The following is a 72089-nucleotide window of genomic DNA, read 5'->3' as shown; positions in this document are numbered from 1 at the left end:
AATGCACAGAATTGAGAAGGATATTTCCCTTACGCACAGCTTCCAAGCATTTACTGCTTCAATCATGACATCCTGTGGTTTCCTCCTATGGATTATACGTGCTTGTAACATGCTGCTACTGGAAAGCTACCGTATCTGTGCTCTTCCTTGTCAGCATCTGCACAGAAAAGCAAAAATTCCTGTTCTGCAGTGTTCCTAACCTAACTGTGCTTTCCTCCAACATCTCACCATTTAAAAAGAAAGATTAAAAAAGAAAGATTAAAAATATCATTTAATATAGGACCCATAAACGTTCAAAGTTGGAAAAATCAAAGCTGGAAATTGGACAGAATAACTTTCTAACCTGGGGGGGGGGGGGGGGGAAGTCACAAAGAAGAAATCTCTTGTCACACAAGAGTCACATTTCCTTCCCAGCCTGTCACCAGAACAGCTCGCCTTAGTCACGCCACACATCACAGGCTTGCTAGCAGCTGGGGAGGAAGCCGGAATGAAAAAATCCAAACTGCCTTGAGAAAGGGGCACTCTTAATTTTTTCTTAGCCATATCTTTTCAGCCACCTTCAGCCCCTCACATTAGAGCACCATAGCCATGAAAACTTTTTTATATTTAGATGTTTTATATTTATAGTATATTTAGTTTTCTGTTCCCATCCAACTATACAACTCCCTATTTCAGTCACTAAGAAATACTCCGTCTGTGGGAGTTTTGCTCGACTCTTCCACATACCCCTCCTTATATTCCCTCAAAAGAGAAATTTGTAGCTTGCCCTGAAATTCGGTTGGGTGCCACGTGCATGGCCAGCTGTTCCTCTGGATGTGCAGAGGTGTGCATTAATTACCTATCAGGCCTGAACTATAGCGTAGGTCTTGTATATAAATTCCTGCCGTAAAGAGGCCGTGCCGCTTCAGTGATGAATTAATACTCCTTTACTTAAGGCTAAGTAGGAACCAGCATATAAGTAGCCAGGTGAGTGCAATCACCCCAGCACTTAGAAGGCTCTGCGCATGGGGATTGGGGTCTACATCTGCATCTACATCCTCTTCGAGGGCTTAGTTGAGGGGGCAATTAGGGGCAAAAGAATTGGGTCGTGGTATTCAGGCATTTCTTTTGTTTGGGGTTCCGGCAGATTTGACACAAGCACTGCAATCCCTGACATTTGAGTGTCTGACAAGCTCTCGCTCCCGGGGCGCCTAGTGTCAGGGGTCTCCTGAGGTGTCCAAGCTCAGCCGTTACGAGGCTCTGGAAAGAGCGCTCAGTCCTGTGCTGGCAGGTGGACAAGGTCAAATTGAAACGACAATAATTCCCATTTCACAGGAAATTCACAGGAAGTTTATTTCAAACTCATCCTTTTGATTAGCTACAGCAGAAGCTGCGTTTAAGAATAGCACGTGGCGCTCATTTAAAACTTGCTCTTCTTTATTTTAGATATTTAGATGCTATAAATTTTAATTTTAGATGTAATCAAACAAGTTTAGAGTTATGTTTTCTAACACCTTCCCAAATACAGACTAAAGCCACCTATATCTCTAAGTATGTGTCTGTACTTCTACGCGCGCACAGTACAACTATCATTAGAATAGATTGAGATGTCCCCAGTTATAGAGAAAAGACGCTGTAATATAATACACTAAATTAAATAAAGTCTTCTCAGAGAGACAGAAGGCACTGATCAGCTCTGAAGATTGCATTTAGTCCCTGTCAAAGATAATGAGATAGCAGCCACACACAAAGGTCATCAGATGTCTGAAACACTGGCTCCAGTCTCCCAGTTCCTAATAAAAGATGCATGTTCACTTGATTTTTCTTGGGAAGATATGCTTGCTGGTGAAGTTAATTGGTGGCGCTTAGACTTTGTTTTCTCTATTGACACAGTAACAGATACTAATGGACTCAACGCTCAGGCGTGCTGAGGATTAAAATCCTTGGTAGCTTTAATCTGCAGTGGCTTTCAAACTTTGCTGGACACTATGCCGTGTAATTTTCTAAGAATTTAAGCAAATGTCAAAAGTGAAATATGTCCTTCCCTGCAATTTGTCATCTTTATATACAATCGGTATGATTAAGTGTGATTGCTTTTACAACACACAGACAGGCAACAGAGTTAGATTTACAGAAATTACAGTCAGAGCTGACAAATCAGAAATGAAAATTATCCTCCCGCCTCTCCTCCAGATTCAGCTGGGCTCGAACAGGTTCAGCTCTGCTTGGTGCTGGCACCAAATTTATAGCTTTGTGCTCCTCAGGAAACCTCCCATGTCCTAAGGACTTCCCAGTAACTTTAGACCAACTTTGAGGCTGTCCTATTTACATGCTCCAACAGACAAAAAAAAAAAAAAAAAAAAAAAAAAAATCTTTAAGCTCAGGAGTATCCTAGGATCATCTTTTTCACCTCAGCCCTATGGACAAAACTTCTTATCTGAGGAAATCATGACAGCAATCGAGAACATTGGTCTCACCGGTCCAAGGCTGATGGGTGGACCCACGGATACTGCCCTCCAGGAGGAGTTTGCTCAGCTCTGCCATTACATGCAAGACAATAGCTGTTATTTGATTTGGCTTGCTACCAGCCACGCATGCTTCGACCACTTCCTCGGCAGCGGCACTGATTTTGGCACCTCTCCTCCGTTGGCCGAATGCTTCAAGGATTATTGGGAAAAGGAATGACGGGAGGAGAGCCGAGCTCATGGGATTATCTCATTTTGACCTTTTCCTTGCAGGAAAAATTTATTAGGGTAAGAAACCAAACTATTTCTTTCAAGAAAGGAAGAAAGAGAGCGCTAGGGGTAAAAAACTGAGCAAAAAGTGACAATGATGGACTTTGTCTCCCTTCTTCACGATGTCAGGCTGCACAACAGGATGAGTTTGGGCAGTTCAGCGCTCTCATTTGCAGTGTTAAACCTATGCATTTTTCTCAATGCCAAGTTAAACGTTATAAAATGACTTTTTGCCTGAAAATTGCTACTGCAAGGCAGGCGGAAGGGAAGGGTTTGCATTGCATTTACACAGGCACATAGTTAGAGAGGAGATGAAAAAAGTACATTTTGATAATCTACCTAAATGCACTGCATAGCTCTCTGACAAACTCCCTGGCATGGCTGAGTGGCTCAGCTAAACTGTCAGTCCCACGGTCTTCCCTTCTTCTCCAGCCCTAAAATAAGTCTCCAGCTCCTGCCATGAACCAGCCCCAATCCCTAACCTGACCGAGAGGCAAAGGGTGCTCAAGCAGAGGTGGGAATGAATGACTGGGATGTGGGATTCCTCCTATGTTTGCAGTTTTCCTTTAGGAATTGTCAGCTGAGATTAGTTCGTTGTTCCAGAATAAAGAGGTTTTGGTTTGGGTTTTCCAAAATTCTTTAGCATCTGCTATGCAACCCAGCTCCCCAGACAGAACATGTTATTTTGTTTCCTGATTACGATTATCTTTTGCTTCCAATGCAAGTAAATACCACTTAAGAGCGTCCCTAAAAATGATCTCCATACAAATGGCATACCACAGATAATCCTGGCTAACTGGTATCTGTACAAGGGAAATTCACTCACTCGGCTGATTGATTTTTATTTTCTTTTACATTAACGTGACTTCACAGTATGAGGAAGCAGAGTTTTGGAGACAGTCATCTTAGAATTAGCAGAAAGACAGCCAGCAAGGACAGAATCAGTGCTGTGGGAAGCTGGACTTTGGCACACCTCCCCTCTCTGATCTACCCACCTTTAAAATCAGGCAAGTGAGCAGCAACAGCACCAACTGTGGTTTTAGTTACAGCTGACAATAGGCTTTCAAAACGAGAAGACACATCAAAATATTGTCCTAGCACAGAACTCCAGCTGCTGTCTTACTGCTTTCCATGCTGGAAAGAAACAAGGGTTAGATATTAGAGCAAGGTTAAGCAGGAGAAAATGACAAAAGGAGATAAGAAACGGTTTAAGGAGAGCTTACCTGCCTTAATGGCTTAAGGAAGAGCAGTGTCCAGGTGTCTGTCTCTATTTCTGAACTCCTGTGCACGTTGACCTAACTATGAATGTAGGCGGTCATGTAGAAGCCAACGCTTCACAAATTATCCCTAGTAATGGTGTCTTTCAGGTAATACAGAAAGGGAAAAAAATCCAATTTGCGCAGATGGTAAATCCACAGCTTAAATTAAAAGAGGGTCCTTTATTATCCAAGGTTTAAATTGAGGCATTAAATGTGCAGATTTAATAAGCTCCCCCACAATTTTACTGCCACACCACTTCCACTGGGGAAGAGCCGGCTTGGCAAGGGGGAAGGAGGATGGAGTTTGAAAGCTAATACAAAACATATTATTCTTTTTTTCTCAGTGCAGAAGATAAAATTTCTGCTGTAGGCCATTTAGCAGCCAAACTACTGACCGTGTCATTCCTATCTGAAAGGACACAATTCCTACAAATGCAAATGACTCTACAAACTGACTAGACAACGTGAAGCTACACAACTTCAGAATATCATAGATATATATAGCATTCAAAATCTTTTTTTTTTTTTCCCTGCTGGTGAAATGTTGTTTCCTAGCTACACCTAGGAGAAAATTGCCAGAAAATACATACACATACGATGCAGCTACCACAAAGCAAAGACCTTTCATGCTTGAAAAGAAGAAGGATGCTTCTGTTACGTCTTGTGGCAGCAGAAGCTAAAATCACTCATTACCTTTTGAGGGACATCTCATTTGGCCCAGTTCTCTCGTAACATTTTTCCAACACTGCATTTAGAGAGTCAGTTGCTTCCATTTTCTTGATGACAGATGATTGGTAGTCTAAAACACATCATCACATTTATAGGCTGGGAGGGAGGGGAAAAGCATGACATTTTGGCCATACTGGCATTTATTGATGGTTGGCCTGTAATTCTGCATCACTGGCATTTAATAGGAGCAGTGGCACTCAGTTCAGACACTTTGAATCAGGACCTTACCCAGGTCTGAATTATCAAAGACACAGCAAGAGGCTGTATAACACCTCCGGACAAGAGAAGAGACACTGTACCTCAGAATATGGCAGTGGATGACGAACACAGGGGAGCAGGAGAACTGCAAGAGCATTGCTGCACGACCCACAGCACCAAACAGGAGGGAAGCAGCAATCAAGAAAATGAAAATTAATAAGCTGGGTGAATGAACATGGGAAGCTGAGAGTTCAGTGCCTGTAGGAGATGGATAAGATGAGATGGGGTAGACTCAGCAGAGAATAGTAGCAGAGGTAATGCACTTTAGCAATAAGATATCTTGCTACTTGGGGAGGGGGTGGGGGTGGGGTGTGGCTGTTTACAAAACAAAAATTGATGCTACAAGAGGTTTGTGAAGCAGACGTAATTGGTATCTTTAACATCAAACAATCCAAATAAAATCTATGGTTAACCTTATGGATAAGATTAAGGGTGGACATATTTTCTGTTTAAATAAAAGAAACGCAGTCAGTCGCAAGGACTTTGGCAAGTCAGATGGATCATGCCTGGCTCCTGCCTTTAGTCGTACCTGAAGAGCTGGAATTGTTACCCTCTTATGTTCATTCTGACATTTTAGAGAGACAGAACAATTTCATGTTTGAACTGGCTGAATCGTTGCTAGAAATCTGCACACACACCCCCTTCCCTGACTATTGTAATGATTAGATGTTTCAGTTAAACGCATGAAACTCATTGGGATAAATACAACTCTCAAGTTTCAGAGACATCATCTATGCCAACAGACATTAAACCAAGTCATAAGAGGCAGAACTTGGGCGAGGAGCCGGAGCTGCTCCCCACCCTGGCAGACTTCCCCATCTCCTTCAGCTCTGCAGAGAATCTAATATTTCCTCTGTGGTTTGTTTTAAATGATTCAGCTGGTTTACGCAGACTTAAAATAGACCACAGTCCTCCTTCCGAGCCTTGATAACCTGCTGCAACAGAGGAGAGCTTGCTCACACTGAAACTTTGGAAGAGATTCAGTCATCACAAACAATAACAGCAGGAAAGTAGTCACCCAAACAGCAAAGAAAAATGCCAAATTTTTCATGCTGCAAGCAGGCGATTCAATTAAGACAGCTGTATACAATGATACATGAAGACTTGAATGTCTCTGTGGTCCCATATTCGAGCTAAAGGTATGCCAGAGAAATTGGAAGGAGGCTTATAAAATGGATTTAAAGCAGCAAAGTGACTTGCGATGTTACTTCTTGAAAGCTGATTAATTCATTCTGGGGGTGTCAGACTACTTCTGCAGCAGAAGACAGAAGAGTGAGAAATCTTATGGACCTTAAACAAGTTAATCTAGCGGGCAGCAGTTCATTATAACCAGAGCCCTTTGCGTTTTTCAAGATTTTATAGTAAATGTGAGGCTTTGAAATTAAAATTCACTGGGAATGATAACCATGTATAATGTGATAGCATATAGCCTACAATTCAATAAAAGCTCTCCTTTATAAAAAACTTTTCCGAAGTTTTCTTAAGAATTCATAATGACACCTTTAAAAAAAAAAACCCTCTTTTGCACAGAAATATCTTGTTCGGGAAGCCTGATACGAATAATGAAATGAGAAGCACACAATAGCTGTCTGTAAAGAGGAAAAAAAGAGATCTCATTGTTTAAAATATAGGTGCTTAATGCTGTCTCTTCACCCACCACATTATCCATCTGCTTTCTGTTTGAGAGCGTGCAGGAGAGTACCCAAAGCAGAAATCCATCTAGCTCGTTTCTGGGGACTACTGGCATGAGATTTCTTTTACCATTTCAGCCGAGATATTCAAGGCTCCGTGTATATGTTATTCAGCAGCAAAATGCTTCTTTATTCCCAAGGCTTCAGAAGCAGCATAACTGATTGAGACAGCACTGTGTATTTATGTATAGAAGAATAATTGCGTTCGCTCTAAAGTCATCAAGGCTGTAACTCACATGAGGGTTTCCAGCTTATTCCATAAATCGCAATAATATTGGTTGCATTGTTTATTATTGCCAGGAAAGCTTCAGGAATGCATGTAACTTAGCACGGCGAGCACTCCACGCTCACCCGGCCCAGAAACCGCTTGCGCAAAGCCCCAGCAATCGCTTGCAGTACACACTCCACCTGCCAGGCACTTGCACGTGGCAAAAAAATAGCTAAAAATAGGCACTTTAAGGCTTAAGTGAGCATACAAGCCATTATTATGTGTCTCGTCACTGCCTGCTGCTTGAAAAAAAAGCTATCATTACTCATGTAAAAATATTTAATTCGGTAAATACCACTAAAGTCGCAGGTTGCAAATGGAGATGGCGGCTACCCATGTTGAAGGTGTTAAAAGAGCACATGCGGCTCCAACAGCTCAAGACAAGCCCTGGATTCCCCTTTATTGACATTTAATCACTTCTTTGTATGCCACACCTAATAGAAAATTGAAGGGTGTCTCTATCAAAAATCTCCCATCAACATTTTTTAATTGGTAAATCGCTTTTTTCCACATCCTGGGTATATACTCAAGATCCTTTGCCGTACAAAGCAAGCTCTTCATATTACTTCTTGGGAAACTTCCCCGTCTGTACCTCCTTGTAGAATACTGCGGGCATCTTGTGTAGACCTTTGTTTGATGGACTGCAAGCATTCTGTACTCTAGTTCATCAGAAATGCTCTCAAACTCACCAGTATTTCACATAAACAGCCACCTAATTAGATTTTATGGTTTTCAGGCCCGCATAGCCTTGCTTTAGTGCGTACACGATGCTGTATTCGGTTGTGCTTTAGATGTATGCACAACAACCTGGTACTGTCCTTCCCCTCTATTTGCGCACCTCTTGGTGAGCAGTACATCACGTGTCCGGTCGCACAACTCCGTGTTCCACATTTGTCTTCACTTGCCCTTTTAGCTCGCTGCCTTTTTCTCCTTAGTGAGATAAATTGTACCAGTTAAAGGACACAGAGAGACAAGCCTTTTATCAAAAGGGAGAAGAGGCAGGAGAAAACAGCAAAGAAAGCATTTGTCTGTACATCCAGACAGAAGAAAGCTCAGACATTTAGCATGGGAGATTTTACAAACATCTTTTCTTATGTGTCGGCAAACCCACGAGCTTACCTCCCCCCATGGTACAATATAATAATACAAAACCGTACCGACCAAGGGAGGATAAAGTTTAAAAAGACAGACGTTTTTCCCTATGTCACTCGACTTGGAAAGTAGCTCAACAGATGCAACGTGACTTAATCATAGTAGGTTCCTAGAGGCTAAGCATGCAGGCAGGGCTTTCCCAGTTCCCCCAGTGCCTTCTAAATTTTGAGACTGGAAACACTTACAACAGAACTTAATACCTTCTGCAGCACAGGGCCGTGTATTCAGCTGTTGAGCATCACTTCTCTGCTGCTATCAATCATCAGCCTATATTGAGTCACACTACCACCAATGGCAAAAGTCAGAGAGAAAACGAGAAGTAGAGACTGATTTCACACTCTGCCAAAATGAAAGAATTTCAGCCAGACCACGAACCTATGATCGCTGATGAAGCCTGGCAAAAAGCAAACAACTTGATAACTTGACAGTTTGGCAGAATCCGATGGTATTTTCTGAAGTCTGAGCCGTGTTCACGTGGCGTAAATCATTCCTGCCCAAGTTGTCTCTCACTTAATTAGCCACTTTGCAGGAACAAGGAGTCACTGCAGAATGTGTGCTGCAGCCAGAATGTGCAACTCCATCCGTCTAAAAATAGATACAGACAAGATGAGAGGTGCAGAAAGAGCAAAACAAACTCTTCTCTCTCCCACAGAGAACCTGACCTGGGAAGACAGACTGACATACTCCCAAAGAAAAGCCTTCAATCTAAAATATCCACTTAAATCAACACGTTGTCTTCTGTAGCATATAGGTAATAGCGTTCACCTCTTTAAGCAGTGAAAACAGGGTATAACATGACACTTAATGTCTAAATACGTGCTTATCCATGAAAACTAAATCAGTAGTTACAGGCAAAAAGGAGGTAGGGTTTTACAGTCAGCTTGCTGCAATTGCAGTTGTACGCAGGCCGTTCTGGAAAACACGAAACAAAACTATTTTGCCCGGATTCAGCTATTCAGTTACGACAGGCTGTGTGTATGGGGAGGGGGAAAAGCACCAAATCACAATTTCTAACCAGTTCAAGCACAGGACTCTGCCTAAATTTAAGTCCTCCATCATACTAACTGAGTATCTAATTTGGATCAGTATGACGTACTCTGTACAACAACTTCTTTAAGATCAAGAGCAGCTAGTTGAAGTATGCTGAAGGGTTTGACACGTATGCTGAAGGGTTCGGCACACATCGCAGAGACAAGGAAGGCATTACTCGTACAATCCAATGTAAACTAAAAAGCAAATTGACAAGAGACATCTGTGACCAACTAAATAAAAAATGTCAGGTTACAAATAAGAAATAGTACTGATATTAAACATTAAATAGTAATAGAGATGCTTGAGCAAGGGAAAGTTTTAGCACTCTGACTTTTTAGCCAAACCAGATACAAGGAGAGAGGACACAACATTTATTTTAGCAAAACTAGTCAAGAGGCTTTTATCTTGCTTTCTTTGGAGCAAATCCTCCCAATAAAAACAACAGACAAGATGCTTTCACGGAGACTAGACTCATTTATCCTTCCTTGAAATGCAAGCATCAAAAAATCACCATTAAAACCTTGATGAGAATCCATGGCAACGGGCTGAGCCCCAAAGAGCACAATGCCACTCTGCTCAAAGCTGGAAAATTGAGAGCAGCACACATACGCAGCTTCTTAGCAAATACCAGGAAAGTAAGGAATAATATTGTCCAAACCTAAGCCTGTTTTTTCTCTACAAACCTTCAGGAAACTGGATTTACTTCAAGTCATTTCTTCATCTAAGAAAGAGGCTGCATTCAAAGCTCTTTCCTGTACCCCCATCATTTTATTCACTACCTGCTTTTGGCCCCAGCTCAGTGCTCTGACAACACGATCCACACAGGCAATACTTGCAGTGAATACCCATTTAAGAAAGTTTTAATGAAGACAAACATTCTAAAGGCATAAATTTCAGACTGGGCACTCAAAACCAATGTGACCTCTTCAGGAAAAGTAAATAAAAAGAATATTAAGCTGTTTAGTCTTCAAGTTGTTAGTCTAAGTTCTAATACTAAGGTTCCAAGTCTTGACTGAGCTATACCAATACAGAAAACATACATACTGTGCCTCTGGGAGTGTCACAAGTATCTATCCAAGAAGAACACAGAAACCAGCATTCTAAAACACTGATGTACTTTAGAAACTCACAGCGGTCTTATTCTTATTTCCCCAGCCTTAGCTCCTGCAGAGAGGTCAGGTAGTATCAAATCAGAGCCTGTGGCTACATTAAAAGAGATATTAAAAATTACTGTGTTATGAGGTCACATGCAAAAACAATCTCCAAAATAAAGGAGCCTGGGAAGTTTCTGTGGGTTGTTTTATAAGAAAGCTCACGAGAAAAGTTCTTTCAAGCTCATCCATCTGTGGACTTCAACCTTTGGATAAATGGGCAGAGCAATTTATCAATCCTCTAATGCCTACTACAGGTATCATCTGGATCGCCATGTGCCAAAGTTAAGCTTTTCCAGGTTGATTTACTCTTTGTTATATAAATACAAAGAAGGTAATTTGTTTATATGAAACACCACTGTTACTCATGACACTCACATGCACAAACAATTGCTTGCATGATATAACTCAGTTGATCGTAGGACAGAGATAACACAAAGCACTGTCTTCTCAATAGATGCCTCCATTTCCAGAGCTGCCAATATACCCAGGACTCAGAGAAACAGCTACACGACTGTTTGCAAAACTTTTTTGTTCATCGGCCAGTATATCTGCATCGCCTCTAAGATCTGAAGCATTCTCTTTGTCTTTGCAACTTCCCATCCCTGTTTCAATCCTTGCTGTATCATTTTATTATCCCACATGCCCAGGACTGCGAGTGATTGCTACTCATTTAGATGAAAAAGGATTTCTGCCAAGTAATTTTTAAAGAGAGTTCTTCTCTCCTTGCTACATTCTTCTAAAAAAAATAAATATCTGTAGAACATGCAAAAATAATAGCCTGCTTCTGTCAAGGAGGAACTGTAAGAAAATACATATTTCTCTTCTGAGTTGAATTTTTTAAGTTGAATATACACAATAAAATAGTACTCTTCTGCCCATTACTCCCCTGATGGGATCACAGATGGCTTGAACTCTTTAGTTGAGTCTATAGAAATCATCCAGTTATGACAACTGCTGCATTTGTTCAGTGTCTCAGCTAAAAAAAAAAAAAAATAAGAGAAGAGAGAGAGCAAGAGAGCATGAGGGGAAAGAAGCATCCTTTACAGTTCTAGTTACAGGTGCTGTGGACCTCAGCACACTACCTTACTCAGTTCCATGTCCCTCAAGGCAAAAGCAGCCCTGTCTACATTACTCTGACAGACCTTCTGGGATAGACGTTCTCTTCAAGTAAACACATCAGCTTGCTCACCTTCATTATTCCTCTAAATTTTTTCCTGATGTTTTTCTCAAATTGTCAGGTAAAATCCTGCACCAGGAAGGGAGGAAGCAGGCATTTTTTGGAAAGGACAAAAGGCAACAGGCACAAGCTGAAGTGATGAAAATTCTGGTTAGATATTAGGAAGTATGTTTCTTCATGGACAGCTCAAACAACATGAAAGGTACCCAGAGAGGCTGTGGGATCTCCATACCTGGAGATGCTCAAAACTCAACAGGACATGGCCATGAATTACCTGATCTAATGTTGAATTCAGCCCTGCTTTAAGCATGAGGTAGGATGAGATAAGTACCCGAGGTCCCTTCCAACCTAAATTATTCTATGATTCTCCAATTCTATCAAAATAAATCCACTTCCTTAAAGCCACTCCTGTGACTTTATCTCCAGATCTGCAACTAAATACACCACTATAAAAATACAATGAACTGACAACAAATTAATTGTGTAAAGATAACACCATGTAGAAATAATTTCAGCTAAACCGAAATTAAATTATTCATTTATCTTTTGACAGCCCTCAAAATGGTCTGTCTTCTTTGCTTTTTCTCTTTCAACTCCAACAAGGCAGAAGAGGTCATCTGAGAAGTCTGTATTGTTATTGTTCTCAAAATCCCAGCTCTGATTGATCTGAACTTGCCTAATCTGGCTCCGATCACAAAGAACTTGTCATATGAACAACTAAAAGGAATTCAAACCAATGTTGTAATGGTTAGAGACTGCAGTACCTGGACAATTCCTCCTAATGTGCTACTGCTTCGCTTCTATTAAACTTACTCCCTTGAGGAACTCGCATTAATAAATTCCTGTCTAGTTATAAGGAGATGGTTAACTTTTGGAGGCTGGAAAATCTACATTCAAGACTGGTCTCCATTTCTCTTCTTAAAACCTACCAGAAGTGATATGGATACAAATAATTTCTTTTATGGACTTTTCCCTTCCTTCCTCCTTACTGGCATGTACAGGAAAATAGGCTTCACTGCCTTTGGGATGAAAAAAAAAAAAAAAAAAATGAAGAGGGCCTTAGGAGACCAGAAGATATTTCCCTTCCCGAGCTTGACTTACCTTCCACGGCCAAACCAATACTACAAGTCCCTAAAAATAGTTTCTTTCATTTACAGGCAAAGGAAGTTTTCTGCTAAGACAGTCCTGCATCTCCAATGGGAGTCACCATCAGGCAGCTCCCAACACAGATTTCTTCTCAAGCAGCACTACCAACGCTCCCCACACGAAAGCAGGAGATGCAAATCTAAGGGACACCTTCCTTATAGTAACCTACTCCTTCACGAGGCACCACAGTGCAACCTTCCCCCCAGGACTTAGTTTGTACCGTCACTTCAGGGTGTTGAAAATACTCCTTTCCCAATCACGTTTACACACTCCTTCACCCATGCAGGGTTGAAGGCTACAAACTAACTATACTGGAAACTAGTCATGATGGGAAGGAATGGCCTCTCGGCTCTGCAGCTTTAGGTACGATAAGGAGGGAGCGTTCCCTCCCTGCAATCACATACGCTTACTCAGCAGGTGACATAACTGGAGAAACACAAAAGCAAAGCAAGGAGAAAATGATTTCCAAATAGTGTTTGGTTTGTTTTGGTTTTTGTTGTTTGTTTTGTTTTTTTAACTTGGAAATCTCTTTAAAGCTGGCACTGACATAAATAAGGACCTGTAGCTTTTCAAAAAGCATTTCAGTTGTGCATATAACTAAAACCATAGGGAAGATTGAGAGCACCAAAGAAAAAGAATAGGATATACAGGAAGCCGTACCAAGGCATAGCTTCCCATTGATGTCAAAACAACAGCACAAAAGACCGTAACAATGACTTATGGGGGGGAAGGAGGAAAATAACAGTCGTCTTCATCAAAACTCTACTTAGAAAACTCCAGAAAGTTGCTATACCTATTAAAATCAGACATAGGAACCCAAACCCTTGAATTTACTTCCAAAAATACTTTCAGTACAGGAGCAGCAGATTTAGGAATATCAAACTATGCTACCAGCTGAAAACCAGCTGAAAACCAGCTATATCTTCTAGACACAAAGTCATCTTCTGGTCCCTGACAAACTCTGTAGATCTCCTTAGATTTAAGGTACACTTTTAATTAAACAAGTATGTTATTCTCCACCTGCTACTTTCTTTTTTTAGATACATCTTTCTCCCATCTCAATTTACCATTAATCACAAGTGTAAGAAATGATTGTAATTATCCAAAAGAATTGATTTTTTTTACTTAGTCTTTTCCCGGGGACACACCACAACACTACTAGTCATCTGAGGAGAAACAAAAAGAAAAAAAAAAAAAGAGAAAAAAAAAAAAGACATGCAGTTTCCCTACAAACCCCTGAAGCATTTGGGAATGTTTTGAGAAACAGGAAGTTCATGTTTATACATGAAAGCAAATGACCACATCCCCTTGGATAGTGAATCTTAGCTGTGGGCACAAATGTTGTTTGCTGAGCTGGCCAGGGGTGACGCTGGGCCTGAGAAAATGAGCACACCAGCAACCATCGTACTGGGAAGTACAGTGCAGATGCTCCTGCTGCTCTCTCTCCATGCCATTACTGAGCTTCATACTATCCAGGTTTTATTTCTTATCAGTGATTTTGAACTTTCCCATGTGATAGAGGAGAGCAGCCAGTCCCCAAAGAGCAACCAAGCAGCTTTTCAGATACTTCACACAGACTGAAAACAAGAACAGACGATCAGCAACAGAGCTCAGAACTGAGCTGTTCTCTAGTTTGATGACTGTAAAACGATATAAGCAATTTATTTTTGTAATGCAATGTAGTTACTAATTTCCTAACTTGCAAAGCTATAAACATCAGAGATGGCGCTGTCATTACCAACCTTAACTTTGAGCCTTCTGTTGCACGCAGGCTATTCTGCACGGACTTACATCCCATAGATTAGATCCAAGTGAATCCTTTTCAGTGAAGAGCAGCCTGCCACAAATGTGGTTTTTATCATCACAAAACTATTTGAAAATCTGTGTTGAACACGGTCCAAGACTTTGGCCAGGGGAAACAAAACCAGAGTGAAAGCAGCAGGTGACGTTACCTGGCTGTTTAGTGGCCACCATCCTTACGCAGGTTGTGGAAGACTTGAATTTCGTGTCTTTTTTGGCCCAAAACAGCAGAAGAATGGCTTAGCTATGTGCCTAGAGGGTTTCCCAGATGGGAAGATCAACACTTCTGTAGATGCGTAATTAAGCACTGCATAATGAAACAGTTGCTACCACTGGGAGGGAAGCCCACATGCCCCAGCGAGTAGGCGGCAGCATCCTTTGCTGTAGTAGGTAAGTAAGCCCTGCCACACAGGGTGCTCCAGCAGCAGGGACTGAGGGACACGCACGGTAACAAGTTCACCTGAAAAGTAGGACTTTGATTCCCGTCCCTGCCTGAAGTCAGGCCATTACGAGACTTGCACCTCCAGAGGAACAGTCGGTCAGTCGTGAAGGAGCCCACTCCTCTGGCTGCAACCGCTTTGTTTTCTACCAAGAAGATAAGTATCCTGTAGAAAGAAGTTGGGCCCAGAGTATAAAACTCAATTTCATAAATATTAGGTCTGTATTTTTCGATAAACCCTTTCTATCTCCGTTCAAGTAACATTAAAATAATAATACAAGAACTTCTTGTTCAACAAATTACATCATTGGACGAGTAAGGAAAAACAGCCCCCACTGATGAATGGGAGAAGGTAAATACGCTGTGACTGCCTCCAAATTTTATGGTGTCCCCATAAACATGATGCACAACAGTAATAAAGTCAGACTAATATGATATGAAAAGGACAGTTACAACAATACAAAGTGGTCAATCATGTACCTGGCCTGACAATTTTATTACTGCAAGGGGTCATTATTACACCGGGACGTTTTGGCTCACATAAGATATTTCAAGGGAAAAAGATGATTACAGGACAAGGTACATTACTAACACAATAATTACATCCCACAGTTGTATTTCACCAAAAGGAAAAGACAATAACATGTCATAAGCCAGAGCGACTTCTAAACCTTTTTTCTGAATCACAATGAGCCTTTTGACATAATATTACGGGAAGCCTTTTTTTTCCTCCTAATTCCCCGTCACAAAATTTGACTCTACTTAACAAAAGTACCTATGCAGACAATGATACCTTTATTTGCCTGGAATGAAAAGAGTTTTTCTGTGATCCTTTTCTTATAGATAATCGTTTGCGTGCTTACATAGCTTAGACAACTCATTGCCCAGTTTTTAAACTGTTTATTATTCTCCCAATCTGTTATGCACTGTTACTTTTCACTACAACACTTTCAAGGTGGAAAAAAAACAGAACTTCAGAACTAGATGAAGAAGAAACCCAGAACCCATACGAAGATCCTCTGTCGTAGATCTCCAAAATCTTTCCTTCTCACAAGAGTCCACTCCTCCCATCCCTCCCTCTCCCATCACGTGATTTCAAGTTTTCTGAAGTTTTCTCTGAGTGAACACACATTATGGCAAAAAAATTATCTTCTGACTTTTCCTACTATGTTTTCCTGATTACTTCAATGATCACTGGACCAAAAAGACAGAAGTCTTTTTCTCCTGATTCCCAAGACATTCTTACAATACAGTTTTATCCTAAACCAGGGGACCATATGTTTATACACAGCTGCATACCACCAAAGGGGAATAAAAGGTTTGCATCCTCCTGACAAGCATCTCAAAATGAACAGCACCTATTTACCATACAGCTGTGCCAAATTAGCACTGTATACTGCTATAGACAAGGAAGGAGGAAAGAGGAGAAAGGAGTAAGCAAGGAAGACTGAAATTCATCATAGAATCATTTACTTGAAGTCAATAGTGATTTCAGAATGAATTTGATCCTCTAAGTGCTTATCACTCCTCCAGGCGCACAATAACTTTTTTTTCTTGAGAAAAAAGTACAGACACCTATATTTCAGCGTGACAAACCACAAACACACAAGTAAATTCTCAAAGCCTCTGCAGCCATCTCTGAAGCGGTCCGAGCTTTGTCTCAAGCAACCAAAGGCAGCAAATATTCCCTGCGTAGTGCCTTCTAGAGGGATAATATCTCCAGGTACATAAGCACACACCCTCACCCAGTATTTCCCATACCAGATTTCCATACAATGATATTCTGCATATGTTCTGAGAAGTTACTGTTTCATTAAAAATGTGGAAAAAACCACATTTTATTAGTATTTTTATAGCTTTGTCTCTAATACAGAAAGATAAAGTGGTGTAAAGATAACAGGCCTGTGAAAAAGTTACACTGGTTGGTTAAAAAAAAAAAAAAAGATGGCTGTGTATAATGGTATGAATGTAAAAATATATTGAGGCTATATCAGATGAGGTTTATGATGTATCTCTGAAAATAGCCTTTTTTTGGCCCTGTTCCCGCAAGCCATTTCGAGTGCGCTTAGCTTTCACGTGCATACCATAGCTTATCTTATTCCATAAGCATCACAGAGGGTGCCCTCCTCCAAAAAAACTCCAAGACACCTATTATGGGCTGCAAGGCCATAGGACAGACATTCTCCTGGCTGAACTCTTCTTATTGGAGACACCTGCACTGCGAAATCTTTCAGTGCCTTGGAGTCACCTCATTGCACCTTACTATGGCAGCAGGCCCAGCCGCAGCTCGGTCATCCTGGTCTCTCTGGGACCATCAATAACCTCAAGCCAAGCAGAACCATGCGGGTCAGGGCTAGCTGGCACACACTGCCCACTTTCTAGAGACTTTGCGGGCTTTCCACTATGCACTGATACCCCATATACTATATGGATGTACGACAGGGACAACCCTAGCTGTCTCTGCCTAGCACTCCTCTCCCCAGGGTGGCATCCGAAGACCACTGAAGCAGAGCTTGAGTGTTCCTCAACACAGAGGCAAGTGGGGTGATTGGCAGAGCCAGAAACAAGTATGCAGCTGGGAGCAGGCAAACCCGACACACAGGCCCATCTTCCAGGTGCGTGGACATCCCATTCTAGATCGCATGGTTCCGGGTGGGAAGTTATGCGCCTTGAATCCAGTGGTCCCTCTAGTATTGAACCTAACGTAAGCCCACGCAAATGAAAACATAAACAAGTCAAAAGAATGACCAGCTACAGATGAAATGGTTGAAACCCTCTTTCAAGTACAGCTCTAGAGATGGATAGATTTGGTGATTTGCTACATTTGTGCCAAGTGTGTTTAATTGTGTTCTCCTAGAACGACAAATGCTCAACTCTTTTAGTTCAACAGGAATCAATTACAAAAATTCTGATGATTTCAAGGGCTGAAATTTTCACCATATGAAATTAAACTACTTGGAGTCTGTACTCAAGAAGACTCTTCCTACAACTCCTCATTGGCTCGCTTAATTGCTTGGATGAGTAAAAACCATCAGATTTTAGTACATTAGCTCTGCCAAGTTCTGACAAGAATCTTCTGTCCTGTTACTATACGAAGGACATGAAGGTACTGGCCACTTCCTTGGAGACGCACAGGATTTCATAGCAGGAGAACAGAAAATTAAGCAAAAAGGAAAAATATTGCTGTGCTAAGATACTTCTGGACATGAATGAAAAATCCTCCCTTGAACTAAGCATACACTGTTTCAATACCTAAACATGTAATTATTTACAGCATTAGGAGCAATACAGCAATGCTTCCGATTTTTAAAGTCTGTCGAGGATGTTTCTGACTTTACAAACTGTGAAAGGAATACGCAAAGATAACAAGAGTGAACAAAGGACATTCTGGTAGACTCAATGTCCACAGATTCCTGGCAGTGAGCCCTGTTTCCCCTAAATAAAGCAAACAGCTGGATGCAAACTATAATCGTACAGATCTCTATAACAAATATTTCAGAACCAGGCTCCACAGCCTACACACAGCTGAAGGCAGTGTCTCTAAAAGTGCCACAACCCTCTAAACTCAGCGACGGAGAGAGGCCTTGAAACAATGTAAAATAAATTATATCTAGAAAATGTTTCATTATGCCATGCCTAGTACCTCCAAGTTTATTCTCCCTCACAGACACAAGAATGTGCAGCAATAAAACTGAGTCAAAATTGATAAAGTCTTCTCTTTTCATACTTTTAAAATATTCAGATAAATTGCAAGCAAATTTACCACCTTCAGCAGTTTTCTATATATTCCCCTTTAGTGGAAATCTTCTAATCACAACATGTAGATCAACTTACTTTTAAGTTCATTTAAAAAATGGCACAGAGTCTCTATAAAAGCATCAGTCAAAGCGACAACACGCATCTTTTAATTAACTGGTATATCATAAAGCAAAAGGCTGTTATCACTTTGCGAGCATCAAAACACATTCCTGCAGGGCAAAATTCAGCCTCCGAGTATACGAGAGAACTGCCTTCAATTGTTTTATGTTTCTGAAACAGTTAGATGAGCCTTCAGTTAAAATTCCGTCAGGAAAGCCTCCGTGCTATCCCAGAGCATACACTGAAGGATTATTTCGTGTCTTCCAGTCTAATGGGCACAGCGTTGACTTCTCAGTCGTGTCTTTATTATGTGCTGGCAGTGAAACATGAAGACATACCATTGTTAATTTTATTTTGTGCCTAAAGAGGGCAGATTTTTCTTACCATGAAAACAACCACTTCAGCATTGCCCATGATGTTCTAACGCTGGGCAGCAAAATGTTTGGGTATTTTTCGGTGAACCCTAGGTATATGCTGCTGGAAGAAAGAATTGAGTGACTCAGATCTTACTGTAAAGCTGATGGAGGAACTCACATTCAATTGGAGCTGCAGCAATTCATTATAAAAAGAATTCGTTTCTCCAAGGAGCAGTATGTATTTGTTAACTAAGAAGCATCTGATATGAAACATCACTGCAAGGAAAAGGGAGACAGACGTAGTTGCCGTCATCTTACCTTTTTTCCTACATTAAACAGATTAAATTAGTTATACCTAATTTGCAGCGCTTTATCTTAAGCAATCAACTCCACAAATAGATGAGGTCAGCAGGGTCTTTATTTGGGTTTCTTTGTTCCATGCTGGCAAAGCACAACCGTCATAAACCCAGCTTAAGCTTCAATGGCTGCTTTATGCTGCCCAAGTGATAAAAATCACTTAGAGCTTACCAGTCAATATGCACCTCAATTTATTAGAAGGCAATTTATTCTAGTTGCTAACGTAAGTGACTGGAAAAATCTTTAGTTGGTTTCCTCCTGCGTATCAGCTTCCCCACTAAAAACAATTTTGTCCACACATTGTTGCAAAGTCTATTTCTAATTTTATATTTGTCTGAAAAACTTTGAGAAATCTTTGTGGGGAAACTACAGTAAACTGGATTTATTTGCTCAAGATGGTGAATTATCTTTTTTTGTGCAAAGATTTTTACTTTGTGTTAATTTTGAACATGACCTTTGGTTTACGCTACAATCAGCGCATTGAAATAAGACCGCCAGGTTGTGAACTCACCTTGAAAATTAGCTTAGTGGTGAGTGATGGTTGTGCTGAAGCCACTTGCCAAGATGCACTGGGGCACATCAGAGCGGGGTAGTTGTGGGTCAGCCAGAAAGGACTGGCAATGCCCAATGAATCCTGAAAGCACCAGTTTTCTTTGCGTAAATTGAAAGGCACCTTACCAGAAGGGATCTTACAGCAGCAAGGACTCTTGATAGGACAGAGCATGATCTCTCCAAGGAGATGTAGCTTTAGAGACATACAAACTGAAAAAAATGTGGTATCCCATGTGTGGGATCTTATCTTGGAAGTGTTCAAGAACATCACTAACGAGAAAAATCAGTTCACCAGTTATTACTCCAAAAGGGCTCAAAAATACACAGGGTTCAAATTTGAATACATTGAAACAAAGAGACAACTTTTCCAGTAAGAAGATGAAGCCATGTTGCAATAGATGGTTATATATTGATGAAAAGCGAAGCACTGCCGTCATCTCTTTTGCTATTTTCCAGAGAAACCATCATGCAAAATTTCTAACTAGAAGCAGTTGAGGAATGAACTCACTTAAATATGTTGGGCCAGAAAGATGTTGCAAAATCTAACACGGATGACTAACATATAACATAAAAATGCCTATTTTTCCATTGTTAGTTTATGAATTAACTTCACAATTTCATATAATTTCATATAAATCCATTTTGTTATGACATTCTGAATATATATATTTAAAAAAAAAAAAAACCCGAAACAATGTAGCAGAGGCACATTTCTGCATATAGTCTCCGTCAAAGTCACATTCATTTATGAACTGTTACTCAAAAATTCTGGAACCCTAAAATATTGTCCAAAAAATATTTGGTTTTCAGTTTGTAAAGGAAAGAGGAAACATGGAATTTCATCAGGATTAATACTTAGGAATATTCCACCTCAATTACTTGTGCAAATTAGGATATTTTTCCTATATTTAAGAGATTTGCCTTCACACAAATTTCATCATAAATCTATCAGAATGTGTAAATCCAGTATCCGTAAAATATCTGAATATCATTCTAAAAATGAGTTTACATTTGAAAGCTCAGAGAACAGCATCTTTTATTCAAATTCTTCAGAAAATTGCAAGTTAGAAATTAATCAGGAGCTACAGTCACCAGAAATAGTTGCACAATGTGCAAACAGCTACGTTGCCTGCTTCAACGTTGCTGCACAAATATTAACGTTTAGCCTGTTGCACAGCCACTATAAATAGGGAAAAATAAAATATATAGTTTTGAATAACTATGGCCTTTCATATCTTTTTCAGATCACCACCATCCAGACATTTTTAAAACCAAAATCAATAAAGCCGGATTCTAGTACACCTTCCCTCTCTCTCATAGCTAAAATTATAAGTCTCAAACACGAAGTGAGCTCAAAATACACCGACACAAATCAATACGGGTGCCACTAGAGCACAGATAACTTCTCTGAGAGGCAGCACAACTTATACCAGGGAGAGCCCCAACAGAGGAAGGCGGTGGGGCCCGTAGCAAAGGCAGAGCAATCCTGGGAGAAGGCTTTAGCCTCAGCAAGTTGGAAAAGATATGGATTCACCCTCTCCATTTCACACTTTTTCCCAGCAGAGCTCCAGTGCAAATTAAATCTGCGGTTTGTGTGGCAGTGGGAGAAGATCGAAGTAATTTAGTAGAAGAAATCCCCCCAAACCTCCTTTCGGATATGAATCCCAGACAGATCAATTTCACTTGTTCCTTGCAAGTGCAAAATGCAAACTCCTGTCTAATCGCCGCAAACATTAAAAATGCTGCAAAATCAACTATTTCAGGAAATAACGAGCTTCAAGCCCGAATACATACCCCTTGGATTCAGGAAAACAGCCTGGCCACCTGGAAAAGTGCCAGGCACAGCGGCATCAGACAGACAAAGCATTACAAAGAGTCCGTTAAAAATCTCTCCTTGCAGCTTTCACAGCGTATCGGGTCTCTTTATCAGTGGCCGAACAATAGCTTCGCACACCTCGGCTTTTATTGTGCTCTTCTCAGACATGCCTTTCCGCTACACGAGCTTTCAGACAGTTTCTAGGTAGAACAACTGAATGGCTGAATCATAAAAAGACTCTGAAACAGGGATAACTGTCTAAGTTTCCTCTGACTCAGGGTGTCTGACAAAATCTCAGGTATATATGAACGCTTTTACCGATAGGAGTGATGTGGCACTGCGGGGCTCGGCCCCGAGATGCAGTGCTTCTCCAACCCCGCTTTGGAGGTTCCCTTCTTGGCAGGTCGATAACTTCAGTCACCACCTCTGTTATGGGGTGACATCATGATTCTCCAAACGAAGACAGCAAAAGCCTCTGTTAAGTTTCTCGCACACGTCCAATCATACCGTAACAGGAGTTGGACAAGTGGGAGCAGCCAGGCCTTCCTCAATTTTTATGCCACACACATCTCAAATGGTGGCAGAGAGAGATTTGGAATAGCTATTTTCCACCAAAAGTTGCTCAGTCAATGTGGTGGGTCGCTCTAATAACATCTCCTCAAAACTGTTCTATATCCTATTACGGCCCAAGCTGCACCTCCTGCTTTTATCGATGCCTTTTAGGAGGTTGGCTGAGGGGTGAGCGCTCGAAGGCACTCACTAGCAATCTGCCATTTACCAAACCAGCTGAGAGCATCTCCGTAGCCACACTAGCGCAGCTCCACCTTCACGGCACAGGGGGGGGGTTGGAAGGCCAAACCAGGGTAGGGAGACACTATCAAGGGTGTTGTTCCCCCTGCAGTGTCGTTCTGCTTTCTAGGGGACTGCGAAGAACAATCAGGAGAGCAGAGTTTTTCACTGGTGGCATATAAATAAATAATTGGGCAATGACTGACAAGGCACAAGAAGTGCGGGTAAGAGAAAAAACACATTTTGTGAATAGGAGACTTCAACAGCCAGTTATTATCACCAAGTCCGATGTAAATGGTCTTCCCTGCTTTCTCCTGGTCTTTTCATTTCCAGGTAATCCTCTGTTACGTGGTCATGTGAGAGGGGGCTGCAATTATGGGGAAAAAGTAACTTTTGCTTCCCTGTAAGGGGGTTCAGGGGAGCCTTAGAACTGCTTAATTTCCATATGCCTCCTGGAACAGCCCGTTAACGCATTACCAAGGGGACTGTAGTTGTGTATAACATGCAGTCATCTTCTCCCAAATTCATCTCAGTGTGAACTGGACACGGCAACAAGTATCGTTCAGAAAGAAACAAGGAACTGGAAGGAAGGAAGGATGAATGTTAATGCTATTCAGGAAAGAGTTTGTGGCCCTTCTCCCGGTTCTGGTCAACTTTTTGCCTTCTTTTGTCCCCTCTTCCTTCCCACTTACTGCTTTTGTGAAGAGAGACACATTTTCAGGAGGGATTTGAATGATGCAGGGTGGTTGACCACAAGTTTGCAGAAAGGTGCCCACGTTCAGAAGGTAGTTCTTGGTGAGGCAGGAAAGAGGAATATAGGGAAGAGACTAAAGGAGGAGCGGAGAACACCACCACTGGCACAAGGGATAGGAAATGACATAGGCAAATGGAAAAAGCTGTGATTGAAATAAAAGGCAAGTATGAAAATTTTGATGCCGGTGTTTTGGCTAGAGCATACCTTAGCTGGGTTAATAACATGGAAAAATAGAGATGGAATAGCTGGGACAGGAAATCTTTGGATCCCAGTTAAGAAATTTGACTGAAAAGAGAGAATGTAAATTTAGACATTTTATTCAGCATGTTGTGATAATCTGGAGTGCACATTACATCCTGTACCGGTAAATAAAAAAGCCCACTTTTGCCATTTGTCACTGCACAGCTTGTGTCAAGACAGCTGAACTCCTAATATCCCAAACAACACAGGCACATCCAGTCTGGCTGCTGGGACCACCCTCTGGGCTATGCTAACTCTCGGGACCAAAACTAAGCGAGGGTCCCTGCTAACATTTGAGTAGCACAGAGGATTGTGAAGCCTGGCACTGGTTAATTTCCCGCATGACCTAGATGTGAGAAAAGAAGGAAACGCTGGAGATGAAGACAATTTGATCATTTGCCTTGATCGTGAAGACAGTGGTGGTAACATAAAACAGCACAGACAAGGATATAATAGAAAGAGCTTGGGCAGAGAGATCATGAACTCTGATTTGGGACTGGCAAACTTGAAAAAATAGTAAATACATCTGAACGCAAACAGCCCAGAATAAAGCCTTGCCTAATCGTCCTTCAGTCTCCTCTCTCCACAAAATTTTGAACATCAGGGGCTAAGACTTAGCTGAGGTCATCTAGTCTGGTATCATCAAAACCAGATGATGTCTTGAAAACTCATCTGTTAGAAATCTGTTTTCTTCAAAGCAAGAAAAAAACTTCACAGTGTTTTATGAACAACAGACTAGTGATCTTACTGGTCTATTGTTCAAGTACTTTTCATATTTCACTGTTTCAATGACATCAGAATGTAATAGACACAAAAATGTGTGTATTCTGCAAATTTTGCATCTTTCTGCACTTTTTGCTGCTCCCCTCAGATCCAGGCTTTGATATGAAAAAATAAAATACAATCCTTGTGTTTATATGTATTTACATTACAAAGAACCTTCACAGTAAAAAGCATTGCCCTTTTTTAAACTTAGTCATAGATACCTTCTTGGAGCAAAAAAAAAAAAGGGGGTTGTATTCCTCCCCTCTACTCATATCAATGATGTTTTAATTTCAAAGATTAGTAGAGACTTTGTAAAGGATATCATGCTAAAACTTAGAATTATCTGTTAGAGGGTCACCTTCATTATAGAAAAAGATTTATTTTTACCAGGGAAGAGAAAAATAAAGACTAATCAATATAGTTGCCTCTGAAAAAGTCTAGTCAAACTACTTAATTTGCAATTCAGGCATATATACACATTAACAACAGTAATTAATAATACATTCCTGCATCTAGCATAAAATACCTTCAGTTCCTTGTATCCTAGGGACCGACTGGAAAACAAAACAAAAAACCAAAACAAACAACAAAAAAAAAAAAACCAAAAAAACACCTAACTGGGCTTAAGAAAAGCCTTTCCGAACACTACATACAAGTTATAAACTTAATTGCGCACAGATGGATTCATTTGGTCTCTCCATCATTTTGGACAGTATTTAACCACTGCTGATCATGTATTAAAAAGAAAGAGCTGATTATTATGATAAAAATAAAAAGAGGAAAGAACGTATTTTTTCCTTTAAAAAGCTTGGTTGTAAATAAGTGATTTTAAGAAACAACAAGCAGGAATGTGCAGTTTGCTGACTATGCTTATGCATGGGTTAAACCTCTGCCATGTTTTCAGCCTGCACTATAAGAAGCATCCCTAATTGATGGAATTAAGAGGTTTGCCTCCATTTACCCTCCAAAACGTCTTCGACTTTGCCCACACAAAGCAAAAGACACATTTGGAAAAGAACAGTCAGGTTTTGAAAGACAACACAAGTGAAACTGCAGCAAAAAAAAAAAAAAAGGTGGTCTTCACTCAGAGGTGGGTTAAGCCTGGTCCCTAACGGGAATCCAAGATCCTGTAACGCTAACAGCTCAGGAAGAGCTCTGACGAGCTATTTTCCATCTTTGAATTAAAAAGACAGATTTGCCAGATTCAGGCGAGTAGCAGGCAACTCTGAAGTCCCATGGTCAATAGCTCAATTAAATAAAAGACTACCAGGCAATATGTATTGTTTCTGCCAAGAAATGGGTTTTTAAGAGCTGTTTGTACCAAATGCCCCTGAAGCTCACCCAGTGTGCCGTTTCAATCAAGTCAGGAAACTCTTATTGTAAGAAGCACATCTATGCAATATGATTTTGCTCAGCTTGTGCTTCCACAAAGCAACGGGTTCTGCTTCTGAATATAGTTTGGATATGTCTTATGCTTCTTACACTTTATTATAAAAGCATGAATTCCACCCTTTTCAAGTGATGATACAGCCAGATTCCTCACCACGGGTTACCTACATGAACACATCCTTGACAACAAAAACATTCTCACCAAAACCAAATGTAAAAAAACTACCAAAATCAATTGCACGTGAAACTATGTTGTTTTTTTCAGAGTATGTTGCAAAGTCAACAGTTTTTATGAAGCTCCAATGGTTGATGACTCACCTGTGTCTCTTTCCTCACTGCAGAAGCGAGGGTCTGTGACACCGCTCTGTGTGCCCCAGGTGAATTTTCAAGCTCCCCACCCCTGACCCACCACACCTTGAAATGTCATATCCAAGAGCTATGTAAGGTATTGTCAGATATTTGACTCGGAAATATCCGCAAACAAGTAGGAAAGAGGATGGTATAAAGTCACTTTGCTCTATAACCACACGTAACAGAGTCTCACCATTTTAATACATTTTGTTACAGAAGCAACTTCAATAATAAGAAAAGCAGTACGAAAAGGGGAGAGCAGGAGTGAATCTTTCCTGCTTTCAGCGCTTAGAAATCCAGGAAAAGGGAGAAGGGAAGGAAACACAAACAGTGCACATCCACACTGCCCAAGCTCAAGATGCTGGCGGCAAGCCAGCACAATTTTTTAAAGCTTCACTCAGTTTATGTTCATCCCTTTATATTCATCTCTTCCACCTAACTTTCTCCCTGGAGACTTTACCCCAACACCTCTTATCCCAGAAATGGTCATGGACGCAATGCTGTTGGGCACTTGGAAGGTGAAAAGTAATACAGAAACAATGCTCCAACAAAACGTACCCATTTCCTTAGTACCTGTATTCTCTATTGACAATAATAAGGACATAAAATTTTCAGTGCATAGGTAAACCTTTGTCTTTTTCCGACTTCTCTGCAAAATACACGCCTCCTGATAAAAACAAAGCAGCTACTAGGCAGCACCTCGCTCCACACACGCTGGCCACAGATAGCTTTAAATAACTCGTGATTGATTACTGCACTGAATAACCAAAAAAAGCTAAGGCTGTGAGCACAGCCCTTAGTAACACTCAAGGCTGAGCGTTACAGCTTACCTCTGCTTAGAAGGAAGGACAGATGAAGATTAACGAAGGATTCAGATAACAGCACAAACAGTTCTGTAGGAAGTTCTGTAACACAAGCCTGTTATTTTCGGGATTGTAAGAGCATCTTCTGGAGGACATCCGATTGCTATCCGAAGTCCTGTACTTTATTTTTTACAAAATGGTTGCTGTCCAAAGCCCTGTACTTTTTATTTTTACAAAATGATGTAATCGGAATCATATACTTGTAGCACAGACACCATTTCACTTTTACAATACAACAAAGCAAAACTGATGTGTATTGATCTGTCCATACAACTCTAATAAAGCAGAACTCCTTATACAGTGTGATTTCTCTTCTGATTGTGTTACTCCACCTTATTACTTGTATGCCACAGATATAATATTTTACTCATTCAGTGACATTAACAGCAACTGTACTGATATGGAGCACTGCGCTTATGCTGTTAATATGGGCCTGACATCCAGCAGTTTTATTTTGAAGACATTTTCAATTGTTTCACTGAAACTGCTGAATGCCAGCCAAATCATATGTCTCTTATCTAAATAGACTTCAGATTATCAGCTCAAGAAACAGATTTTTCCAAGAACTTGAATTCATTTACCCATTAAAATACTTTTTTATTCTTTTGAAAACAAGTCCCCAAACGTATGTGTGCAACCACCTTCTCGGTGATACATTAAACAGCTCATGCGAGCACTAGCTGTAATGTAATGTAACGCAAAACACCAGGAGCCAAAATGATACAAAACGGCCTATGTCAGTACTATACCTAAAGCCAAAAGTACTGCTCAGTACACAATGTAAAGAACAGCAAAGAAACATGTATCAGGATAGAAAAACTTTCCAGACAGAGATGATGGGAACAGCAGTCCGTCCCCAGCTTTCAGCAAGCTTTTTGCAGGGACATCCTATGGAAACTGCTTTGGGGGTCTGGGGAGGGCCAGGGATGGGCAGAGAGCGGGAAGGGTTCAAGGGCTCCAGGATGAGGCAGAGCACCTCTGATAATGTCAAGGGGTGAGCTGCTGGCCCTGCCAGAGAGGACAGAAGAGAGTGCTCATCTGCAGATGAGAGCAGGATACAGCTCTCATCGTTCCAGAAGGGGCAGACTGCTCCCATGCTGGCACAAGGAAGACCAGGAGCTGTGAGGCGATGGCTCATACAAGGAAAAGTAATCGTTAGCAGCAGCACGAGTGGCAACATACCTGTGGTCATTCCACATTTCAGCAGTCAGGATTTATTTTTTCCTGTAGATGCAGACCTCGAGCTCCAAAGCCTTTGAAGACACTTCTCCCTTCAAACAGTCACAAACTTCCTCCTGTTGAAAAAGAAACAACCTGGATGAACCACATGCAGAGTGTTTCCTCTTCTTCTGAGCTTGCCTATGTAGTGGACTGACCGCGACCAGCTGTCAGATACCCACCCAGCCGCTCTCTCACTCCCCCCCTCTTCAAGACAGAAAATAACAAGGAAAAGCTTGTAGGTGGAGATAAAGACAGGGAGATCACTTACCAATCACTGTCATGGGCAAAACTGACTCAACTTGGTGAAACTTAATTCAACTTAGTGCCAATTAAAATAGTTTTAGATGGTGAGACACAGAGACAAATATTAACACGCACCCACCCCTTCTCCCCAGGCTGAACTTCACTCCTCCACTTCTGACTCCTCTCCTCACCAAGTGGCACACGGAATGGGGGTGATGGTCAGTCCGTAACAGCCCATCTCTGCTGTTCCTTCCTTCCCACACCTTCCCCTGCCCCACCACAATCTCCCCGCAGGCTGCAGGGAAGTCCCTTCTCCAGTACCTGGAGTGCCTCCTCCTTCTCTCCCCCACCTCAGTTCTGACAGGGCCGTTCCTCACTCCTCACATTTCCATCATTTTTCCCCTTTCTTACATCTGTTTCCTCAAGATGCCACTATTGAGGCTGGGCCATGCCCGGCTGTGGGGCTGTTGGAACCTCCTCAGAACAGGCCATGCCCGCCCTGGGGCAGCTCCAGCCTCTCCTCACAGAGACCCCTCAGCCCCGCTGCCTTGTTCAGTCCACGGTTTCATCTACGAGCACACCCCACGCAGGGCAAAAACACCCCCAGACCCCACCTAGGCCTCCTCCGCTGCTGTGCGGCCCTGAACCGCACACACCTCGCTGCCCCCGGGATGGCAGGGAGCCAGTGAGGGCCTGACAAACTTTCCACAACAGAAGCTGTTTGGCATCAATAACTCTACCCGTAATGTCCCCGCTTATCCCCTCGAGTCACCAAATATTAGCAAAAGCCAGATGACTGCTGGAAATAAGGCAGAGTGAGATAACAAATTATACATGCAGCTGTTCGTTGACTCATTAAAAGCTACACCTACAGCTAGACAAGGAAGACATTGCTTTAGTTCATAAAAGCAGAAGATGAAGACGTTTCCCAAACTTTGACAAGGGCTGACAGTCGCCATGCGTATCTTGGCTCCATCGCAACGAGGAGGTTGTGGGAAGGCACCAGTCTGTTTTCTGCCTCCATTCTTCTGTCAGGTATTTCACCAGATGACACAACGAATCATCTTTAAATTCAAGATTTCCCTTTTTAATTGAACTCTAAAATTGCATTAGTCTGCATTTATGCTATCATTAACAATAAATCTGTGGGGGTTTTCTTCCCCATAGAAAGCCAAAGCTGCTCATCCAAAAATAGCTACTGCCCTTTAGCCCAATAGGTTTTATGGGTATATTTTTCACATTATCATCTCATGCTTTTAGCCTCAGTAATTAGATACAAACTGGCATGTAAATTGCTAGGAGCAGGTTCCCCTCAGTTATCTCATTTATAGCATGATAAAATTTTTACTTCCAGGAAAGTCAAAGCCAATGATGGATAAACAGTTTGCAACGCACCAAGCGATGGCTGACAACAGTGCGATGCTCCAGCTGTGCGAGCCAGGATCAGCCCTGTAAAATCAGGCTGTTCCACACCCAGATGTCCATCGGCGTTGTCAAAACTCATCCTGGGGGTTGCTTGCTCTGACAAAACTCTTTCTGGTGGGTGCCTCTGCCCCGTGCCTACCCCGCATCCCCTCTCTGAAGCACCGACGCAAAGACAAAACCTCTTTCTCACTTTACTGATGTGGGTTTTTTCTGGTTAATGAACCCTAACACCTCTATAATCCTGCACCACAGCAAGGCTTTGTATCTGCAGAGCTCTGCCCTACAACCACATTGCAGCTTCCTCCTCGCCTAAGCTCAGGTTTCAGATATTCAGTGCCCTGAACTGCGTGTACGGGGTTGCCACGGGAGTTAAGAAAAGAAGAAAGAGCATTTCATCACCCAAAGCACAAGCTTTTACAATTCGATTAATTCTGAGCTGCACGACATACTATGCAATCACCACGGAAAAACCACAATTGTCCACGTTAGATCAGTGAACCAAAAAAAGACATTCTTAGTGATGACAAACACCCACATTTTATTCTATTCTTTCTGTTTGATGTTGCTAAATATACATTTTAAATAATGATGGCCCTTTCGGTTGTCCAGAAGGCAACAATATTCTCCGAGCTGCTGAAAATTAGGCCACGGTTCATTCCTGGGTCAATGTCCATTGCTAATAGGAATAATTTTATACCAGCACAGCTTTGATTTTAGCCAGAATGAAAGCTCCACATAGACACGGCTCAAGGCAGTTTTTCTACTGTGTATCTGTCCTCACTTGGAAATAGGGTGTTATCTCCAGGAAGCTGGGCTGGCAGAGAATTACCTGTCCTTTCTCCTGAGTGTTGACAAGATGTATGTAAGCAGGAATAAGAAATTCAGGAGCTGTGAGCGTTAATCACCCAAAAGGCCTATCAAAGTTTCAGCACGCGGGATGACATTGTGCTTCCCCGAATTTCGTTTTCTTAGCATTAGAGGACTGGTTTTCCTTTCAGGTCACACTTACAACTGGTTTGTGTAGCCGCTGTAGCAATTACCACAAATGACAGCCCGGCCCCAGGAAAAGGGCAGAGACACTGCAGAGTTAAGCAAAAGGAGCCTTAGAGAAAATATGGACTGTGGTGGTGATCTCCCAGTGACTGCTGCAAAGACAGCTCTCTACTTGTACGTGTACCTATTTCTCTTCCTCTCACGCAAACACACACACTACATGCCACTCGTGAGGTTTTATTCGTTAATTTTCTAAAGTCCTTTGAGATCCTGATGTTTGATCAGCACAGTTTCAATTGTTGATATTGAGCTATGAAATTCTTGGAAATAAAAAAGTCTACCAGCGCGCAGCAAGAAAATGAAGTATTGCCGCTCCGAATGAAAGAGCGGTGTGACTAATGACAGTGTCAGGAATCTGATGCTCTCTGAAACCAGTGCTGTATATTAAAACAGCCCTTCTGTACTGATAACGTTCAGAAAGGACTATAATAGCATCCTTTCAACTAGAGCTTTCCATCTCTCCAGATATTTCATTGCACTCCTAACTTCAATATCACCTTCCTTTTAACAGCAAGGCTTTGCATTATAATATCCCCTGTGCTTTGGCAGAGCCTAAAACCACCAGTACAGCTGGTGGCAGAGACGAAGTTTAAGAGTCACCAGAAATTTCTTCAGGGAACTCTGGAGTATATATATATACTTCTGATATGGAAATTTCTTTTGGTCTGAAAACTATTACACCGATTGCCAGCAGAGGGGACTTTCTTTGCCCTTGTCAAATTAAAAGTGTAAATAACAGCTGATAGGTGTTTTTTGGTTTAGGGTTGTTTTTTGTGTGGTTTTTGTTTTGTTTTGAAATCAAAGTGTATTTGAGCTCATCAACTTCATGAGTTTTCACAGGCTGATTAAAATGGGCCCAACTCTAACACACGTGCCAGGCAGGTGGCATTTTTTTCTAGGAAGAAAAAAGGAACAACAGAACAGAGTGTTGACACGTATTACATCTGTTTGAAATAACTTGTGACTGCATATCAGCAGCTTAAAGTGCATGAGGATTCTCAAAGAAACTAGGAAACTGCTCTGCCCAGCCAAGGCAGCAAGAGGCAACACACTGGGAGCAACTGTAGTCCTGCTAGTCAGTGGCTCCAACAGCCCGAACCACTGCTCTGATGCTGCTTTACATATACTTAACCAACTCCTTATAGACTTGTCTTGTGCTTTCTCCTATCAGTTACCATGTTACATACATTCCATATCGTATTATCTTGCTTTCACCATTAGCTACTTTATCTATAGACTAAGCACTTGCAAAAGTACCGGCCAGACTAATGCTACCAACAGAGTTCATGCTCTGTATCATTAAATAGGCTTTATGTTATGTCCATCTCCCTCCATCCTGCACAGACTGTCATCAGCCCTCAGACAAATTATGGCCCCTCTGCTCCTCCCTCTGGCAACTTGGTCAAATGCCCCATTGCCTTGGCTGCACACTAACAATGATCGACTGCCATATTTTTCACGCCTCTGTTGGCATTACTACAGAAAGCATCCCTGCAACTGCCAAAGAGAACATTAACGAGCACTTTTCCATACAACACAACCAAACTTTGGTACCAGGATTTCCCACAGGACACTGCGTAGACCGGAAGTATAAACAAGTAGAAGTTGATTCCCATTTGGCTCCTGCACAAAGGGCTTTTTTACCTCCCACCCAGTTTAGCAGAAGTACCTCTATTTTTTTATCTTCCCCCACTGCAGCACTTTGCAGTGATTTGAACGTCTATCTGCATGAAGCAACGGAGCAGACATCTATCAGAGGAGGCCAAGCGATTCAGCCAGGGCAGCCATTCGATGGATGCTGTGCCGAAATAGATTAAGTTGCAATTACCATCTAGAAACTGGCAGCCCCAAACTGTGCCAGGCTCTGTTACAGATCAGTTTGGTACTGGGAATGGTGGCCTTGGAGCTAATCTAATTAAATTAGCAATAATCAATAGGAAAAGTGGCCCAACACTTAGCAACCTTGGCAAACATCACCTCCTTTCCATAAAAACCAGAAATGCATATGTACCCAGGCTGAGGAATGGTAAACACTGGTCAGCAGAAACAATTTAAACAAGGATGGAAGATAAAATAACACATCAGGAAATTCAGTGTCACAGTTTCCACAGCTGGAAGCAATGCTGCCTGTAGGACTCATCATTCACAGTACGTGGCATATTGCCTGGCATTCAAGGGCTAAACACGAACCCAACAGATGTTGTTGGGCTTCACCTGGGATGAGAGTAGTCCCACCCCTGTACAGAGAAGAAGCATCTTTAGGGCTCTCGTCTGGCACCTGCACCCACGGCTGGTTTAAACAACTGCTCCCTGACCCCCACGGGGTCCCAGCACTGCATCGCCACCAGCCTGCTACCCAAATGCATCTTTTTTCCCCCTGTTAAATCATCTTCTTCAAAATACTCATGACTTATCAGCGAAAATCCCACGTGCTATCCCCATGAGCCAGCAGTCCGCCACGCTGGCCAGTTGTGTTGCACAGCTGGATCAACCTGCACAGACAAACTGCACAAGCAGCCCGAGGTCTGCTCTTCAGGCACATCAAAGGCCAGTGGGAAATAAGTTGATAGACCTGAGAGAGAGAGAGACAATTGCGGGGAGGGCAGCAGAAAGCGATCAGGGCTTAAACCACATACCAAATCTCTGCTGCTTCCCTCTTCTTGTATACAAAATCCTTCCTTATTCATGCAGCTGAGCAAACTTCGGTGGACTTGCCACCTCTCCCAGACAGAGTGTCCAGAATGGACTTAAAATAAAGGATAGCCATTGACATATAGATTTTTTCACAATGGCCTCCACCAAAGGCACTTTGTTATTTTTCTTTGTTGCGCAAGTCAGCCACTCAGCACATGCCCAGCAACCTTGCTCCTGAAGAGTCAGCTCGCTATGTTGAAGTAAAGCCACGAGTGTGAGCGAAGAAGCCACAGTTCTGCAAAAGTCAAGTTTTACCATGCGCTAATTGCATTCGCAGAGATCAATAAGCTCCAAGCAGCAGCTCTCCCTGGCTGCCAGGGGAGGCGACGGGCAGCGCAGAACTGGAGCTATGCCAAGAGGGTGCCTCCCTACCACAGGAGCAATTAATACAGGTGTAGGAGGGCTAAGAGCAATGTGGGGGGTTTTATCTCCCACATAAGCACCTCAGAGTTCACTGATTGATCCTATCGGGAAAACCAAACTGGCCTCTCACCCGGGAAACACTGAGCACCTTCAATTCCCAGGGCAACCAGCGGGATCACCTCCTCAAGGGCTGCAAAAGCAAAGCAATGCAGCAGCAAGGGCTCAGCCAACATGCTGTTTGGGAACTTCTTCCCTCACATACACCCCCTCAAAACCTCTCTTCTCCCAGTTCTTTCTGGTATTTGCTAGCTTGCATATAGCACAGGCTGATGTTTGCCTTCAAGACACAAATGTCCTGCAGTTAGCTCGCAGCATCACATCTTCATTAGTAGCATGAGGGGAAACAGCTCCAGCAGAGGGAATGCCTGTCATCATGAAAGAGAACATTCTCATTAAAAAAATAAATCTATTTTCCCCAACTTTTTCTGGTGCTTTATACCCTTTTGACTGTGCTGGTGAGCCTGAATATTTCCAACAACCAAGCAACTTGAGTAAGTGTAGAAAACTCAACAATAACCCGCCAGTAAATACGAGTAACTCTGTTTCAAAGGGCCAGCCCAAATTTCAGCAGGTTCAGTGAATCTTACGGGATCCATAAACACTTTCTAAATACAAGCTAGAAGCAAGTAGACACGTTGTTCTTTTCTTTTTTCCCCCGTTCCGTTTATTCCCTTATCTTTTTTTCTTTGATTGATTCTTTTAGCTTCTCCCAGCTACCTTTACTACATCTTTTGCGATGTCCGTCTCAAGAATGAGGGGATAGGGTTTAATATAATCTGATATAGCAGAAAGAGCCAAAACCAGCCAAAGGACAAATACATATATTAAAATTTCCTCCCTTCCATTTGCTGTCACACCTTCACCACCCAACTATAATAAAATAACACTAGATACGAACAATTTTGACAGTGTTAGGCTTCAGCCAGCATTTAACCTGAGAGCGCTCTATTAATGCGGATGGAAATAAGTAAGGTTTTGTCACATCCTGATCCACGTTACAGCAGAAATAATCAGCCGTTGCCACAGAAGCTATCGAAAAAGACTCAAATGAACAGAAATTGGTAAGATAAAAAAGCCACTATATAAATCATATTCTTCTTATTAATGTTATGCATTTTTATTTTCCCGGAATCAAAACAGCGTACTTTGTGTGTATGCAGAAATCACAGTCGTATTCCGAAATGTTTAATTTACATGCAAATTAGATTCAGGGACCTACTAGTTGCAGATATTCTGTTTCAGTCATAAACTGGCCTTTAAGCCTAAGTAAAAGGATAATATTATGGCAACAAGATTACTACTGGTCCCCTAAAAGTTTAGCTTTGAAAAGCCATGCAGATTTGATTCAGTGAACAGGAATCGTAACACAGAAGAAAAAAGAAACATTCTAACAATGAAAAATTTGGATCACCAGAGCAGCAAATGTGAAATTGCTTAATTTTAGAATAAACATAATAAACCAAAGATTTTTGGAATTGCACTACTTTCTAACGTGCAAATCATGTCTCTGACAGGGCCTGTATATCAGCTTTATTCTTCCAGAGAAAATGCTGACAGTTTACGCTATTTGGTCCTCAATCTCTTATTTTACCCCAATAGATTTCAATGGTGCACTACTTAAAATGGTTTCATAGGTGGTGACAGATACGGAAGAAGTAGTTTAGCAACAGAAGGCATTATTATCCAAAGCCTGATGAAGTGAAAGGAAGAATTCCATAATGCATTTCACCACAACAGCTCTGTCTGGTACAAGCCTTGAAAAACAACTCCCCAGAAAATTACTTGAATGCAAGTCTCACCCAAGCACTGGACTATTCCGGAACCGCACCTTGTGAGAGCAGTGACGTAGTATTTAGCCTTGACCATCACTGTAACAAATAAAAATGTTATTTGATGGAAAATTGCATGTCCTGAAACCAAACCAAAATAGAAATATGCTTTTTCTAATGCTTCACACTAGGTTAGATAAGTAGGAGATATGGAAAAAAAAAATTAAAAAAAAATATTTTCTCTTTGCCTGCCTCTGGCTCAAGAGGTCTAAGTGGAACAGCGCTAAAGACATCTTAAATGCAGTATATTAAAAAGGTATATGTTTTCACATTTGAGTCTTTTCCATGGAAACGGAGGGCATCAGACATCTTGCAAAACTAAGCCTTTTCATCTGTGAAAGACTAAAATCTTGCAACTAGCCCCTATTTCACAGAGAAGAAAATCACTTCATATAACTCCCTTCTTGCAATTTTACTATATGCCGAAATAAAAAATTACAGTATCGTGATGTTGTCCATTGGTGTGAGTACGACAGCGAGATTAGTTCAATGCAAACCTGTGGAGAGCCCACAACGCTTTCACAGTACTGCAAGAACATAAGAAGAAATTGTTTGAGAAGTGCATGAAAATGACATGACAATGTCATTAGGAGCCTTTTGTGCTCTGATGGGAAAACACTTTGAATGCTACTTGCATAGATGTTCTTATTACAAGGTTTTGACGTTGGAAAATTAGCTTAGCAAAACGATTTCCACGTGTGGCTGCAGAATTTTCACAGCCATGCAGTTACTAAGCACGGGCCTAATTTCTACCCTCCTGCGCGGCGTACAGCTTTCACTGAAGTGTGAGATGCCTCAAAGGTGATCTCAATCAAGTGTGTGCAATTAGACCCTTGTTTCACTGTCAACTTGAAACCGAATCGGCAACGGTCATTTTATCACACAGCTGGAGAAGGAGGAAATCTTGCCCTTGTGGTGATGGATAAAGATACTGTAAATTAAACTGGCAGCCCAAGCGAGTTACATCTCCAGAGACAGGTCTGTCCCACTCCTCATTTAAGTAGGGCTTTGCAACAGGAAATTCAAAAAGTTGGTAAAATTCATCTGTTTGGGCGTCAGGCTGGGCAGCGACAAGTTAAACGCTCCATTACCAAACTAAAAATAGGCTAACGCGCTTTGCTCTCAAAGACACTGTTTCTCTGGAAGACAAGGCTCCTAACCACAGCCAGGTCCCGGCTCCCGTCAACCAGCTAACATATTTTGCCGGTGCCATGCACAGCAGTTAGATGGGGAGCAGCTAAAAACCCTGTTTTCAGGGAATGGTGTGGAAAGATACCTGGTCTCCATCTGCAAGCACCACCCTCCAATGCCCGTGGCTGCTGCTATGCTGTAACCTTCTCGTGTCCTTGTCCTTCCTTTGGTCTTAAAATATTCACATGCAGTGAAAGACAAATTCACCTGCATAGAAAAGTCCTTATATATAGGAGGGGGGGGAAAAAAGAGGAGGAAGGAATCTGACCAGTTAAACACAGGCAAGTCACTGTTCCAAAATGTCTGAGACAGAAATAAAGGGCGCTTCGTGCCTGCCAGAGAGATGGTACCTGTCTTCTCCTGTCCTGTGCCGTCTAACTCATTTTCTACTAACATCCTCAAGTATACCCTAAGATTCGATGTTGTAAATGTCCTTAGCTAGTTTAAGTACTTCGACAATTTTCCTTCCTAATTACACTCCCGGCATAAAAATCCATTTTTCAGTCTTTCCCTGGATAGAAATTCCATTTGTTGTTTTGGCTATTCTACTCCGTAATTTATTTTTTTTTACCAGCTTACCTTTTGTTTGTTTGTTTTGACATTGGACGACCAAAACTTGAGCCTGTGCTCCAAACACAATCTACAAAGTATTTCAGATAGTGTTAACACAATACCTTGGAGAAAGCAGTTTTCCCTGCTTGATCCAAACCAATATCTTATTAAGCAACTTCTGCTGCTGCTGCTTATGCAGTAGACTGGGGATTTAACTGTGACATACCTAGTTTGATTTCCTTGACGAAGACAGAATTTGACTTTTAAGCTTTCTAGGTATCCCCATGCCTGCAAATATTACATACGCTAATTTAGAACATTAACTTAAGAAGCAGGGGATTTATGGGAATGCCTGTGAATATTTTATGTTGGTGTTAGAGAAACATTTTCAGAATGTAGGCTTCCATGTAAAAAGCTAATTATGTTAAGTTATTTATGTCAGGAACAGCAATGCCAGGGTTGAACTTTCATTCTGTTCCTTTCCATGTACAGAGTAAGTTATGATCATGCCATTTTTTTCCCCCTTCCCTCAAATAATACACCGTAATGGAATAACAAGCTTTCCCTTTCTAACCGTGCCGACCCAGGTGGCGTCTGGCAGCATTATTAATTTGCACACGCCAGGCAGAGTCCAGAGAGACCACGGATGTGAAGAACCCCAACACAGAGTGCGATTGCACGCTGTGGATCAAACAGACTACATCAAAACCGTACGGTGCGTCATCTCCGATTCCCTTGCACTCACTTTGCAGTAAGAGCCTACGCAGGCACAGCCCACAAAGCCACTGGGCTGCAGGAACTGATCCAGCACGAGCTGGTGACAGCCGGCTCTGGTGCTTGTGTTGCTGCTTTTCCAGCTCAGGAGCAGAGCAGGGGAGCCGGGAAGAGCGAGAAGGTAGAAGTGCTGGAGACAGCTCGGGTGGGATGCACTGGAAGGGCTGTCCCTCTGCATAGGACAGAAAGCGAACTTCTAAAACAATTCAGAGTTCTCTTTAAAATCCATCTTGAGGCCAGCATGATCACGGCACTTCATCTTATCTGAAAGATGAAGCTTTCTGATTGAAATTAACTATTTCTATTAAAAATGTTCATAATGCAGAAAGGGGAAATTATAGCACGCATTTTGGCTGCCTCAAATGGTGGTAAAACATAGCCTCAGTTATGAAAGGAGGCTGGTGCTTCCTGGGAATATATAATCATTTCTTCTCTCAATTTCTCTTCATCCCTCAAGGAAATTGGGATTTTCTTCACTAAAATGTTCCAATACAGGTATCTCTGTATCACTATCAGTTCTTCTTGTCATCATTTCATTTCCTGAATAATTTCATAGCTCACTGCTCTGACCCTCTCCTAGTCTTTCCATTTTTTTCAATTTGAAGAGAACTACTACATTACCAGTGATTTATTAGGATTTTGTCTGTGGCTAATTATGACTGATTTCAATAACCTGTTTTTCAAGCTCTCACAAACTATTGATTAGCACACACATTCTTTAAAACCCTCGCCTCAGATTCACACACTACATTAACTCATTAATGATTCCTACAAAAGACGAATAATAATATGATAAATCATTCCAGCTGCTGCAAAATTTGCTCGTGCAGCTCTTAACCTTGTTCTGCCTGATACCATACAGGGGACCACATAAATACAGTTCACCGTGTTAATTAATCTATTGTGTTCTCTATAGAACAAGGTAATAAACAGCCTAATCAGGCAAAAAGGTCTTGAAAGGCTCACGTGCCCACTTTGATATGGTGAACGTTTCATAATGTTGTCATTTACACCACCTACGCCTGCAAAGCAGGAAAGGAAAAGGAACGCTATCATCTGTGCGTGTGTTCTACATATATGCAGAGCATCTACCTGTCTTAAGCACTCAAAGACAATTCTTCCTACCTGTTGCATTTTCTTGAATGGGATAGGATGACGGGAGAGACCGGACAGCTGGATTAAACCAGGTTCCTAACCTTTAGAGGGTTGAATTTGGTTGAAATGAACCTCATTCCCCGTGTATAATAATAAGGGTATTTTTTCTATTTAAAAAAAAAAAAAAAAAGGAATGGAAAACTTCTATACTCCTTTTCTAGATTTAATGAGAATACCTCTGGGTCTTGCAAGTGCTTCAGCATCTTCATAAGCACTAAGCCAGCCTGAAGTTACAAATACGTGTTTGACATAGGGATGAACCTGGGCCCACACATTTTACTTAGCTGGCCTTTTGCATTAGGTCCTGTTTCACAGTTAGCGAAGCAAAGCAACTTGGTCACCAGAAAAATAGCTTTTGGTCTAACATGAAAGGAAATAGCTTTTTGCAGCTTATTACCGAGTACTCCTACTGAACTACAGGCGGGGGGAGTGAAGCACAGAACCCCAGCCTTCTTAACGAGTTTTACTCCATGCAACCTAAAATTGCTTTTCCTCCAAGAATCCCTGAGCATACCGGGCAATTACAAACAAATTTGAGATGACACGGAGGTTTCAGAAGTTTTTAAGTTCCTACAAGTTTTTGAACACCGCTAGCAGGATAAAAGCAGGCCCCTCACTCTGCAGCCTTTCGGGAAGTGGAAAAGTTAGTCTCCACTTACAGAAAAGCTGCAGACTAAGTTCAGTAAGTACATGCCGCTGCTAAGTGGTACACACGTGCTGTCAGGCATTCAGCACACCCCTCCAAGCCAACCACAACACATCCCTCCGCTTCTGCAGAAGTCAACTAGAGACATGGGAGGGAACTCAGGATACAATGGGGACACTGGAGATACTCAAGTGAGAGAATTATAGCAGTAGGCAAGAGCTGCAAACCCTTATGAGTTTAGGTCTCATTCCTTCTGCTGTAAACACAAGGACTTGCTTATCTCTTTTAACTGCAAAAATGCTAATAGAAAGTTAGGACTCCTAAGAAGATAGACATCTTTTTATTTTTATATTGCTCTAAATAAACGTCAATAGTAACATTCACACGGTACACATAATTATTAAGACTGGATCCTATTAAAGAAAAAAAAAAAACCACCAAAGTCTGCACCTGGAAAACCACTTGCTTGTGGCTAACAGAGGTAGAGCTTTACCTCTAAAGAGCTCTGACCACCTCCAAGTGAGCTTTCTCTGCCTCGGGCTCTCTTTCAGGAATTACATTTCAGGTACAGAGCTGTTACCTACCATTTATACAGATACGATGCAGATAAAACATTATACAATGGCAGAAGCCACTTCGGCTTAAGCTGGCAATGAAAGTCATTATCACCTAAGAGCTGTTTAGTAGCCCGCATTAAATGAACTTGTAGCTCCAGCTCCAGGGGGACTGGAGGAAAAGCTCCCAAAAGCTTCAAAACACCAAGCCACAGCTGCAGCTCTGCCAATGGAATTTTTTTGTGTGGCCATGCTTGAAATTCACTTTAAAGTTTCCTTTCTGAGGACAGTTAAAGCCAGATGAGGGAAGCTAGAGCTGAACCAATGCAGCCGCCAGAGAAATGCAAGAGGCAGCGGGAGCACTGCCACATCCCAGAGGCACTGGGTGCCTTTGCACGATGCTTCAGCTACGCAGCCAAGACACTGTGCCTCAGCGTCCACGCTGACACCTGCTGCTCTGCCCCGTCAGATAGCTTCTTATGGATCTACCAACCCAACAGCTACACCAACTGTTGAAGTACTACATGTAAATTAACCTTAGGTCACAGCTCTGAACGCTCCCAGGCATGGGTAAAGCAAAAATGCAAGTGCCAAGACAGTGCCAAGTTCCCCTTCGGAAGCACCAGGTTCCATTCTCTGGCTCTGGGAAAGACCTGCTCCACTTCCCAGCTACATATATACATAAATATCCCATACTGGAGACCCTTGAGCTTCACCTTCCTCTTTCCCTTCACCATTTTTAATTTGTAAGGGTCAAGTTCACCTTTTCCAAGCGGACGTGCTTTCTGCTACCAGCTGGTACAGGTTTTCACCAAGCAGTACACTCAGCTGGTGTATACCTGTTCTGAATACTTACAAGGTCACATCTTGGCTGTCATCTCACCTGCCTGAATTACCAGCCTCAAGATTTAATAGAGGAAGATAAAGGACAGCATAGTTGCAATAGGGATCCTTCAGAACACAAGGTTGATGTTTTCCTCCAGTTCATCCAAAATTCTGCTGCATTGGGGACTTCTTTATTTGAATCTAAAAAGTCTATTTGTATAAAACCGAATGAACTTCAAATAAGCACAAGGAAATAAAATACCATATGGCATATTCAGATTCATGGGGTTGCTATCCCGCTTAATAAATCTTCCTTTACTTACGTTTTTGATAAAACTATTGTATCCTACAGGGATTTTAATTTTATGTCTCAAAAGGAGGTTAATATATTAGATTTTACTGTATACAGATTAAATGAGGACTTTTGAAAATTCTCAAACTTATCTGCTCAGCTAAATAAATTTTCTGACTTTGCACTTGGGGTAATTGTAATAGAGTTTTTGATCCCTGGGTGGATGGATGTAATAGTCCTATAAATCCCAGATTTTCAACATCTTCAAAGACTATAAAATGTTTATGAGAGAATATGGTTTTAGAGACATCTGGTGGTTATATAATCCTAAGGAGAGAAATCAACAGTGAAAGTATTAAACATAAATTCTACTTTTTCCACAAAAGTATCCTGTAAAGAAAAAAAGAGATTATCTTATTCACTGTCTCTCTGCACCCCGAGGTAGATAATTTGCCACAAGAGGTGGTCTTGTTTATGGCAACTTGGCAGCTTTGCTCACATTAGAAAGAAAGAAGAAAAAGATTTTTCAAGAAAAATTAATGTATGGTTCTTTCAATAATATTTAAACTTATCGCAGTCTAGCCAGCGTCTGACAGGGGCAAGAGATTGGAGACACTGAATATTTTAAATCCTGCTACTAGACAAAAATCATTATCTCTGCCTGAATCTTGTTAGCTTGTCTTTTGTTCTAACTTCTGGTGCGCTTTTTTGTTTGTTTAAAAGTTCGCCACCTCTACAATATACTTTTTACTGAAAGGTTTGCCAACAGCTAGAAAAGCCCAGAATCAATAGCATCCTTAACTTGTTAAGGCTCAAAATACAACTACAGGTACTCCAAGTAAAAGAACCATGCTTTTTTATATTCATTAATAACATACATTAATGATTATCAGAGTGATTTACAGGGATTTAAGTCCTTATTAAAACTTCACATCTAAACCTCCTCCATATGCCCACAGATCTTCAACTGGGATATGAGGCACAGAATTTCTCATTTGTAGACCTCCAATCAAATCCTGCTCTCGGTTACACTAATGTAAATCCTAAAGAAAAAATCTCCACTTCAGTGGAAAAAAAAGAAATCACTTCAGATTTAAGTAAAAAAAAAAAAAAAAAACCAAAACAAAAACAACAACCACACAACTAAATTGGCCTCACCTTCTGTACCTAAGATGACAGAGCTGTGATTGAAAGAGAACAAAAAATTCCCCAAAAGCCCACACTATAATACAGATTCAAAGCATTTTAAAGCAAAAGAAAGATTGAAAATTCACAGTTTCTGCTATCTGGAGGAAGGATTGCTCCTTTCAGTGTTTAGGTGGGTAGGGAGGCCCCATGCTCCCGTCACTTCGGTGTTTCCAGTCCATTGGCAATTTTCCTGACTCCTTTAGGAGCATCTGTTTTATCAGCCTGAGTGTTGCACTCCTTCACTCTGAACCGCTTCCCTGCTCGTAGCAGTTTTGTCACCCTTTTTCGCACTCCCTTCCTTTCCTAGGCTAGCGTACGTTACAGCAAATCTCTGTAAGAGCTAGAATTGGCTTCACAAAAATGTACTCGTTTTCACAGGCAGAAGTTTCTCGGGCAGTTTTTTGTTGAATGCTAAGGCGACTCACTCACAGGACACGACAGCCTCGGACATAACCAACTCTAAAGCAAGACATCAGAGGAGCAAAGCAAAGCGCAATCGTCGTTTTGTTGGCAGCGCTCCCTTCCCAAATAACAAGTTGTGTCAACTTTTCCTGGGAGCAACACAAAAATTCTGCATCAGAAGAGGCGCTCATAAACTTATATCCAATGCTGATATTCAACACTGCTCCCAAACTATATTTGCATGCTTATTTTCAGCCAAGAACTGAATTGGCTTGGGAAGTTTGAAATAAATCTACTTTATTTTTAACTATCTGAGCATGAACCAGCAGAAATTCTGATACTAAGGAGGGCTTTCTCATGCATATTTTTCCATCCTGATCATTCAAAAGCAGTTTTCTCTTAAAAGTGTTAACTTCCAATGTAATTTACTTGCAATGAGCTGCATTAGTATTTCATTATGTTTGAGATTATACATGTACATAATTCAGGATATTTAAAGTCATGGTTGCTGTAGAAACCATAATTATATTTCTTGTTAAATCATTAAAGTTAACATCATTGATGAAATTACAGAATATTATGCAGGAGTAGGAACATGACAGTGTAAAGCCGCTTTACAGCTGAGCTCTATCCATGCACATATACATCAGGAAATGCAGAATTAAGGCATCTCCACACAGACTCTGAATAATGTACGGAGCTCCAGTCCCATCTCAGACATAACTTGGCCAATTCTGTCTATTGCTTTATAGTCACAATTTGCTTTCATTGAAACGTCTTTTGAGGCCAGATGATACACAGGCCCACTTCAAGTTCCAGCAGGACTAGTTTTATTGGGTTTGCTCTAATTAGGGTACTAGCTACACCCTCCAAAACAGGACAGAAATCGGAGGGAGGAAAAGTAAATATTGACATTTCTTCACCTCTCACTTTGATCCCATGCAGGGCTTTCCCTTCCCCGCCCAAACACGCCACCGTCCTTTGGGAAACCACTGGGCATCGCCTGGAGCTCCCGTCTCCCGCCCAGGAGCAGCCCCCAGCAAGGATAGGGATGTTTTGGAACAGCTTGTTTGGAAGCAGAGCTCGTCACTCCGGCACACACGTCCTTGTGGGATGCTGGAAATCCCCACAAGGGCGACGGTGCTCTGAAGACAGCTGCGAACACAGAAATCGCTCGCTCAGCCAGCCTCTCTCATCATAGCTAATCATTTCATGTCCCCACACACCTGGGAGAGGGGACATGTGCTGCTCTTGACACACTGCTGGAAGACAAAAATCCCTATTTGTGGATCCACCTTTGCTCACAGAAGCCCAGGACTATGCAACGGAGAACAAGTGCCTTTAAAACTGATGCTCTATCACCTCTTGAAAAATATGAACTACTTTCTAAACCGGGAACAGCTGTGGGCTGATATCTGGATCCTTTTAGTCACATGAAAACTGTCTAAATAAATCATGTCTCATGTTCCAAGCCATAACAGAATTAGCATTCAAGTGCACAGCACCTAAATCATGACTTTAATTATCATCATTTGTCAGACAAATCCTTCCCTCCCTTTCTAGTGATGTTCCATCGTTAATTGAAATGTTGTATAATACAAAACCTACTCAGAAAATCTTAAAAACTTTAGAACACCTATGTTAGAATGTGCTATTAGGTCACCGGTATCAAGACACGCGAGTCTCCTCTGCTGAAGGCCAAGTTATTTCAGCATAACCATTGGGTTTATATACTTTGTCATACTGTAGGTTTCCTTGTAATTTGAGGACACTTGCAATTGTATTTAAAAGACCTTTCCACAGGGAAGAATTATTATCTGCATTGACCAAAAAACAAATGGAAGAAGCTACAGAAGACAGAAAAAACAGCCAATGCACCGCTGCAGTTAGGATTCCTTCTTTAAGACCCTGTGCAGATAAGCAAAATTCTTCAATACAGCCGTTTTAGAGGTCGGCAACTCGGGAAGCAACGTTCAGTCCTCCTTGGGAGAGAGGAGTGGGAAAGGAGGATGAAAAGCAGAATACTATTTCTTCTTCCTTCCTGCAGCTGAAGGATAAGGAGTGAGAGGACGTGCATTTTATCAGACCCATCACAACTCATACCAGCTCGGGAGATCATACAGACCTCTCACAGCCGTGAGATGAATCATCTCTTTCTTTCTGCTCTCGTAGCTCAGCCTGTGAGACAGCCAGGCCCTTCTACTATTTCCCTCTCTTCTCCCTCTGCTTGAAGACTTTGCGCACATAAAACACGGTGGGCTGCGTGACCTGGCTTTCCCAAATAGCTCTATTACTTCTGCAACCACAAGGCAGCGTCTTTCAGCACTGAACACTATCCCTCTCCCTCCTATTATGCCACCCACCCCAATGTAAAGCGCAGTAACCAGTACCGAGAGATTTTCATATCCTTTTCTCCATGAATTTGTTTGCTCCTTGCTCCAGACTCCAGGCCCTCAGAGGCAAGAAACAACTTTTTGCCCTGTGTTTGACGGCAGTGTGCGTGCGGTCTCCACCCACAGCTCTTAGGTACTAGACAACACAAGCTACCAACTAGAAATCCTAAATGCCAGGTACAACAATAAGAAACATGGCCTGGTCCCCTCACCTCTCTCTAGAGCAGAATTTCAAGGCTGTTTCTCATGGAGAAGCATTGTGCCACCCCAACATGTATAAATTGGCTACGACTCTCCTGTACCATTGCCATCCTATCTTTCAAGGACCTGCGACTAGTGAAAAAATGATCACAGAATCATAGAAATGCTGAGGTTGGAAGGGACCTTTAGGATCATCAAGTCCAACCATTAACCTCCCCTGACTACTTCTAAACCACGTCCCCAAGTATCACACCTACCCTTTTTTTTAAACAGCTCCAGGGATGGTGAATCCACCCCCTCCCTGGGCAGCCTATTCCAATGTTTAATAACCCTTTCAGTGAAAAAGTGTTTCCTAATATTCAACCTAAACCTCCCCTGACATAACTTAAACCCTTTTCCTCAGTCCTATCAAGACACAAATACATCAAAGTGCTTGCACCTAGTTACAACTAGTTAATTTTTTACCCGTATTACGTGCTTCAAGAGAGAAGAAGGTTAGTGTCAATTGGCTTTTTGCTATGTCTTTTAAGAGCTTTCAACTCTAAGCTCTTAGTAGCTCCTCAGCCCTTTGTGCACAGATTTTCATGTGACCTGCAGCACCATGGAAGCCCTCTCTTCATCAGCTTGCTAGGGAAGGACTGAGTATTTGATAGAGGCACCTACCATTTTCCTGGGATGGCAGCGGGAGTCTAGACAGCAAGCTAGTGGGGCTTCAGAAGGCAAATACCAAAGACATGGAATAAAAGCCAAGGCAGGCTGTCCACGGAGAGCAAAGCCAGATCTGGTAAGTCAGGTGTATACCATTTTTACGCGAGGACTACAGCACTCAGCTTTGGCCTCCTTCCTAACAAACTCCCTCTAAAATAAATGCATGCGAACAGGAGGCTGCATTTCTCTTAGCTCAAAAACCTGCTTCCTGCCCGTGCTTCCTTCTCCCTCTGATTAAGAACAGAAGAATCACCATGAGTTGACATCAACATCTTCTCAAAAGGCAGGTCATCTCTTGCTGCTTGCCAATAAGATAGGGACTTCAGCCTGTTCCTACTGTTTGTTATAAAGTCTTTAAAGATTTACTAGAGCACAAAGTTATTAAGGTTATCCTGGTACTCGACAGTCCTAGCTGTTTGTACTAGATAAGATTCCACTAGGTCTTTCAGACAGCGTCCCCCAAAATCTGATGTACCATCTACTTTTTACTGTCACTACTAATTATTTCTGATTGATTAACTTCCTTTGCTGAATGACTATTATACTGATTAAATCAGAAAGATTAGCAGAAAGTCAAACTATACCTTTGAACATGACTCTGTACCAATTATAAAACAAACTCAAAAGTAACACGCTATTATAGAGAATTTGGGAGCAACTCATCAGCTGTCATTGAGATTTCTGTAGTCTGAACTAGTTATTTCAAATTGGGAATGTATCTGGCAAAGATGTAACTACTAATTTAATGAATAATTACAGTGCTTTTAAAATATACACTTCAAAACTTTAAGCCAGGTAAAACTCATCAAAATTTGAAAATTCATTGCAAATTCAAAACCAAAATCAGATTTATGAAGCATTCTACTAACATCCTCAAAAGTCTGTAAAATTGAGCCCAACAAGAAAAGAAAATACTGAAATTTGTGCATGGTACTACTACTATGGTACTACTAATAGTCTCACCAGATTTTACAGAACTTACACGGGTAAATTAATGTGGTATGTACAAGTTTTCCTAAATAAAGAAAAAAAATAATAATTAAGAAGCTCATCCAAAGGCCACTGGAGTCATTAAAGAAAGGCTGACCTCAGTTATTTTTTTTAATCCAAATTTCTGGATGATCTCTAAGACTTGACCTTATATAAATAAGGAACTGATTTTTAAACTGGAGAATAAGAAACATGGGAGAATAAAACATGTGCCTGCAGATCTGCATGTGGTAATTCATACCACAGAGATCCATGTCTTTATTAAAGGCTAGCGTTTCTCATATTCTGTTCTGCGACTTCCATCAATACTGCCAGATAAATCTTCAAAGTTCAAAGCAAAGCACCAAAGCTATTCATGCTTGTCTATGACCTGGTATAAACATACCTAGCTCCCTTTAATATAAAAAACTGCAATAGATTTCTAGCACTCCTGCTTCTTGACAGGGCTGGAATGAGAAGCTCTTTTGCTATTTAATTATGGTGCTTTTTTTTCCCCTTCTCGTAATACATGTAAGAAAATAAAAGGGAGGAGATGGGAAATTGTACATTTTTTTTTTTTTATTCTCCTTAAATTACAGTCCTGACATCTGAGGGAGGACTCCTGGCAGAATAGGCAGTAATTTCATCTTGTCACTACATGCCAGTTCTGTATTCGGCTGTAAGTTTTGTGCTTTTAGAAATGTCTCTCGTTGCCCCTTAGCAGGCAAGGCTCTCAGATGTGCGTTCCCTGAATGAGCCAGCACCGTGCAGATGAGAAGAGCATTTCAAAGCCTATTAGTTAAACATTGCCCCTCTTTAATCACAGCTCTGCTGTGTCTTACTGCAGACTTGCTTATTAGCTGTACCTTGGTGACAGCAAAACTGCCCTAAAAGATTCAGCTAATGATAAAATTAATCTTTTCAATATTCTTCTCATCATTATATGTTTATCAGGTTTGTTTCTATTTGCACATAGGTGTCCTGATTTTACTTTCATTGATGTTGCTCCGTCAGCTTCTTACGTTCTTGTGGGTTGTAAAAAGAATATACAGGGGAAATGACAACGAATTAATTTTACAAATGTAATACATAGAGGGGAGGCCTACAAAGCTGTCCTTCCTCGTGTATCATTGCTGCTTACGGCATACGAATTTAGACGTTCATTACTGGACGATGTAACTCAAAAAAGTAAAGTATGTCATTTATGTAATTTCTTTTTACTTTTTGCAAATTTAGTGAGTTTTCCTAATCTATCACGCAATATTTTATAACCCAAAGACAGAATAATTTGCCCATGTATTTCAGCAACAGTTTTTCAAGGCTTGCCAAAGGAGGAAGAGGCCCCAGACCTCTCAATAATAACTGTTATCTCAATAAAATGAACTACATCTCTCGGTCAGTAGCTCCGCCAGACACAAGGTAGAGATTCCTGCGTTCATCATCTCTTAGGCCTGTGCTTTAAATACCAGAGATACTTGGCTGGTTTGGATGGGTCTGCAGGGAAGTGCCCCCTCAGCAATAGCAGTCTTAAGACTTACTTAAAAGCATCAGGGATGCCTGCAAATCCCAACAAACCCTACCTGCAGCTGCTGAGAAAAGCAACATAAATCTCAGAGAGATTAAATCTGTTTCTGAATTGGTTCATCAGACCAAGAGCCTTTTCCCCTGTCTCACAGTTTTTCACCACCATGCTGGAAACCCAGTCCATGCTCACAGCTGGGAGAAGCCATATCAACCTCTCCCCCAAAACACTGGATTGGGTGATATGGGGATATGGCAGAGGCAAAACAGGAATGTCTCTCAAGTATTGAGTACTGTTACCATTTCTCTCCCTCTCCGTGCATTTTCCACACCCCTTTTCTCCCCACATTGGTCAAGTGACCATCTTGTTTTCGCTCACTGGTGCGGAACAATTTTGGGCACAGTGTAGAAAACAGACTTAGTTTGCCTGTGTGAACTTCACACCATCCAACCACAGCCATCGCATACTTAGTGTCCTAGTCTAAGGCACTCAGCCAGTTCTTTCTGCAGTCTGAGAGAGATAAACCTAAATTAGCGTGGACGATTCACTCTGTCTTACACAGCACTCTTACACTGGGATAGAGTCGCCCTGGAGACACTTCCTCCTCCTCAAACAGCAACATTTCTATACTTTCACCATGGTAATTAGGGCCATAAAAACCTGTCAGAGAAAACAAGGCATGTGCTACAGCCTGCGTTGTGATAAGCAAACCAGGAAAAGAATGAAAACCAAATGCTTTTAGCTTGCATATAACTACTCAAAGCATTTAAAAAAAAAAAAATCACTACAAATGTCCCATTCTGACTATGCTCTTCTACGTGCCCTCAGCATTGAGTTGCAGAAATTTATCTGAACTGTCATTTATCAGTGAATAACCTACCTATCTCCTGCTCCACTTTCTCACTCCTGCACATCACCTCCGAATGCAGCTTTCTGAACATAAAGAAGTCCACTCCAGTAAGGCAGGAGTGGGTTTGACATAAACCCTTTTCCTTCTAGATTCCTGGCAGCACTATTAGTTGTGTACAACTTCGTAAAGCAAGGCAAGGCTGGGTTATCTGATCTTGGTAGGGAGGCAAATTCATGGAGAGCATACTAGACGAACTAAAACCTTTCTTCAGCAATATCCCATCACTTGCACTACTCACTAAAGCACTCCTGCTCTCAAACACACGTTGCACAGACGGTGGACAGCTCTGCACTCTTCCTCCTGTTTGCACCCCCTCTGTGCACACTGGGTGTGTAGCATGGGAACACGCACGCCGCACACTCAAGGGACTGGAATAAATGCACGACACACCCACCCCGGCTCACTTCGACTTTTATCCTCTGAAATGTGGAGTCAAGGAAACCACGCTGCACTTAGGCAGCTGTTTTATTCTCAGTTTGCAAACATTAAACTGTATTCAGTCTTCTGCCAGAATATGACAACTTTTTCCAACAGTAATAATTTCAGTCCTGGTACTGACACAGAGCAAGCCTGAAAGGTATGCTGCTCTATTATTACCTCTCATTCTGCCAGCAGAGTTCAGATTACAATGTAGTTACTTTTAATTTTAGTTTTCAAAATTTCCTATCAGGACTTCAACAAGAAGTGTTAATGCAACAGAAGATCATATAGTCTGCATTAGGTTTCTCACCAATTCTAAAATGTGAAACTTAAAATGGAAAGACTTTATGGCATGATAAATTCAATCCAAAAGCTCTGTAACAGAAAATGTGTGTATATATTTACCATACAAAAGAATACTCCTGCTCTCTTGCCTACACCAAGTTTTTATAGTCCTCTTGTTCCCCTTTTAGCTAGTGACTTTTTGTCAGAGGAAAATTTACCCTTAACCTTCTAGAAGACTGCAAAGCTTGGTTCTCCTGTCAGTTCTTTGCGGAAGATGTTCTCATATTGGCTTTATTTCATTAAGTTTATCTTCATCCCCCCTTCTTCATTTTAAGATAGACTTTGAAGATGAAGGTGTAGATAACAGGCCGGTCAGTCTCACCTCTGTGCCCCGCAAGATCACAGGGCAGATCCTCTTGGAAACACTGCTAAGGCACATGGAAAATAAGTGGGTGATTGGTGACAGCCGACATGGCTTCACTAGGGGCACATTGTGCCTGACAAATTTGGTGGCCTTCTACGACAGTGTTACAACATTGGAGGATAAGGGGAGAGCAACAGACATCATTTACCTGGACTCGTGTAAAGCATTTGACACCGTTCCACACGACATCTTGGTCTCTAAATTGGAGAGATACAGATTTGATCAATGGACCACTTGGTGGATAAGGAACTGGCTGGACAGTCACACTCAAAGAGCACTTCTGTGTTTTGCAGCGTGCTGCAAGCTGTGCCACCCCTGCAATCACTCCCTGCTTCCCCAATGAATGGAATTTTGGATAAAACCAAGGGCTTTGGCACTTCTCTGACCAAATCTTGGGTTGGTTCCCCATTCCCCCATCCAGTTACAATTAAATATTGCACCTTTTCCAAATGTTATGTTCTGAAGTCTTTTGTAGAAATACTCATGAAGCGGAGATAAGCTCATTGCTGAAAGCCTTGGATCTCATCTGTTTACTTTCTACTGCATCTAGCTTTTTCTCATAGTGATAATAACCCTTTTTCTGGCAATACTTTGATTTGTGCTCTAGCACCCAACCCCAAAAGCATTAGCTTTCAGACAGAAAACAGTCTATTCATCTTCTGCTGCACCACTGTCTCCTTCTGCTAGGAAGAATTCCTCCAAGCTAATGGGGCTCTCATCGCCTTTGTCCAAACTGTTGTCTTTGTTTTTGGGTTTTTTTTTTTTTTTTTTTTTTTTTTTTTTTTTTACTAATGCTCATTATTATCTTGGCAGAACGGTGGGATTCTTTTTAATCCATTTACCTTTGGAATTATCTTTAGGTTTTGAAAATAATTTCTTTTAGGTTTTGAGTTTCACCTAGTATCCTACATTATGGCCCTTCCTGGGGTTTTTTGGATTTGCTGCCACCTTTACAAATTCAAATCACTGCCCACTATCAGTTTCATCACTGAGTAACTTCTTGGTAAACTCTCACTGGTATGGTGAGGGTAATTTTTAATCTCCCATAGCCCCTCTCTGAGCATTCCACAGCCTTTTATCAAAAACTCAGTTCTTACATTGCAAGACTAAGTTTCTAGTCTTATACAAGTTGCAAAGGCTCCCAAGTTCCACTTTTCTTTTCATACTTATCACATAACAGCATTTCCCTCATATTTCTCATTTTTATTTAAGACCCTAGCTCCCCTTCAATGTCTGTACTGTACTTTCATAATTATTGTCCCCTGAGCTAACAGAAAACAGTGGGAGGGGAAATCAAAATCGGCAACTATGAAATACAAGGCTACTTCCAACCATCTCCCTTCCTGCTGGCACTCAGCACTTACAGACAGAAGATGAAGGACGGTTTCCAGAGGGATTCAGATCTGGTGGGGCTTTCAACTGCTCTGTTTTTCCAGTTTCCAGAACGTTTTATTATTTCACTCTGAAATGAAGACAGATAGACCTTCAGATAGTTGCTGAATGAAAGAAAATTCTATTTGATCAGCACTGCATAAGGACTGCCTTGCACCAAACTTCTACCAAATCCTGCAAGAGCCCTTTACAAGTCTGGCTCCTCCGATAACAAGTCATCCATTGGCATGACTGGTTCTGCTGACAATGCACATTTGACCTAGACATCTAGGTATTTATATTTATATTATATTTGATATCTTGGCTTCCATTACAATGTTTTATATAACGGCTAAGTACAGTTCGTGCATTTTACAACGGTTTTGGAATACTAGAAATAAAAGGAGTGAGAGATTGTCATGATTATATTTAGCTGAAGCTCACAGCAAGGGGCATTTGCCCTGTTTCAGCTATGATGTTAGTTACAGGGTTCAAACCAAAACTGAAACCTATGACAGGTTTAAAGTTTATTTTTGCCTCCTGATCCATCTTGGATGACAACCATTGGGTGAGAGAGGAGGAAGGGGCCAGGAAAACTGCACGGCTTCTCAGTCTAGCTGCACCCGCTTCTGTCTGAGAGCGGGTCTGCTCCTATGAGCTGAAAATAAAAAAAGTTCTTTAATGCCTCTCTAAAAACTAAGAAACACACAAACGGCGTGACATGAATGAGACATGTTGCAGACACCACTGTCATGTCGTGCCAGGGTTGAACATTCTCTTGCTGGCCCTGATGGAGAGGTCAGGGTGTAGGTGCAAAGGCTGCAATGCCCTCACCCTGGAGCAACTCCTTCCTAATAACACTGTGGCATTTTGTGTTTGCTGGCAACCTGCAGTTTTTAATGCAGCTGCATGGGTGCAGGTGCTCTGAAGATAAAAAAAGACCCTTCAGCCCCTGGCACCTTTCTTACAAGTTCTTACAATTGAAGTAAAACTACACTAAAAGAGAATGTAAATCAAAATGTTGACGTACATATTGGTGAAGTTATATTGGGATGCTGATCTATAAGTATTTAATATTTTGTGATCATAAAAGATCCAATGAACAGGACTAAAAACCATACTACAAATATAAGTAGCATATGCTACTGAAAACGTATGGCTGATGATCCCTGTGCACAAAACCCAGGAAATTCTGAACTCTGATTTCTAGAACAAACCTATTTCATCCCTTTTGTATTCTGAATTGCTGAATTACACAGTATTCACTCTTATGCTTTAATATTTCTGCAATGTTACTAAATTACAGTAATGTGGAACAACATTCTGTCTGCCTTCAGACAGATCCTGGTCCCAGATAGACAAGCACAAATCTGGACTAACTCAACTGTTCTTGTGTTTTCTCAGGAGTTACACTAATTTAGCTAACAATTGTCTCCAGACCATTGAATTAAATTGCTTTACAAGGCAATACTTTAATGTTAATATTCTTTAAACTAATATAAACGTGTCTTTCATTTATATTTTACATTAGATCCATTTCAAATGCATTAATTCAATTACCTTGTTTTATAGATATTGAACATTCAAGCAGGCTTTTAGCAGTGCCAGAAAGCCAGTGGCAACTTCCTACTGGCAAAACTCATAGCAAGACCGAACTCTAAATGTGCACACATTTACATTTGTAAGCCGAGACTTCAACGATGAAAATATAATTACTAAAATTCCAGACTTACACAAAACTATGTTCTATATATGAGGTGGGGTTTTTTTAATGCACATTTGTTTCAGCCTGCAACCTGCATATACCATGCCAAATATTGCTCATTCCAAAAATCAGCATAGCTGAGTTCCCACTGGCTCCAATGGGAGCAAAACTTGGTCTGTGTTCCCTGTTGGTAGGAGAGAGTTGAAAGAAATACAGCGTTACGTATATGCTTCGTATAACTTTGTTACCTGAAAAACCTCTTTCTTCAAACACAAAGTGCATCAGTTCTCACTGAAAACTTAATCTGTGTTTGAAGTTCACCGACCAAGAGAGACACTGCAAATCTCCAGTCAAACAACCAGGACCAGAAAAAAAAAAAAAAAAAAAGAAAAAAAAAGAAATGCTGCTTCTTACTTTTTATTTACTTCTTACTTTTTATGCAACTTAATCCTACCCACCTACACACTGATAAGTAGGAAGGATAAACATTTATTTAGGTTAAATCCACCATACAGTAGAGAACAAGTTCTTTGGATCACTAATGTACTTAAAGTACATTTGCACTTAAAGCGTGTATGTGAGCGGGGCAGGACTGTCGGCAGCACGCAAAATGAACCCCCTCCAGCATCACAAAGCGTAGATGCTTGGAGCAGGTTAAGCTTTTATCCCTCAGTGTAATCTTCCACAGAGGAACTCCAACAGTGCTTATGGAGGGGGAAGAGCACGGTGACAAAGTGAGATTTCTCTATCTGCTTATGTAAGGTTTTCCTCTCCCTGTTCTCCATAGGTACAGTTCAGTGACTATCGCAATTCACAGGAGACACCCCACTAATTTCACAGCACTTAGACTCTGGTCATATTGCAACCCCCTGCATCAATGATTTAATCCCTCGGTTATCTCCTTTTATACATATTCAGGAATTGCAATAACAAATTAAGTAACTCCAAGGATGCCAGAGACAAATCAAGAGAGTGAAATATCAGAAGGCGGTGGTACATTTCCGTCCCCTCGTCGGTGAGCACCGAGCCGTGAGTAAAAGCTGCCACACCTCCCTGGAGAGCAGAGAGCATCCAGCCTCCGGTTCCAGCCAGTTAGTATTCAACCGTAGCGTTTGTCCTGTGATTACAAATCAAATCTGTTTCCATCTGGCTGTCAAAGCTGAAGCAGCACTCAGCCAAAATATCACTGACTATTTTCTATGGCTACATTGTCTTTTAAAACATTGCCTGTGCTTTACTTACATATAAAAATACATGTTCCCCTGCCGTAGTGGCTGCACTGGGAGTGTGATATAATTAAAAAAGGACTGGCATTGTATCTTCAAATAAAAAGGAACAAAGATTTGCGTATATTTAGTGTCTCATAAAAAGTTTGTGGAAAAGGGCTGATTGTTTCACAGCATTCATCCAATGTCCTTGAACAGCAAATGTATTTACATATGAGTTACCAGAAAAATCAATAATCATTGTTTCCAAAGATTAAACTCTTTCCTTATGCCCATATTAAATACTCAATTTTCCCCTCTAAACAAACATCCTGTTACTGACCAGAAGGAAGAACGAAGTAGTAATCCACAAACAGAAGATCAAATTGTTCATCCATCCAGCCTGTGACTGAAGCTTTGGTGTGATCCTGTGAGTTAATCCTCTGAATGGGAAACACACTCCTGTACCTGCTCCCAGTGAACCTACAAAAACCTCTGGACTACAACACCAAAGAAAGCGATTCTCTGCCCACACGGATTATCCTTCATCTTTCCCCCTGAGCTACATACACACATGAAAAAAATATCTGATGTAAACCAAATCGAGCAATGTTTTCTACCGGCCAAGGATCTCTTTCTGGGTTTTGTGCAATAACGGAGATGAAGTTCATTTTTCATGTAATTGCTCCAAAAATATTATTCCAAGGCCCAACGTTGCCTTTTTGTTCAAGTAAACTTCATGCTGAAAATTTTTATTTTATTAATGTTTGTATAAGAACAAAGAAAGTTCTTGCTTTTATTTACTCTGTAAAGGGAAGAAACGAACAGTAAACATTAAAATACTACAGGGGTTTATATATTTCAAACCCCAAACAGCTCCAGTTTAACAGATGTGTATTTTTTGTCTGTATAATGAATGTTTCTAAATATACTCAGAGAAAAGGAAAACTATTTACCTATTTAATATTTAAGATTTTGCAGCCATATATATGGAGACAATTTACCATGGGTATATTTCTGGTGAAAGAAAACAGCTCCATTACAAGGCTGAAATGTAGCTTTGATTGCAAAACCTCCGATACCCCCATGTTTTGCATCCTGAATGTCAAATATAAGACAGTCGACCCCAGAATCTTGAGATGAACTGTACATAAACCAGCAAGTAATCAAATGCAAAATATGATTTAAAATCTTGCACAGTGGTTCATGCCCAGATCTGTTTGTATGCTGAAATACTTCAAAATTATATCAGCTGGAACTTCTGCCTCCATCCCAACGCCTCGCACTCATCACTTTAAAAAATGATGTTATTTGAAGGTTGTTCATTTCAAAATGCCATCGATTGTGATTTTCACATCATGCCTTAAAATCCCATCACCCATTTCTTTGATGCAGCCAACACTTATGGCACTTAATGCCAATTTCCTACGCTCCAGGCTAACAGAGACATCGGCACAACCTGGCAAACAGGACAAGAAAATTGCTGGTGGGACCTACAGAAACCCCTCAGGAGAGCTGTGCTCTCTGCAGGCAGCGGCAAGAGGCCGGGCAGGACAGCCCCCAGCAAGCAAGATGTCTATTTAGACAATGGAATGTCTAATGGAATATTTAGACAACGTCTTCGTGTCACAAATTTCTAAAGGAAGGAAATTTGTATTTATACGATGTTATATTAATTATATATTACATGATTATATTCTCCCTTAGGTAATTTTTGGTAGAGAAATTCAACCACGTTCCATCTAATGTTAAAAGAGATTATGTGATGGTTTCACGTGTTTATACTGCTTTCTCCATAGCAAAAATTACTGTTGAATACACAGCAAAGGCCAATATCACTTTACAGATAATTAATATACTGTAAAGGGTTGATTTTCTACTTCTTTATTCTTTGCATCACCTGCAAAAGAATCTTCTCCCAAAGCCCATAAAGAATAATCTTTATCTAATCCTTTGTTTTTCTTTTTGCTTGATTTTCATCAATTGCTTTCTTACAAACATAGTAAATAACACATGGTTCCCGACAGGGAATTAAATCCTAGAACTCTATGGCTCAAGTTAAGACCTTGTAGTTTATCATTTGAACAATAGGTATAAGTCTTCAAATCCTATACACAAAGCAGTAATTACACGCAGGTTTTTATGTGTCTTTTATATGTAAATGAGAAAGTACAAACCTATTACAAATTAAGCCCATGAAAAGGGCATCTTTCTGTTGTTGCCTTCTATTTAAAGCAGTGTCCTTGTAGAGGTCTTCTCTAGAGGGAAAGATCTCCCCCTGGCAAGCCACTGAGGTCACAGATATTACTCTTCTGAAGAGCCAGCTTTATTAACCCTAACCCAGTAAGCCAGCAGTTCGGCAGGCTGCAGCAGAGCGCCTCCTGACATTTCTTTACTTAAGTGGGGGGTTTTTTTAACCTCGTCTGCATGCTTTGATTTTGAAACATGTAAACAATCACTTGCATGACGTTTACAGCGAAGTTCAGGTGGTGAGTTTGTTCCAAATTCTGATTATGCTTCCTTCTTTTACACGTTGCTACACCTTCAGATAGTCCGGACTCCATAAACCTGCAGGAACACTGTCCCAAAAGACTCCCAGTCCAACCTCCCACTTGGAGCAGGACTATTCCCAACAAAAGACTGGATCAACCAGGGCTTTGCCTGGCTGAGTTGTGAAAAGCTCTGAGGATGGAGAGTCCACTGCTGCTCCATCCTCCTGGGTGGAAAAGCTTTTTTTAGTCTCCAACATAAACCTCACAAGACACAACCTGTGGCCCCTGCCAGGCTTTTCGGCACTTTAAAGAGTCTGACGCCATCATCTTTGTACCTCTCTTCAAGTAGCTACACAGTGCTGTTAAATCACCCTTAGCTGCTTCTTCAGTACACTAAACAAGCCTGATTTCTCCTCGGTCTACTGCCCTAAGCCCCAACCTCTCCAGTTCCTATACTTACACTTGCTTTCTTCTGCATGATCACAGCAGTACTCAGACACACTGGTAAGTCATAGTACCACCTACCAGTTTATTGGTAGTAAAAGGCCAGTCTTCATTATCTCTAGCAGTGATAAAAGCTCATTTCTTTGTATCATTTTCCTCATAAAAATATTGCAACAGGTAGCAGGCACTGCCAAAAAGCAGGTGTCACCCAGGCACTATCACTGCTCTTGCACTGGAGAAGCTCAGGTCTTTGTCTGGCAAGACTTCACAGTGGAGGTGAATTTTAGGGACAGGATCATCCATTAGCAGACTAAAGGGGAAGAGCTAGGAAGACTAGTGAGCTGCCCACCCCAAAGTGTAGCATGAGTATTGGGAAGGACCTCTTTCTGAGAAGAGAAGAACAAGGATCAGGACCACCCACCAATCTTGGGTAGCCAACAGAGCACAAGCGGTAGTTGTGAGCCCTGCTCAACCATGGTGAGACCCAGCTCCAAATATATTTCCCCTTCGCATCCCGCAGGCCCTGCCAAACTCTCTAGCCAGCCATGAGATGAATGTACATACTCATCTACTGCCATGCAACTCTCCCCACCTGCGCGCTACCTGAAAATTCCTCCAGAAGCAGGGACCTCATTCCGAGACTCCTGTTTCCCTGGGATCTGGGACTATTTTCTCTATTTTGCAATGTTTTCTTTTTTCTAACATTTTGCACACTTAGACATGCACTGCTAATTACACCCAATTTATCTATTCCTGCATTACAAATTTCTAAATGGGCCCTGTTCATCCTTTCAGTTTTGTTAATAAATCATTTTGGTTGCATGCAGATGCCTGCCAAAATAAGGAAGATTCATGAGACAGTTACAAGCATTTATTAATTAGAGGGATCAAGGTGTCACAAGCACAAAACATCCATCCCAAACAGAGAACTGGCAAACTGTCACTGTAGTGCACCACTACAGCAACGGGATAGACAGAAAAAAGCAGCATCTGTAAGCTTCCTGCTCTACAAGCCCCCATTATAGCATTAAATTGCTAATCTTCGCCCTTGAGGCTCCGGGCAATGCTGCCAGGTAGGGGAACACAACCCACACGTTATTTCTTTTTTCCACTTGAGCCAGTGCAGCTACGCCCATCCCACTTTCAGATTATTTGTACTGGACCTTGAACACAGCACGACCTTGAAAATATTAGACTATCATGGAAAAATATTCCCATATAGAAATATTCCCCATGAGCCTTGAAGGAAGTAGTACAGACATACATCCCCGCTGGCAGCACAGTACTTGTCCATCTCATACAAATACCATCTTGTCTTCAGCTTGGATGCCAACCCCGTTCTGCAGGTAGAAGTATGTAATCAAACCACCTGCTTTCCAGGCCCTCTGATGCAAGTGCACTATTTCATGACTTGTGGCAGGTGAAAGCAAAAGCGAGTTTCCACCACCGCGGTGGGCATTAATAACCCCCCAAAAACCTGTCATGTTGAGAGCAGAAACAGCTTGTCAGGTGGATACATTTCTTCTCTACTAGGAACAGAGTGGAAGGACACACCAAGTCTTCACTACCTGCGCTAGCAGGCTGAATCTGCCTCCAAACGGACAGGGAACATTGCCCAAGACCTACCAAATTCACAGAGCACAACCCCTCTGTGAGCTGCTGCTATCCCTGGATTCACTACTAGCCATAGATACAGCTAAAACAGTCACTGGCTAACAGAGTCCTGCATGCCTGAAAGCCAAGAAACGCATCCTCCCTGCCCCTACAGATTAAATATTCCACAAGCTCTTCCCCACCCCCAGAGCCAATAGTCCGCTTGGAAGTTTTGTTTAAGAAGTGGTGACAAGAAATATATTCTGATCTAAACTTTTTATGCTTGTATATTCAATATGGCTTCAACTCCTATTCACTTTTGTATTATTTTATGTTTATATCTGTTTAATTCACTTAGCTTCTCTAGCACACAGAAGCCAGCTGGACATGGAAGTGTATGTAATGAAGCAATTCTCTGGTACCCGCCTCTTGTTTTCTATCAGCCTTGCTACCTCCAGAAAATGCCAGGTAGTAGACATCATGGCTGGGGACTTCAAACAGCCGATACAGCTGAATTTCCACTATCGCGCTTCCCCCTGTGACCTCTGGCACTACTTTTAAACCTTTCTGCCCTGGATGACAAACTCCTGACACAGGTGCGAGGTGGGATTCAACCACCTAAGCGGAGATGTGACAAAGTCGGGAGCAGCTCAAGGAAGTCATTTTGTTTGCTCCGTTTCAGCCTGTCACTGTGTCTTGTTTGGGCTGGCTCATTAAAAAGCCATAAAGGTTGCTCAGTCGTGCTCGGACTACAGATTTCCATAGTCATATTGTTTCTAAATATTTAAATAACCGTCTTGCAGTGACAGTTGCGTGGTTTCCAAGGTGCTTACCTCCACAATAACGGTTTACTACCAAGCAGCCAATTTCTGAATCTGAATTTTAGCTGCCGAACTGCCTACAGGACAGGGAACGTCTGACCGGGTGTTCACATCTTGCACATTAATGGAATGGAGGTTAGCACAATCAAGACCTGCCAAGATAATAGAGAAGGATTTTGTACATTTACAACTCAAAAAAAAGTTAAATTTTTATGAGCAATTTTTAATCTGGCCTGTTGCTGCCACCCTCCCTTTGCTTATCCATCAACAAACCCTCACTCCAGGAGGTTCACCACCATTTTCCCTTGTATCTGGTCTCCTATATGAACTGCAAATCTCTGCCTGCCCCTGCACCACATAACGAAGATATGAAAGAAAATGACGAGGTCTGCATCAGTATTAAATTTATAAGCAGTTACTGCTTATTATCATGGAAATAACAGCAACCACCAAACCACAAACTCAACATTGTCATGCACAAGTCCTAAGTCACCACCACCAACATGAGCTGAGCTGGTTTCAATTACTTCTATAACAAGCCTTGGCCAACTGGGCTCATTTTACCCAAACTGGGTATCGCAAACACAAACCTGTGCATGTCGCACCACTGCAGCCAGACAGGGACACATAATATAGCCTCTCTCCACTGCCCCTCCAGTGTCCCCACTCAACTGGAACCAGCAGCAACCAGTGGCGGAAGAAAATGGTTCCAAGGCTAATTCTCCTATAGCGAGTGATCTGCCTGGACAAACACTGCTGGCATTTAATGATTTGGGACACAACAATGCAGCATGGCCTGCCTGACCATTGCTTTTTTCCCAAGGATGGCCCAATAAAAAGCAAAAATTGCCGCTTTTTTATGTCCTACCGCTTTTAAAGCTCCTAATTTCTCACCAACCATTTGGGTATTGTCTATATTGCAGAATCCTCTTATGCAGAATCCCTACTCTCTGGGTTCATAATTTCAATATATGATTGAGATGCCCAAACCCTTTTCTAATAAGCAGTGATAAATAATCCCAATTAGATACTTAATATGAGGGTATTTGCCCTTCACCTATAATTGCCCTTTTCCACCCATAAAGGGAGAGGTTTTAGTCTCGCCTATATATCTACTAATAATTTTCCCTCCTCTGTTAACATTTCCAGTGCTATTTGACATTTCATTTTCAGGATTTTCTCTTCCAATTATTTTTTATTGGCTGTGTTTTTGTGTCTTTTATTAAAAGGTACAGAGGGCCAATCTGCCAGAAATTCAATCCCTGCTGCAGAAGCCTGGCATCAACATCTCATGTAGACAACAGGCTTGCAATTAAAAAATAAAATAAAGTTTAAAAAAAACAGCAAAAAACTGTTCTTCTGCCCCCTTGCCCTGTTTTCCTGCCTGTTTTGGTTTGTTGTGGGTTTTGTTGAGGGGTTTTTTTGTTTGTTCGTTTTATTGGTTTGGGTTTTTTTTAAACAGACTGAGTGGTATCTCTGAGTTCAGGTAGGATGAAGCTTGAGTTGTAAAAGAAAACAAGAAAAAATGAGGTTCCACTAACATTAAAAAGCCTTGTTGCCACAAACACTTCAAAAGGATTAGGGATATTTTCATCAAGTTTTGAATACTTCTGGTTTTATTCTCATTCTCTCTTCCCTATAAGGAAATCCTGTATTCAATTTCAATGTACCCAAACTTGAAAATTGGAGAATATTTTTCAAGTATTTTGCTCAGCCACCATTTAGTGAATAAATATTCCCAAGGAGACTTTGCAGAATTATTTATTTTTTTTTTTACCCTCTTTTTTTATAGCGGCATAATCGCAGCACAATTGTTTTTCTTTATCATTACTGTTTTAAAAACTGAACTGTTTTACTGCTCATTTCTTTCAGCATCACTTCAATTACTGACAGCAAAGCTACTGCACTCTACTGAAGTGCCACCGTATTCCCCACCAGCGGAGCACTGGGTGCAGTCATTTAATCTGGCTATTGCAGAGTAATTAGGCAGCCGATCGAAGGCCTGACCCGGCTGTTGAAGACACTCTGCCCTGCAGAATTGAGCAGCATTGGGACAGACCCCAAGATGCAACAGAGCAGCAGCAATGTCGAGATCACACGTGTGGGCATAAACTGGGGTAACTCGACTTTTCTCGTTCTCAAACTTCTAAAGTTTCCTCTTAAAATACTGCAGCCATTAGCCCTCTGACATCAAAATAAATGTTCGCATTACAGCCTGTGTGTACACTATTTTTAAGGCCAATTTTTTTTTTATATTCCCTATTAGAGGTCACTTTTATCTAACACTTACAGCCTTTAATGGATCCATGCATTTACCTTCTGTTGAGCGCTTTGTGTTGGTTAAGGTCATTACTTTTATTCAAACTGAGAACCACCAGAATTTCCCCATTATTTGCTCTCAAATACCCTTTATCCATTACCACATTTTGCTCATTTGCTCGCAGTCCTCCAACTTGCGATTTTAATGGTTTCGCAGTTGTTTCCTCTAATTGAGCAGTGACCTGTTAACTTCCAAGCCTATTTTTATTCTTCACTACCTTAAGTTAATTTGCAGCCTCTTTTGCTGGTGAAACCGTATTTGTTATATTATGCAGAGCGGCAGGCTCTTTTTCTCTTTCTGGGACTCTATACCAGCTCCTTTATCTTCATCGCCCGCTTCCTTTCCCCTTTCTAGCACTATTCGTTTGGTGTTAGCACAGTGCTAAATCTTAGTTCTTTCGCCATTCATATGATTACTGCCGGGCACTGTCATTTCTGGGTAAATGCTTCCTGTTCCTCGTAAACTTTAACACCTTGCTACTCAGTCAGAGCAATAGTTTTGCAGCTAGTGTTTTCACTTCAACATATATTTCTTTCATCTTGCCAATTCTTGGGGTACTTGATGCAAAGAAGAGAGCTTTTGTCTTTGTTTTCTTTCCGTAGTAGCTTGTGCTGGCAAAAGTTTAGGTCTCTGCAAAAAGAAATTTCTAAAACCCATTACCAAAGAAGCTCTTCAGATACTGCTCTGAGTAGCCCTATAGATGTCTGAATTTCTGAAGTCACTCTTTCTGTCAAATATTTCAGGGTTAGTTTTGGCAGGATTATGATGGATGGATGCTGTTAAGGACACTGGAGGCTAAAAATGAAGGAGGACAAGCATGTTCGGTCCTTCTCTGCTGATGAATGTCCCCGAACAACTCATACTGTGCGTTGTTCAGCTCCGCACAGCCTGTACAGCTCCTGAACGACGAGACTTCATTGCTGCTGACCTGAACTCTTGTATGATAACAAAGTCCAGATCCTCCGCTGGCAAATTACAAACCCCTGAAATCATTGCTTTCCTATTTTGTGTCACTAGCCCTAACACAGGCATTCCACCCCTGCTTCTTGAGGCTCCCCAAACAGCAGGTGCTTTTTGCTTCCCTTTGCCTCTACAAAAGGGGCGGGCAGAGAGGTTGGCTGCCACAGACCTTATAATCGCCGTAAACTACCCTCTGCCAACTTGAAACTAGGCCAATGCTAGAGAATAGCTGAAAACTTGGGTTATTCGCAGGGCTGCCATAACCCAGAATCTGAATGGTACAGGGCAAAAAAGGGGGTTCCACTCATCTGCAATTTCCAGAGCTATTGCATTTCAAAGAGCAATTGGAGACCTGGCTTCACTCCGATTTGGAACAAAAGCCACTATTTTCCTAGTTCCCTCCTAAATGAAATCACTATCACATCAGCACTTTGCACCAGAGCCAGAAATCCCAGGAGCTAGAGCTCCAGCTCAGCACGAGCCGCAAACATGGGGAGCTGGAACACGTTGGCACACAGGGGCTGCCCGAGATCCAGGTGAGCTGGTGGGAAACCCAGTTCCTCCAGCAGCACAGCTGGCTCCTGGAGGAGCACCAGCACACCAAACATCTTGTTTTCCATCAGTTTGCACATTTCCAAGCAGCATTCATTGCTCCTCCTCTCCTTCCATCTGGGAGGACGGTTCCAAGATCAGGAGAGATTTGAGCTTCAGAAAGGTTGCCTGCTAGCTCCTGACATTTTCATTGTATTATCGCTAAACCCAAACGGCATTTTCTTACTCAATTCTCCTCCAATTCTACTCTTAAATCGACTGCAATCTTTCTCAGTCACACTCCTCCAGATTACCTTCCTAAATTAACATGTCATCTGTACAATTTTCAAATTAGTGCAATTTAACATTTCTTGATTCCATTCACATTATTCCTCAGGAACTTTCCGCTGCAAAATTTGACAGGAATATCTGAGCTGTATATTAAAAGTGGATTAATGCTTTAGAGACAAATCAGTTCTTCTTAGGTTCCTATACAGTGTTGCTACAGGATTTGATCGATTGGATTCAAAAATAATTTTGAAGTTTTTTCTTTCATATTTTACTTAGCAAGTGAGTGTGACCTCCAGGAAATATCAAACATATGGGTTGTCTTTTTTCAGTTTTTGATACTTTTAAGCATTAGGAATGGCATGTCTTGATAAAAAGTTGATAATGTCACAAATACTTACAAATAAAAAATAAACAGGCAACTATTAAAAACACCTTTGAATCTAGTGGAGAAAAACCACCACTATAATCAAGAGATTAACAGGGAATTACACCATGATTCAGCAATGTACACACAAGGTGTACATTGGCTTGAAGTCAGCGGTCTTCACAAGACCACTTTACGAGGACTGAAATGAAGTATAAACCTATATACTGTTGATTAAGGTCGTACACTGATAGGTCTTACCACACCTATTACTTTGGATCACTCTCTAGAGAGGTGCAATGATTATCAAGATATATTTCCAAAACTTCTGAAAAATCTGCAGTCCAACCAAGGTGGTAATTTTCTTCAGTAATTCACTGCTGATTACAGGCTACTGTTCTTAACGTGCTGCACTTGTTATAATATAAAGTTATATTAGAGAGTTATATTATAAATGTTTCTTCAGCCTGCGAGCACACACAATGAACTTTCATTAGCCTGCAGTTAATTAGCATTACTATTATGTTTGTATTGTCTTACCACTGAGGTATCTCGTTACAGATCCCATTGTGATACCCAAAGAAAACTTTGTCCCCCCACAGCTTACAAGCCAAGTGAAAACACAGCTCAAATCAGGCAAAGGTAGGTGGGAAGTAACGGGACAGTCTCAGTCAGAATTTTGTCAAGTCCTCCATAAGCATATCAGAAATAGAGTCTGCCCTAAAGAAAATAACGTGACTTGTTACCATAATGGTGAAGGTGGCACATTCAGCTAAAAAGACCTGGCAAAATAAAACATGGGAGAACAAAGTTGCCATGGAGGAATCCATCTTGGCCAGATTTCCATCCAGGCTTTGCTGGGATGTGAGGACATGCCACAGCACACCAGCACGGAAAGAAAAGACAAGGGAAGCCAGTGCCAAGCGGGAGCAGGTGAGGGACTAAGTGAAGGCACTTGGCAGTGGAAAAATCAGTTACAGGGCATGATGAAGGCCAAATCAAGCAAAAAGCCCTGTCTGCAAGCGAGGCAGGCAAAGCCTCACTCCAGGTCAACTGAAGGGGCGATAGCAAAGACAGATGGAGTGAAGAGATAAGATAGGTCACCGGCATGGCAAGCCAAAATCACGAACGGTTAGTATGGGAGTCTGTGATGAGAAAGGACACAACGCTCTACACAGGAGGAACATACACACATAGTAGCATGAAACAAACTGCATTGACATTTCAGCCAAAATTCAGTGTTATCAGACCGATTTGAACTGCATACATTTGGTAATCTCTAGTCATTGCCTTCCTGCCATGCACTTCCGTAGATTCTGAATTCATTGAGGACTAGCGAAGACGAAAGGCAGCAGCAGGATTGTACATTTTTGCTACAGTTTTCCCATTTCTCTGTCTTTCAAGCTGAATTAACCATAGTTTAAGCTGACACTTTCCTCCTAGAGGAGGTTTCAGACTTTCAAAATTGAATAAAATGAGTGAAAGCAGTAGGTTGCAATGGCACGAGTTAGAGATCTCTGGAGAGCTCTGGGGCAGGTAAAAGGTGTGGATACTGGTTATAGCTTTGGCAAGGTAAATACCTTGAAGCTGTAAATGAGGTTATGTCAGATGAAGAAAGTCATTCAAAAGAATCTTTTCTACCACCTTAACTGCTGTAGTGAAAATTAAAATAATAAATCATTCTTTGACAGGAAGCAATTTTAAAAAGCAGTTTTAGATTTGGACTCTGACGACCATCATGAGCTTTTTGCACACCTTTCACAATGTAATTTAGTGGAATGATACTTCATACAAACAACAGAAAAATTAAGGGATTTGAGGTGTGCTAGTTTGATTCCAAAAGAAGAGATCAGTGCAGTTACTAAGATCTTAAAATGGATTAGCCTGTCTATTTCTGCTGAATTAACTGCAAAATCAGAAGCACTTTCCATCATAAACATACCTCTGTGGACTAGCTAGAAATAAACCTACTAATAGTTTGAAACGTACCCAATTAAATAGAGATAGATTAGTAACCAGGATACCAAAGCACTACCCAATTTGCAGCTATTATAACTAAGCACATTAGAGATGCTCTTATTTACATATCAGTACAATACTAATAAACTTGGCTGGCAGCTTCCATACTGCATTATGGAACAGCAAACAAAAGAAAATACCAAACCTTGGCATAGTCATATGGTCCCTGCCAAATGAATCATGCTTTGCTTTTTTTTTTCCTAACCTGTTTCCAGACAGCAAGCCAAAACAAGAAATAATTTGGGAAACAGCATCAATAGTCCCTTGTAAAAAGGTGGCTTTAGTTTCAGGAAAAACCTGCACTGATGGAAAGAAACCTCTTTCTCAAACTTTAGAGAGCAGTCTGGAATCTAGGCAAGTTATTGCATTTCTGTGTATCATCGGTTTACAGAAGTTGTTTGGCAATATTTGCAAACAGGTATGTCCCTAGTCTGCAGCAAATGCAAAATATTCAGCTTCACTTACCCAAAGAATAGGTTTAGTTTAATTTAAGCGATCCTAGTATATGACAGTGGTAAATTGCTACAGTCCATCTTATCAATGCTAAGTTGATGATGCACCTGACCATCTTTCTTGATTCCAGATACTATGGTATGGAAGGAAAGACTTTGAGAATCAAACATCCCAAACCAGCCATGGCAGCCAGCTGGGCTGGGCAAGAACATGTCCGGTCTCATGCAAGAGACAATGGTATGCATGTCCACTTGGACGGTTTAGATGTTGGCTTCATCTAAAGTTTTAATGTGCACATTAATAGCGAGTGTCAGGTCCAATGCAGAGCCCAGACCCTGCTGAAGGATGTTGCAGAGCCAGCAGAGCCGAAAGAGAAACCTTTAAATCTCACTGAAGCAGAACAGGTTTTTTTGCAATCAGTTCTGTTATAGTAAAGATGCATTTAAATCTGTATGGAGGGGAAACAACTTCTATTCTGATAAGACACAGCCTTTCTCTACTTGGAGGGGCAATATAGATAAAAGATTAAACCTGTCAAGACCCTTGAGGACTCAAAAAGTGGAGACTACTTATGAAATGAAGATGTTCCTCCAAAAGTAAGAGAGGCACACACAAAGTCCAATGTCCTTATAGCCACCTTATCCAGGGAATAACACCTGGCTGAATGGGAGGGGGGCTGAGGAAGGCCTTTTCTGAAACAGCCTTCCAATGGGAAAAGCAAACGTTTGGGGTTTGGGGTTTTTTTTTAAGTCTTCACTCTCTGGGAGTTATGAATAAATGAAAATAAATTTTCACTCCATCAAAGCCTTAAACCCCACTTAGCACTTAGTTAATTAGATAACAACAGCAACGTCTTCTCCATCCAGGCGTTCAGCAAACCTGTAAACCAGACCCTTGCTGAGCCCTCAGCTGCCAGGCAGCAGTGGCAGGGCTACTCACAGCCAGCAACGGGGCCGGTGCTCAGCAAAGCTGCGGGGGCCGGAGGAAGAAGATGCTCCCCAAGAGCAACACCAGTGTCTTCCAGAAAGCACTGGGGCTGGCCGGTACGCTCTAAGATTGGGGTACTGCTTGGGCCCCAAAGGCAAGTGCTGCGTCACACAGGATTAACTTCTCAAGCCATATGAAAAGAGCTTTTTTGAACCGATCTTCGTCTGAGTGCAGGGCCAAAAAAAAAGTGTTTTTTTGATTAAGCGACCGTTTTTTTTCCAAAAAATTCCCAGGAAGGAGGGGAGCCGAGCAGAGAAATTGTAAGGAGGAAGAGGGAGGCAAGAGACGTAGGGCTGAGTGGCTGCAGGAAAACCTGGTGAAGGAGCAGAGTTTGCTGTGATCCCAAAAGCCACCAAAGTGACTGGACCAAAGTCTGGAAGGAAGGACTGACCTGCAAGGATATCATGGGTAGGGGAGAGTTGGGTATTAATCCTTTATATTATTCTGTTTTATATAGTCTTCTATTTTAAAAAAAAGCTATTTATTATAATGAGTAATCTAATGAAACACGTCTTTTTTTAGTTAAAGAGCCTTCTAAATATTCTCTGAATGGCTAAGGTCTAAATATATCTGCCTCAAAGGTTTGGCCAACTAAGAGGTCTGTCACAAATCCTAAAGTACAATCTAATGCAAAATTTGAGAGAAAAAAAAACCCAACCGTATTCATTGTGCTCCCAAGATCTAACATTCCTTATCCTCAGCTACAGTTTCAGGACATTTCCCTTAATAAGCAGTCTTAATATGCTCCATTTAAAGTCTCTAACTCATTGGTTTTATTCTGCCACGAGTCAGGAAACATTTACGTAAACATTATAAAACTGTCAGCAACATCAGCTCTTCTTTTACCTCAAACATTTAAAAAGTTTATGGGTTGTAGTTTTCTGCATACTATAAGTAGAGTTAAAGATTTACTACTGTTATAGTCTGTGATGTTGCCTAATAACCCTTAGCCAGTTTGATACAGTAACTAATAGCCATAAAATTTGAGTTACATCACAGGAAAAACTCTACGCTCAACACATGGAGAGTCATAATTTTTAAAATAATGCAGAAGTGAATAAAGAAGAAGTAGGAGAGAAAACCTTTGTTATGAATAACGGGGACAAAAGGAGCGAGGAGATTATTTCACACACTGTGTGAGACTATTTCACATACAGTGCCTTATTAGCACTATCAGAAAAACACTGCAGTTTTCCAGTGCTTTAAAAGACAGTTGTAGTTGCTTCAGTAATATGGTGAAATAACCAAAAGTAGAAAACTCCCACAAAATACTCACTCTGGCACAAACACATAACCAGGTATTCAGCACGTACTGTTTCATGCTTACTCATCCACTCAGACGTGCAACTACACTCACACACACTTGCAGCCTCGGACATGTGTGAATTGTGCAAAGGATTCGGCGACATACCATTATTCCACGCTCTTCATTTCTCTGATGTTTATAGGCCACATTCATGCATAAGGTCTGGTTGCTTTGCTCCACTCTAGTGACACAAAGCAACTGTAAACCTTGCTCAACTGCTCAGATAAATGGGATTTACTGCACCTTTGAATCTCCAGAGCATGGGAAAGCATCTGGAGCCTACCAGGAAGCCTGGCCTTGCGCTTCCCGTAACAGCAGTATGCGCACCAAAGACGATCCGCTTACACTGTATGTTATGTTCCTGCCATCACTCTCCTCTCTCAGGCTGCCTTCATTAAAATGCCTTTACATTCTCTGTGCAATATTTTACTCACCATACAAAGGAAATCTTGTGTCTCATTTTTGCTTCATCTAGAAATCTTTTGGTCTATGACAAATAATGTTTGGGGACTGATAGACAAATCCATGGCTATGAGTACTCAGTGAAATACCCTGGTACACCACCTGCCACCTCTTTAAATTATTACAATTGTATTACGACTCTGAGCAGAACTACCTTAAGGGAACTTGCTTTTTCAGTAAGAATCAAATAGCAATTGCTAAAGCTGAGTTGTACCTGTGAACTTCAGTTAATAGATTTTACTTGAAATTTACTGTTTGCAATAGTATAGTCCAGCTGAAACCATAAGGAAAAAGAAAAAAAAGTTTCATTATTTAGGAGGGGAATATCCCGTACCGTTTTTCCCTTGTTCTCTTCTGCAAGCCACTTCCTTGTCCCCGTGCCCTGAAGGCGCAGAGGATTCACATTCTTGCTGAGCATTGCATAAATATAGCAGTGGAGTAGCATGTCCACATCCTGAAGTGTTAGCACAAGTCCTCAAAGGCACAATGTCAAGAGACACACGTGTATGAGAACTTTCCTTATGCCCCTGCGGTTTGTACTGATACAGAAGTTGACAAAGCTGAAGCACGGGCCAGGATGATATGATCAATTTGGAGTATACCCCACCAGTACTCAAAATTTTTGTGCAGCAGTATTAATGCACTTTGCAGCCGTATTATTATTTTTGATAGATTTGTCTCTTGAGGGCCTTTTAATAGATAGTTTTCATTCAATAAACCTTTCTCCTCCTCCCTGTGAAGATCAACTATGTTCAGTGAGAGCACTACATAAAATACAACATGCCAGGAAGAGAGAGTAGCCAAAGCTTTGAATGAGGGCTGCCACATACTATCAACCTTCTCTAGACACTAACATCCCACATTTAAGGTGTGGAGCGTTTTCAGTAACACCACTTCAGTGAGGTTTTTTGTGCTGTGGTTTGGGTTTTTTTTCTTTTGTAAAATTAAATTACTACTTCTATTAATTTCAGTACTGAGCTGTAGCTGACCAGCCCTGTTCAGTATTTAGGTCTTATAAAATATTTACATAGTCAAGAGTCCCCCCTAGTAAGAAATTACACCACTTAAAATATCATCAGCCTCTACTGCTTTACACTCAACATTAAAAATAAAGGTAAGAATTGGCACTGAGATATGACATTTATCTACAGCAGCTTACAGGTGAGGACAATAACTCAGGAGAGACAAAGTCCTTACACTTTGAGAGCTTTGTTGCCAGACCAGAAGAGGATGTTCAATGACAGTGTCAACAATCTCGCTGCTTATACATTCAGATGAAGAAATACAGAGGTGGCTGCGGAAAAGAACAAGGTGAGCCAAATGGCAGAGTGATCTCACAATCTAAAATAACAGTCCTTGAAAGGCCCACTTCTGAAAGCTTAAATAGCAAAGCACTCAACCTGTTTTTATCTAAGCCATTCACGCATCTTCAAGCACAGCGCACATTATTAGATGAAAGACCGGTGTCAGGACTTAAGACAATCATCGAGGCTAGGCCTCCACGATAAACAGAGAATACCTGGAAAAAAGGTATTTGTGTTAAAAGTCATTACAGAA

Source organism: Vanellus vanellus, assembly GCF_965231255.1.
Source record: "Vanellus vanellus genome assembly, chromosome: 7".
NCBI classification, from domain to species: Eukaryota; Metazoa; Chordata; class Aves; order Charadriiformes; family Charadriidae; genus Vanellus; species Vanellus vanellus.
The sequence above is the reverse complement of the archived record's forward strand: the minus strand, read 5'-3'. Positions refer to the sequence as shown.